The sequence below is a fragment of the Felis catus genome, chromosome X (assembly GCF_018350175.1).
Source record: "Felis catus isolate Fca126 chromosome X, F.catus_Fca126_mat1.0, whole genome shotgun sequence".
Classification (NCBI taxonomy): domain Eukaryota; kingdom Metazoa; phylum Chordata; class Mammalia; order Carnivora; family Felidae; genus Felis; species Felis catus.
The window spans coordinates 108,130,079-108,202,167 of NC_058386.1; the positions used below are offsets into that span (position 1 = coordinate 108,130,079).

General features: G+C 38.5%; 1 protein-coding gene, 1 long non-coding RNA gene and 1 pseudogene across 2 annotated transcripts; 2 read left to right on the forward strand and 1 right to left on the reverse strand.

Moving 5' to 3' along the window:
* Positions 1–9,325: 9,325 nt before the first annotated feature.
* On the reverse strand, positions 9,326–11,885 carry LOC123383488. Its single transcript, XR_006593238.1, has 2 exons — positions 11,025–11,885; positions 9,326–10,094 (listed from the first exon to the last, which is right to left on the reverse strand). It is a non-coding gene; the product is annotated as an uncharacterized LOC123383488 (long non-coding RNA).
* Positions 11,886–39,236: 27,351 nt separating this feature from the next.
* On the forward strand, positions 39,237–48,657 carry LOC101093004 (olfactory receptor 13H1-like). Its single transcript, XM_019823455.1, has 4 exons — positions 39,237–39,352; positions 45,633–45,717; positions 46,043–46,710; positions 48,621–48,657. Exons 1-4 carry the CDS (start codon positions 39,237–39,239, stop codon positions 48,655–48,657), a joined length of 906 nt encoding a protein of 301 aa, XP_019679014.1.
* A 4,198-nt stretch (positions 48,658–52,855) lies between these two features.
* LOC101093253 lies at positions 52,856–53,525 on the forward strand (annotated as a pseudogene).
* Positions 53,526–72,089: the final 18,564 nt, after the last annotated feature.

The following is a 72,089-nucleotide window of genomic DNA, read 5'->3' on the forward strand; positions in this document are numbered from 1 at the left end:
TATTTTGGCTTTGTTGTTAGATGTAAATATGTTTATAATCGTTACTTCTCCTCGATGGATTCACACTCTCATCATTACAGAATGTTCTTCTTTGTCTATAGTAATAGTGTTTGCCTTAAAGCCTACTTTGTCCAATAATAGTTTAGGTCTACCAGCTCTATTTTAGGTACTGTTGGTATGGTGTATATATTTTCCAAATATTTATTTTCAACACATTTGTGTTTTTGAATCTAAAGTAAGTCTTTTGTAAATAGCATGTAGTTGGGTTATGCTTTGATTTTTTCCTAAATCCCTTTGGCAACTTTCTGACTTTTGATTGAACAGTGTGATCCATTTACATTTAATATTATTGTTGATAAGGTAGGACTTAGATCTGTCATTTGCTATTTCTTTTCTGTATGTATCTTACTTGTTCCTTTATTCCTCCATTATTGTTTTCTTTTGTGTTAAATATAAATTTTCTTATATCTCATTTTAATTCAATTGTTTCTTTTAATACATTTTTTTTCCTTTTTCTGTGCATAACCTTTATTTATTTATTTTAAATATGAAATTTATTGTCAAATTGGTTTCCATACAACACCCAGTGCTCATCCCCAAAGGTGCCTTCCTCAATACCCATCATCCACCCCCCCTCCCTCCCACCCCCCATCAACCCTCAGTTTGTTCTCAGTTTTTAAGAGTCTCCTATGCTTTGGCTCCCTTCCTCTCTAACCTCTTTTTTTTCCTTCCCCTCCCCCATGGATTTCTGTTAAGTTTTTCAGGATCCCCATATGAGTGAAAACGTATGGTATCTGTCTTTCTCTGTATGACTTATTTCACTTAGCATAACACTCTCCAGTTCCATCCACGTTGCTACAAAAGGCCAGATTTCATTCTTTCTCATTGCCACATAGTATTCCATTGTGTATAGAAATCACAATTTCTTTATCCATTCATCAGCTGATGGACATTTAGGCTCTTAATACATTTTTGAGTAATGTACTTAGTGGTGGCTTTAGGAATTAAAATTAGCATCTATTTTTTATTTGTTTCTCTTTCCTTTATCTCTCTCTCTCTTTTAATGTTTATTTATTCATTTTGGAGAGAGATGGCACAAGCAGGAGAAGGGCAGAGAGAGAGAGGGAGACAGAGAATCCGAAGTGGGCTCCAAGGTCTGAGCTGTCAGTGCAGAGCCCAAAATGGGGCTCCAATTCATGAACTGTGAGATCATGACCTGAGCTAAAGTCCAATGCTTAACCGACTGAGCCACCCAGGCATCCCAAAAATTAACATCTTAAAAAAATTTCCTTAACGTTTATTCATTTTTTGATAGAGAGAGACAGAGCGTGACTGGGGGAGGGGCAAAGAGAGAGGGAGACACAGAATCCGAAGCAGGCTCCAGGCTCTGAACTGACAGCACAGGGCCCAACGTGGGGCTCAAACTCACAGAGTGTGAGATCATGACCTGAGCTGAAGTCTGATGCTTAACCAACTGAGCCACCCCGGCACCTCCAAAAATTAACATCTTAATGTATAACAATCTAGTTTGGATTAGTAACACTTAAATTTCAACAGTATAAATGAGCTTTGCTCTTGTATAAAACTCAGTTCCTTCCCCCTTCATTTGTAATTTTGTCATACAAATTACACCTTTATACCTTATAAACCCATCAACATACTCTTATAATTAATCCTAACACTTTAAAAGAGTAATTAATCCTAACACTTTAAAAGAGTTTGAATAGTGGAGTGATCTGACTTACATTTTAAAAGGGTTATTTTGACTGTTGTAGGAAAAATTTATTTTAATGGGGCAAGAGTAGAAGCATAAAGACTATTTAGAAGGATATTGCAAAAACCTAGGTAAAAGATGATGGTGGCTTAGAACAAGATAGAAATCAAAGTAGTAAGAAATTACAGGGCCTTTGAAATATTTGAAGGAGAAAGATCACCAGGATTCATTGATGATTTGGATCAGGAATCTTAAAGAAAGAGTTAAAGATAATTCAAATATTTATTCTCTAAACAACTGAAGATGGGAATAATGGAAATATGGGATGCCAGGGAATATTTTGGAGAGAAGAAATGTAGACAGCAAGATTTCAGTTTTTCACATATTAATTTTGAAATGCCTATTAAACAAAAAAGAGATAATTCAGTTAAATACATGAGTCTAGAGTTCAGGGGAGAGATGTGAGCTGGAAATGGAAATACAGAAATTGTAAACATAGACAGTATATTCAGAGCCATGGGACTGGATGAGATCACCAAGAGATAAGTAGCTACAGAATACAAGAAAAAAAATTCAAGAACTGACACCTGAGGAACTCCAACATTAAGAGGTCATGGAAAAAAGAAACTGTGAAAAAACCAGAAACAGAGTGGCCAGTGAGTTATAAAGCAAATCAGGGGAGTGCATCATCCTAGAAAACAAACAAAAAAGCAAAGGGTATCAAGAAGAGAATGATCAGCTGTGCCAAATGCTGCTGACAGGACAACTAAGATGAGAACAGATAACTGACCAGAAACCTGGCATTTTCTATGAAGTCAAATTCAGATAGATATTACTGTCCATTTTATAAACAGATTACTGAGAGAATAATTGTTCCCAAGGTTACACACACCCATCCCTGAAACTGATATATGTATTATATTAAAAACCACAGAAAACTCTACATTCTCACTTTTGTTTATAAATGCAAATGCACATTTTATCCTGTGAGATATGTCATACAAAAATTATTTTTTCTTTTGAATATTTAAAAAAATTTTAATGTTTATTTGTTTTTGAGAGAGAGAAAGAACATGAGCAGGGGAGAGGCAGACAGAGAGGGATACACAGAATCCAAAGCAGGCTCCAGGCTCTGAGCTGTCAGCACAGAGCCTGCTGTGGGGCTCAAACCCAGAAACAACAAGATCATGATGTAAGCCAAAGTTGGACACCTAACCAACTGAGTCACCCAGGCGCCCCTGAGGTTTTTTTTAAAGAACCAATTTGGAATCTGATAATGGCAAAGTAGCTCTTTTGGACCAATCATCTCACAGATTTAAAAAAAAAAAAAACTCTGGACAAAATATTTAAAATTAAATATTTGAAGTCAGAAACTAGACAACATTCAACTGTTTTTTTTTTTTTTTAATTTTTTTTTCAACGTTTATTTATTTTTGGGACAGAGAGAGCATGAACGGGGGAGGGGCAGAGAGAGAGGGAGACACAGAATCAGAAACAGGCTCCAGGCTCTGAGCCATCAGCCCTGAGCCTGACGCGGGGCTCGAACTCACGGACTGCGAGATCGTGACCTGGCTGAAGTCGGACGCTTAACCGACTGCGCCACCCAGGCGCCCCAACATTCAACTGTTAAAAGAACAAAACCACAATGGGTAAGATCCATTTCTATCTACATGGCTTTTCTTTTGAAAGTACTACCCAGGGATTTGGCGTGAGTTGGCTAAAACACAAGCTGAAATCTCAAGTCATATTGGTTTGAGGTATCAGAGGATGGAATAGGGACTTGCCAGAGTGGCTAGTAATTGAAGGGGAACATCTCTAAAATAAAGAGTGTCACAGAGAGGTGAGTCTCAATTTTTATATACAAACTCCTATCAAATACTTAAATGACCCCTGAACTGTGTGTTTACTGAAAAAAATAAGAAGAAAACTGACAGAAGGCAGCAGAAATAAAGCTGAAAAACTGGAACAGAGATTTTAGGAGTTGTTTACAAGAAAGAAGACAGAGTCTAGAGGCTGAATTCCACCAAGTTAGAAAACATTTCTAAATATCTTGGGCTTTCTATTAAAACTCTCAAAGGACCATGCCTTAGGAATAAAGACTATGTCCAAGGATTAAGATGTACCCCAAGACTAAGGGTAAAATAGAATCAGACTCAAATTAACAAAGTAATATGAGAGCTCCAAAAGCTTAAGATGATTAGCCAATAATTTAACTGTTAGCTAGAACAAAAATCGAAATACTCTTAGGAGGAAGAGAATAAAAAATTCTCTATAAAATATCATCAATAGTATCCACTGTGCAATCAAATATTACTAGGCATGTGATTAAAGAGAAAAATGTACACGAATATATAAGAAAAAAGTGAGTAGAAATAGGTACCATAGTCATCCAGATATTGAATTAGCAGAGAAGGAAAATTTTAAAAAGCTATCATAATTATGTTAAAGGACTTAAAAGAAAAAGTGGTCAAAATAAGTGTACAAATGGGTATCCCAACATGGAATCTGAAACTATGAAAAAGAATCAAATGGAAATTCTAGAACTGAAAAGCATGCTATTTGAAATGAAAATTCAATAGCTTGGAGAAAGTAGAAATAAGTGATTAACAAAGTTGGAGACAGAGTGATACAAATTATTCAAAGGTCGAGTCTACTCACTACAACAACCAATAACAATAACAAAAGAAATATAGCTTAAAAATCCAATAGCAAAATTAAAATGGAATTCTAAAGTACTTGAATAATCCCAAAAAATATATTAAAAGAGGAGCAAAGGGAAAAGAACTTTTAAAAGGTGACAAAATAACAATGAAATAGTAAAATGAACTACATATTACTATCAATAATTACAATAAACACTTAAGTATTAAACACTCAAATTAAACTGCAGATATTTTCAGAATGGAAGAAGGAAAACCCTAATATATTTTGTTTATAAGAAAAGCGCTTTAAATATATAGACAAATATAGGTTAAAATAAATGGTTATAAAAGTATATAAATGCAAACAATGAAGATAAAAAAACTAGAGTGGCTAAAATAATACCAGATAAAATAGATTTCAAGACAAAAAGTATTTTAACAGAGATAAAGAAAAGTATTTCATAATGATAACAGCCTCAATTAATCAGGAACAAATAGCAACCATAAATACATATGTGACTAACAGTGGAATTTCAAAATAGTTGAAGTAAAATTTGACAAAATCACAATGATAACAGCCTCAATTAATCAGGAAGAAATAGCAGCCATAAATACATATGTGGCCTAATAATGGAATTTCAAAATAGCTGAAGTAAAATTTGACAAAAATCAAAGGGAGAAATGGACAATTTCACAATCATGGTTGGAGATTTTAACACTCCCTTCTCAGCAATTGATAAGACAACAAGACAAGAACAATTAGCAAACAAATAGAAGATCTGTATAGCACTATAAATACCTTGACCTAATTGATATTTATAGAACACTAATCCATATGAATACATAATGCACATTCTTTTCACTAGAATTGTGTGTGTGCTATGGTATAAAACAATAAATTTTAAAAGATTACAATCAAATAGTGTGCTTTCTGGCAACAACAGAATTAAACTACATATCAATAATAATAAGATACCTAGGAAAGAGCCAAATATTTGGAAATTAAGAAACATAATTCTAAATAAGCCATGGATCACAGAAAAAACACAAATGAAATAAGAATATATTTAAATGGAATTATAATTAAAATACAACTTACCAAAATTTGTAGGAGCCACTTAAAGCAGTACTTAAAGGTAATTTTATATACCAAAAGCCAACTTTTAAGAATATCAATAAAATTGATAAACATCCACCTAGACTGTTCAAGGAAAACAAACAAACAGAAAAAATGGCTATCAGGAATAAGAGAAGGGACATCATTATAGTTCCTAAAACAATAAAAAAGAAAAAGGAGAATATTATAAATGACTTCACACAAATAAATTTGATAATTTATTTTTTTAATGTTTATTTTTTTTGAGAGAAAGCGAGTGCTCGCGCGCGCACACACACACGCACACAAGCAGGGGAGGGGCGGAGAGAGAAGGCGACGCAGAATCTGAAGTAGGCTGCAGACCCCAAGCTGCCAGCACAGAGCGCGATGGGGGCTAGAACCCACAAACTGTGAGATCATGACCCGAGCTGAAGTCGGATACTTAACCAACTGAGTTACCCAGGTGCCCCTATAAATTTGATAATTTAGATGAAATGTACAAAGATACAAATTACCAAAATTAACCCAACAAGAAATTGATCTCTATAACTTTATATCAATTAAAACAATTGAACTAGTAGTTTAAAGTTTTCCAGCAAAAAAAAAAAAACAAAAACCTCCAAGACCACACAAAAAAATGTAATTATGTAACCTGATGGAGGTATTAGCTAAGCTACAGTGATAATCATATTGCAATATGTAAGTGTATCAAGTCAACACTGTACACTTTTATATGTCAGTTATATGTCAGTTATATCTCAGTAAAGCTAAAAAAGAAAAAAAAAACTCTAGGATCAGTTTTTTTTTTGGTAAATTTAACCAAACATTTCAGAGGACAGAGCAATCAATACTGTACAAACTCTTTCAGAAAATAGAAGAAAACAGAATACTTCCAAAGTATTTTTTATGATTATTACATTGATAATAAAATCAGACGATGACACTACAAGGAAAAACAACAGACCAATATCCCCCAAGAACATGTATGCAAAAATTTTCAAAATAATTAGCAAATTGAATACAATTGAATGTATTAAAAGGATACTACGTTATGAGTATGTGTCTGTATCCCAGGACTGCAAGGCAGATTCAATATTCAAAAAATAAATCAATGCTATTCACTATGTAAATACAATAAAGGAGAAATATCACATGATCATTTTAATAAATGCAGAAGAAGAATTTGATCAAATTCAACACCTGTTAACGATAAAAACTCTTGGCAAACATCCTCAACCTGATTAACAGTATCTTTCATAAACAACAAAACTCTACTGTTAGTGTCTTTCAGGTGAAAGGCTAAATTATCTCCACCTGAGTTTAGGACCCAATTAAAGGTGTCCACTCACACCTCTAATACTCAGTGTTGCACTGGAGGCTCTTACTAGTAAAATATGGTAAGAAAACAAAAGTAAAGAACATCAAACTGGAAAACTGTATTTGCAAACAGCAAAATCTTGTAGGTAGCGAATTCTAAGGCATTTATGAATATAAAAAGCTAGTAGCAATAAGTAAATTTATAAGGTTCACTGATGACTGGATCAACATACAAAAACCAATTTCATTTCTATGAGATGTTAATTCTGTCTGTACTGATCTGTATGTTCTACACAATCCAGTCAAAGTCTCAAAGGAATTTTTTTCTAAAATATATATCACAAACAGGGTGAAACAGGGGTTTAAGAGTACACTTATCATGATGAGCACTGAGTAATGTATAGAATTGTTGAATCAGTGTATTATGTACCTGAAACTAACATAACACTATGTTAATTATACTTGAATAAAAATAAAATAAAACACATAACAAAAACAAAGGACCTAGGATAGCCAAACAATTCTGAAAAAAAAAAAAAGTTGAATGGCTCACACCACCTGATTTGAAGACGTGCTCGAAAGCTATATTTAGAAGGATCTTGCTTTAAGCATAAGTAAATAGAACAATGGATCAGCATACAGAGTCCATAATTTTGACAAAGATTGCAAGGCAATTCATTAGCAAAAAAAGGTAGTCTTTTCAAGAAATGGTGATGGAACAATTGGATATTGCAGAGAGTTGAATAGCATCCCCCCCTCCCCCCGCCACGCCAAAATTTACATCCATCCAAAAGCTCGGAATGTGACCTTATTCGGAGAAAGTCTCTCTGGAGATATCATTAGTTAAGGATCTCGGGATGATACCATACTGGAATTAGAAAAGGCCCTAAATCCATTAACTGATGTCCTTACAAGAAGAGGAGAAAAGAAGACACATACAGAGAAGGCCATGTGAAGACAGAGGCAGACATTGAGACAAGCCAAGGAATGACTGGAGCCACTAGAAGTTGGAAGAAGTAAGGAAAGATTTTTCCCCGGAGCCTGCTGACACCTTGATTTTGTATTTCTAGCTTCTGGAACTGTGAGATAATACATGTCTGTTGTTTTAAGCCTCCCAGATTGTGGCAATTTGTTATGACACCTCTAAAAATGAATATAGATATGTATAAAAAGTGAACCTCAACTCTTACCTCACACCATACTCTAAAATTAATTGAAGATGGATCATATACCAAACTAAATGCTAAAGCCATAAAGCTTTTAGAAGAAAATATAAAATATCTTTATGACACTGGCAGTGGTAAATATTTCCTGGACAGATCACAAAAGAAATTAAACTTCACCAAAATTTAAAATTTCTGTTCTTCAAAAATACAATTAAAGAAATGAAAAGGCAAACCACCAACTGGGAGAAAAAATATTCACATTATTTCTAATCTGATAAAGTTATTATATTTAGGATATACAAGAAACTCTTAAAAATCAACAACAAAAAGACAACCAAACAACAACAAAAAAAAAAGGCAAAAGATTTTAGCATATACTTCACAGAGAGGAAGATTGTGAATTGCCCGTAGTCATATGAAATCTACTCAGCATTATTTGTCATCAGGGAAGTGTCAATTAAAACCACAATAAGAGGGCCATCTTAAGATGAAACTGTATGAGAACTATTTGTCTCTATACAAGGCTATTATAATATCATTCATTATATTCATTCTAATGTGCCTTTTATTCACATGACCTATTCATTACATAACTGGAAGTCTGTATCTCCCACTACCTTTCACCCATTTTCACCCATTTTTTCCCCCATCCCTCTTCCCTCTGGCAACCAACAGTTTATCCTCTGTATATACAGGTCTGATTCTGGTTTTTGTTTGTTTATTCATTGATGTTTTTTTTAGATTCCACCTATGAGTGAAATCATATGGTATATGTCTTTCTCAGTCTGATTTATTTCACTTAGCATAATACCCCCAGGTCCACCCATACTGTCACAAATGACACGATCTCACCCTCTTTTATGACTGTGTAATATTGTGTATATATACCACATCTTCCTTATCCATTTGTCTATCAGTGGATACTTAGGGTGCTTCCGTATCTTGGCTATTATAAATAATGCTGCAACAAACACAGGAATGTAGATAACTTTTCAAATTAGTGTGTTCATTTTCTCTGGGTAAATGCCCTTTGTACACTGTTGGTGGGAACGTAAATTTGTACAACCACTGTGAAAAACAGTATGGAGGTTCCTCAAAAAGTTAAAAATAGAAAAATACCATGTGATCCAATGATTTCAAAAATAGTTTTAAAAAACCAATGAGATACTCACCAGGTGACTAAAATAAAAAATACCAACAACACCAATTTTCGACAAGAAAATAAAGAAACAGGAACTTTCATATATTGCTGGTAGGCATGTAAAATTTTACAAACAATTTCAAAAAACATCTGAAAACTTAAAAAAATTAAACCTGTATCTACTCTAACCCAGCAACTAGCCTCTTAGGTATTTGTCAAAGAGAACTGAAAACATATGGCCACAAAATGACTTGTTCAAAAATGTTTATAGCAGCATTATTCAACATAGCTCCAAATCAGAAACAACCCAAATTCTATCAATAGAAGAATAGGTAAACCAACTGTGGTATATTCACACCATGGACTGTTACTCAGTAATAAGAAATAACAAACAACTAATACATGCAACAACATGGATAAATCTCAAACATGTTATGTCAAGTACAAGAAGCTAGATGCAAAAAAATGCGTATTGTATGCTTTTATGAAGTTTAAGAACTGGCAAAGCTAATCTGGGGAAATGGAAAACAGAACAGTGGTTGCCAACTGAAGTAGAGACTGACTAGAAGGGAATGCAAGAGATTCTGGGGAGACTGTAGAAATATTCCATACCTTTATTGGGCTTGTGGTTACATAGGTGTACACATCTGTCATAATTCATCAGTTTCATGCTTAAGATATGTGTATTTCACTATATGTAAATTCCACTGATTTTCAAAAAAGAAAAAGAGAAGAAAACTTAAGTCTCACAGAGGCAGAGGCAAATGGATTCCCCAAAGTTTTGTGTCAAGTTCATGTATGTGCCTTAAGACCTAGACCTCACTGTGTCAACAAATACCTTTATTCTAGGCAACTGACACTCTAACAACAAAAATGAACAATTCCATACTCTTAGCACTTCAGTCCAATCAATCCACTCCTACTTCAGTCCAATCCCAGATGTATGAAAAGCCAATCCACTGTGTCTTCCAGCTTCCCTTCTCTCTTCAGGTGCAGAACTCTGATGTGTTTCAAACTCCTAAGAGAATGGGAGTTCTTCACAGAATGCCTCACCTTTGCTCTCCACCTTACCCAAGCCATATCCCCCAAAGTAAGAATTATAAAGGCATTTCTACCACCTTAATGGGTTTATGATATTCGATGCAAAAGCCAAATAGTGAGCTGTCAGCCTTTTGCTGGAGAAGTAAAACAGTAAGATAGGCACAAGATATTATACCCCCGTGTTTATCCTGTCTTGTAATGTAACTAAAGGCTACCCCTATCCTTTACCTACTTTGCTCAAGTGGCCAAGGATTTAGGTGTTCAAAATCGCTATTGTCCAAGCATCCTCTAATATTGTTGTAGTCCCAGGTATTGCAGAGGCCCTAAAGGACTACAGTTGCCGCTCTCCACAAATACCTCTAATCTTAGATTATGCCAACTCAACAGAATAATTGATGGTACTACTCTCAGTTAACACTTCCACGACATCCTCTCATCTTGAGAACTTGATGAGGAAATCTGCTTCTCAATAATAACAGTAGTTACCATTTACTGAATATTTTAATCAGGCACTGCTGTGCTTTGTTTTATTTTACCCCTAAAGCAATCCTATGAGATAAGTATGACTATTATCATATCCATTTTCCAGATGAAGAAACCGAGATGCACAGAAATGACACAATTAGTAAGTGGCAGATGTGGGGATTTAATTCAGGATCCGCCTGACAACAGACCTCTCACTCAAATACTAAGCTATGCTGCTTTCTTGCTAAATCTTTATGAGGCCCATAGCTCGGTTTTGTTTACCAAGGGATTTTGAGCCATGAATGCAGCTTCTGACATTTTATAGTAAGTTTATCCCCACATGATGACAGGAGAAAAGGGGGAATATGATCACAGTTATAAAATTGTTTCAAGAAAATAAAGGGAGAGATCACTAGCAGAATCTAGGTATCACAATATTTACCTGGACAGTCTCTGTAATCATTGCAGTGCAGGCAAGGGAAACAATAAGTCATTGCCCAGGGATCCTGTCCTTTGAGTATTCAAAAGAGAAGAACTTCTTGGCAATTGAATTGATAGACATTAAGTGCTTTCATTGCAATGCTTGTTTTCTTTTTGAAGCCATTAACTACATTTGGAAATATTTGGGGGCCTCAAGGCAAATTGTTCAGCCTTGATGGGAATCTGGCATGACTTGCAAAGTGTTATAGAAGGAAGGTCCAGAATATGAGGTTTGATCTTTTCCTAGGCACCACAATGGGGTGCCTTGGGGTCCAGTCCTTAAAAGCTTCTACCCTCACACAAAACAGTAGAGTCATCATTTGTCAAAATAGTGAAAGACTTCTTTCGGTTCATGCCACAAGTATGAAGAATTTTTCTAGTTTTCCTGAATACTTTTCCATATTTCTTGCAACAATAGAAGATTATTCAAATTAACTTCATGCATTCAGGTATTTAACATCAATATACCCGCATTCAGAAATAAAAGGAGCTTTTCTATCTCGAGAGCTTCTTATTAACTGTTCTTATCTGGTCAAATTTCACTAGGCAGACCACAGGAAGTTGTAGATCCTAGCGCTTCCCGGATATTGGACTTTCTCCCACATCTCTGCCTGGGAACTGCCAGCTGAGTTATTGCTGTCGGAGAATTATGCAGTGTGTCTGGGCTTTGAGGTTATCTGATCAGCACAGGCATTGGTGAGTAAAGTTTACTTCCCCCCAGCCGGAGAATTATAAACTCAGAGTCTCAGGCCTGGAATAAACTAAAAGGCCATTTTGTCCAACTTGTAGTCAATGCCTGTGTCACTTGAGCATCATATTCAGGCTCCTGCAATAATAGAAGAATAAAAATAAATTTACTGAGTGCTTAATGTATACTAAGGATAATGTTTTATGCATTTCATTTAATATTTGTAACATCACTCTAACATAAAAGTTATTTTTTTTTTAAATTTTTTTTCAACGTTTTTATTTTATTTTATTTTTTTTATATGAAATTTATTGACAAATTGGTTTCCATACAACACCCAGTGCTCATCCCAAAAGGTGCCCTCCTCAATACCCATCACCCACCCTCTCCTCCCTCCCACCCCCCATCTCCCTCAGTTTGTTCTCAGTTTTTAACAGTCTCTTATGCTTTGGCTCTCTCCCACTCTAACCTGTTTTTTTTTTTTTTCCTTCCCCTCCCCCATGGGTTCCTGTTAAGTTTCTCAGGATCCACATAAGAGTGAAACCATATGGTATCTGTCTTTCTCTGTATGGCTTATTTCACTTAGCATCACACTCTCCAGTTCCATCCACATTGCTACAAAAGGCCATATTTCATTTTTTCTCATTCCCACGTAATATTCCATTGTGTATATAAACCACAATTTCTTTATCCATTCATCAGTTGATGGACATTTAGGCTCTTTCCATAATTTGGCTATTGTTGAGAGTGCTGCTATGAACATTGGGGTACAAGTGGCCCTATGCATCAGTACTCCTGTATCCCTTGGATAAATTCCTAGCAGTGCTATTGCTGGGTCATAGGGTAGGTCTATTTTTAATTTTCTGAGGAACCTCCACACTGCTTTCCAGAGCGGCTGCACCAATTTGCATTCCCACCAACAGTGCAAGAGGGTTCCCGTTTCTCCACATCCTCTCCAGCATCTATAGTCTCCTGATTTGTTCATTTTGGCCACTCTGACTGGCGTGAGATGATACCTGAGTGTGGTTTTGATTTGTATTTCCCTGATAAGGAGCGACGTTGAGCATCTTTTCATGTGCCTGTTGGCCATCCGGATGTCTTCTTTAGAGAAGTGTCTATTCATGTTTTCTGCCCATTTCTTCACTGGGTTATTTGTTTTTCGGGTGTGGAGTTTGGTGAGCTCTTTATAGATTTTGGATACTAGCCCTTTGTCCGATATGTCATTTGCGAATATCTTTTCCCATTCCGTTGGTTGCCTTTTAGTTTTGTTGGTTGTTTCCTTTGCTGTGCAGAAGCTTTTTATCTTCATAAGGTCCCAGTAATTCACTTTTGCTTTTAATTCCCTTGCCTTTGGGGATGTGTCGAGTAAGAGATTGCTACGGCTGAGGTCAGAGAGGTCTTTTCCTGCTTTCTCCTCTAAGGTTTTGATGGTTTCCTGTCTCACATTTAGGTCCTTTATCCATTTGGAGTTTATTTTTGTGAATGGTGTGAGAAAGTGGTCTAGTTTCAACCTTCTGCATGTTGCTGTCCAGTTCTCCCAGCACCATTTGTTAAAGACGCTGTCTTTTTTCCATTGGATGTTCTTTCCTGCTTTGTCAAAGATGAGTTGGCCATACGTTTGTGGGTCTAGTTCTGGTGTTTCTATTCTGTTCCATTGGTCTATGTGTCTGTTTTTGTGCCAATACCATGCTGTCTTGATGATGACAGCTTTGTAGTAGAGGCTAAAGTCTGGGATTGTGATGCCTCCTGCTTTGGTCTTCTTCTTCAAAATTCCTTTGGCTATTCGGGGCCTTTTGTGGTTCCATATGAATTTTAGGATTGCTTGTTCTAGTTTTGAGAAGAATGCTGGTGCAATTTTGATTGGGATTGCATTGAATGTGTAGATAGCTTTGGGTAGTATTGACATTTTGACAATATTTATTTTTCCAATCCATGAGCAGGGAATGTCTTTCCATTTCTTTAAATCTTCTTCAATTTCCTTCATAAGCTTTCTATAGTTTTCAGCATACAGATCCTTTACATCTTTGGTTAGATTTATTCCTAGGTATTTTATGCTTCTTGGTGCAATTGTGAATGGGATCAGTTTCTTTATTTGTCTTTCTGTTGCTTCATTGTTAGTGTATAAGAATGCAACTGATTTCTGTACATTGATTTTGTATCCTGCAACTTTGCTGAATTCCTGTATCAGTTCTAGCAGACTTTTGGTGGAGTCTATCGGATTTTCCATGTATAATATCATGTCATCTGCAAAAAGCGAAAGCTTGACTTCATCTTTGCCAATTTTGATGCCTTTGATTTCCTTTTGTTGTCTGATTGCTGATGCTAGAACTTCCAGCACTATGTTAAACAGCAGCGGTGAGAGTGGGCATCCTTGTCGTGTTCCTGATCTCAGGGAAAAAGCTCTCAGTTTTTCCCCGTTGAAGATGATGTTAGCTGTGGGCTTTTCATAAATGGCTTTTATGATCTTTAAGTATGTTCCTTCTATCCCGACTTTCTCAAGGGTTTTTATTAAGAAAGGGTGCTGGATTTTGTCCAAGGCCTTTTCTGCATCGATTGACAGGATCATATGGTTCTTCTCTTTTTTTTTTGTTAATGTGATGTATCACGTTGATTGATTTGCGAATGTTGAACCAGCCCTGCATCCCAGGAATGAATCCCACTTGATCATGGTGAAGAATTCTTTTTATATGCCGTTGAATTCGATTCGCTAGTATCTTATTGAGAATTTTTGCATCCATATTCATCAGGGATATTGGCCTGTAGTTCTCTTTTTTTACTGGGTCTCTGTCTGGTTTAGGAATCAAAGTAATACTGGCTTCATAGAATGAGTCTGGAAGTTTTCCTTCCCTTTCTATTTCTTGGAATAGCTTGAGAAGGATAGGTATTATCTCTGCTTTAAACGTCTGGTAGAACTCCCCTGGGAAGCCATCTGGTCCTGGACTCTTATTTGTTGGGAGATTTTTGATAACTGATTCAATTTCTTCGCTGGTTATGGGTCTGTTCAAGCTTTCTATTTCCTCCTGATTGAGTTTTGGAAGAGTGTGGGTGTTCAGGAATTTGTCCATTTCTTCCAGGTTGTCCATTTTGTTGGCATATAATTTTTCATAGTATTCCCTGATAATTGTTTGTATCTCTGAGGGATTGGTTGTAATAATTCCATTTTCATTCATGATTTTATCTATTTGGGTCATTTCCCTTTTCTTTTTGAGAAGCCTGGCTAGAGGTTTGTCAATTTTGTTTATTTTTTCAAAAAACCAACTCTTGGTTTCGTTGATCTGCTCTACAGTTTTTTTAGATTCTATATTGTTTATTTCTGCTCTGATCTTTATTATTTCTCTTCTTCTGCTGGGTTTAGGCTGCTTTTGCTGTTCTGCTTCTAGTTCCTTTAGGTGTGCTGTTAGATTTTCTATTTGGGATTTTTCTTGTTTCTTGAGATAGGCCTGGATTGCAATGTATTTTCCTCTCAGGACTGCCTTCGCTGCGTCCCAAAGCGTTTGGATTGTTGTATGTTCATTTTCGTTTGTTTCCATATATTTTTTAATTTCTTCTCTAATTGCCTGGTTGACCCACTCATTCGTTAGTAGGGTGTTCTTTAACCTCCATGCCTTTGGAGGTTTTCCAGACTTTTGTCTGTGGTTGATTTCAAGCTTCATAGCATTGTGGTCTGAAAGTATGCATGGTATAATTTCAATCCTTGTAAACTTATGAAGGGCTGTTTTGTGACCCAGTATATGATCTATCTTGGAGAATGTTCCATGTGCACTCGAGAAGAAAGTATATTCTGTTGCTTTGGGATGCAGAGTTCTAAATATATCTGTCAAGTCCATCTGATCCAATGTCTCATTCAGGGCCCTTGTTTCTTTATTGACCGTGTGTCTAGATGATCTGTCCATTTCTGTAAGTGGGGTGTTAAAGTCCCCTGCAATTACCACATTCTTATCAATAAGGTTGCTTATGTTTATGAGTAATTGTTTTATGTATTTGGGGGCTCCGGTATTCGGCGCATAGACATTTATAATTGTTAGCTCTTCCTGATGCATAGACCCTGTAACTATTATATAATGTCCTTCTTCATCTCTTGTTACAGCCTTTACTTTAAAGTCTAGTTTGTCTGATATAAGTATGGCTACTCCAGCTTTCTTTTGGCTTCCAGTCGTATGATAAATAGTTCTCCATCCCCTCACTCTCAAACTAAAAGTGTCCTCAGGTCTAAAATGAGTCTCTTGTAGACAGCAAATAGATGGGTCTTGTTTTTTTATCCATTCTGATACCCTATGTCTTTTGGTTGGCGCATTTAATCCATTTACATTCAGTGTTATTATAGAAAGATATGGGTTTAGAGTCATTGTGATGTCTGTATGTTTTATGCTTGTAGTGATGTCTCTGGGACTTTGTCTCACAGGGTCCCCCTTAGGATCTCTTGTAGGGCTGGTTTAGTGGTGACAAATTCCTTCAGTATTTGTTTGTTTGGGAAGACCTTTATCTCTCCTTCTATTCTAAATGACAGACTTGCTGTATAAAGGATTCTCGGCTGCATATTTTTTCTGTCTAGCACCCTGAAAATCTCGTGCCAATTCTTTCTGGCCTGCCAAGTTTCAAAAGAGAGATCAGTCACGAGTCTTATAGGTCTCCCTTTATATGTGAGGGCACGTTTACCCCTTGCTGCTTTCAGAATTTTCTCTTTATCCTTGTATTTTGCCAGTTTCACTATGATATGTCGTGCAGAAGATCGATTCAAGTTACGTCTGAAGGGAGTTCTCTGTGCCTCTTGGATTTCAATGCCTTTTTCCTTCCCCAGTTCAGGGAAGTTCTCAGCTATTATTTCTTCAAGTACCCCTTCAGCACCTTTCCCTCTCTCTTCCTCCTCTGGGATACCAATTATGCGTATATTATTTCTTTTTAGTGCATCACTTAGTTCTCTAATTTTCCCCTCATACTCCTGGATTTTTTTTATCTCTCTTTCTCTCAGCTTCCTCTTTTTCCATAACTTTATCTTCTAGTTCACCTATTCTCTCCTCTGCCTCTTCAAGCCGAGCTGTGGTGGTTTCCATTTTGTTATGCATTTCGTTTAAAGCGTTTTTCAGCTCCTCGTGACTGTTCCTTAGTCCCTTGATCTCTGTAGCAAGAGATTCTCTGCTGTCCTGTATACTGTTTTCAAGCCCAGCGATTAATTTTATGACTATTATTCTAAATTCACTTTCTGTTATATTATTTAAATCCTTTTTGATCAGCTCATTAGCTGTTGTTATTTCCTGGAGATTCTTCTGAGGGGAATTCTTCCGCTTGGTCATTTTGGATAGTCCCTGGCATGGTGAGGACCTGCAGGGCACTTCCCCTGTGCTGTGGTGTATAACTGGAGTCGGTGGGCGGGGCCGCAGTCAGACCTGATGTCTGCCCCCAGCCCACCACTGGGGCCACAGTCAGACTGGTGTGTGCCTTCTCTTCCCCTCTCCTAGGGGCGGGATTCACTGTGGGGTGGTGTGGCCCGTCTGGGCTACTTGCACACTGCCAGGCTTGTGATGCTGGGGATCTGGCGTATTAGCTGGGGTGGGTAGGCAAGGTGCACGGGGGCAGGAGGGGCAGGCTTAGCTCGCTTCTCCTTAGGTGATCCTCTTCAGGAGGGGCCCTGTGGCAGCGGGAGGGAGTCAGATCCGCTGCCGGAGGTTTGGCTCCGCAGAAGCACAGAGTTGGGTGTTTGCGCGGAGCGAGCAAGTTCCCTGGCAGGAACTGGTTCTCTTTGGGATTTTGGCTGGGGGATGGGCGGGGGAGATGGCGCCGGTGAGCGCCTTCATTCCCCACCAAACTGAGCTCTGTTGTCAGGGGGCTCAGCAGCTCTCCCTCCCTTTGTCCTCCAGCCTTCCCACTTTCCGAGCAGAGCTGTTAACTTATGACCTCCCAGACGCTAAGTTGTGCTTGTTGTCGGAACACAGTCAGTCAGGCCCCTCCGCTTTTGCCAGCCAGACTCGGGGCCTCTGCTTGGCCGGCGAGCCGCCCCTCCGCCCCGGCTCCCTCCCGCCAGTCCGTGGAGCGCACCGCCTCGCTGCCCTTCCTACCCTCTTCCGTGGGCCTCTCGTCTGCGTTTGGCTCCAGCGACTCCGTTCTGCTAATCCTCTGGCGGTTTTCTGGGTTATTTAAGCAGGTGTAGGTGGAATCTAAGTGATCAGCAGGACTCGCGGTGAGCCCAGCGTCCTCCTAAGCCGCCATCTTGCCGCTTCCGCTCGGTCTGATCTTTATTTTATTTTTGGGACAGAGAGAGACAGAGCATGATCAGGGGAGGGGCAGAGAGAGAGGGAGACACAGAATCGGAAACAGGCTCCAGGCTCTGAGCCATCAGCCCAGAGCCCGACGCGGGGCTCGAACTCACGGACCGCGAGATCGTGACCTGGCTGAAGTCGGACGCTTAACCGACTGCGCCACCCAGGCGCCCCCTAACATAAAAGTTATTTTACAGATGACAAAAATAAAGTTCAGAGGAGTTAGATGGTTTGGCCAAGGTTACATAGAAGTGACAGGGCCGAGATTCAAAACCATGTCTGTCTACAGAGCCCATTCCCTTAAACACCACATTGTCCCTCATAATTGAATTACATGAGATAATTCCCAGCTCTAATATTCCCTCATGATGTTCCTGAGAGTTGACTCGTACTTGTCAAAATAACGGTATCAGTGTTAGATTCAGAAAATTCAGTTACCATGCCTGTACCTTCTCATTTTTCTTCTTCCTCTACCAAGAAAAACAACAAACCTACTTTGATTTTCAATATTACTCCCTCTGTCCATGGTGAGAAAAAAACATATTGGTTAGCATAAAAATGAAACTGGTCATCAAATCATGAATTTTTAAGACAAAAGAAAAGCTTAATTTGAAGACAATATGGGAAATGGGAAATTTGGGAACAAAGATAAACCGGCCATAAGCCATTATTAAGTAATCCCCCAAAGTATCATTGAGTTCAAATTTAAATAGACTCAAGATCTCCTGGTCAAAATGAATCTCTCAGTTTTTCACTTGGTTCTATAAAACAGAATGGTAAGACGTGTTTGTCTGACTTGTTCAAAGTTATTTGTATTCAGAGCTCTTTTCCCCTTCTACCTGCTGGTTTGTGACCTCTTCCAAAGCAGGGACCATGTCTTTAATTTACATGTTTTCATTCTGAAGTACCTATACATTTATCCTTCCAACGTTTATTGAGCACTCTTTGTGTCCTTGACACTGTATTGAGCACTGGATACACTTGAAAAAATGTATTCTCCGTCTCAGTTTATTGAAGAAACTGAACTCTAAACCAACAGCTGCAATTTAATATACAGAATGCTCTAATAGAAGTATATGCAGAGTACGGTACGAACACATCAGGTAGCAGAGTGTCACACACATTACAGATGCTCAATATCCATTTGTTAAATTCAATCTACCTAAAGAGGAGTTTAGCTCAGTAAAAGGGGACCATGACCTATGAGGTAGATCACGGCCACAGTAAGCATCAAAAACCAAGTGTCCTCAGTGCAAGTTCCCCCATGCCTCCCACTTCCCCAAATTAAGACCAGCGCACAGACTAAGGATATTAAAATGGAAGAACCGATTCCTTAATTTTAGGTGTTTTTACCCCAACACTTTACTCTGCAAGTGTAATCTTAGGGAATATACTATTATTATGTGGCCCAGAAATAAGTTGAGTGGGTTGAAACTGAAGATAGTACTAGAAGAGATGAAACACAAACTTTCTTGTGTCAGTACTGGTGAAAATCTTAGGGGTAGAGATGGTGGGGGTAGAAGATGGATGGGTAAAAAGTGACAGGCTAAAAGGGATATGGGGGTATGAGCCTCTGAAAATAAGGAATAGACAGTTGTATAATGTTGGTTGGTAGAGAGCAGTAAGTAAATAAATTGGTGTTTCCAGCAGAGGTAAACAGTAAACAAGACTTGGTAATCAGTAAGAAGTTGATGAAAACCAATTATCTAAGTAGATTACTGGTTGTTTTGGGATAGTTATTAGGAAAACTGTTTGGGTGGAATACTACTGCAGGAGAAAAGAGGGGGACATGCATGAGACTCCCCCGTTACCTGTCTCTTCTACCCTCTGTAACCCCTCTATGGTCACATTTCTTTATTTCCTTGCGCTCATCTTTCTTTTTGATCCCTAATTTTCATCAAACAAGTATTTATTTGTCCCTATTGTAGATAAAACAGTATGCCAGGAAAGGACATAAATGACATGTGGTTCCTGCTCTCAAAGAGCTTACAGTCTCGAGAAGGAGATGAATAGTACAATATGTACTCAATTCACAATTTATTGAAGAAAGTGGTTAGTGTTATAACAGAGGAGGAAAAAACAGAACTACTGTGAGAGAACACTAGAGGAAAATATTAATTCTGACTTAGGAGAAAGACTTCTTGGAAGAGATTAAGAAATAAATGGCTAGAATTTTAATGGAGAGAATATGGGTGGGTAGCCATTCTGGTCAGAGGGATGGGAGCAAAGTCATAGAAAACAGAAAGTGGCATGTCTGGAGAATGGTGTGTATATCAAACCTAGGGAAGCCCACTCATCCTAGTTTGCCTGTGATTTCCCAGGTTTGGGCACTGGAACTCCTGCATCCCAGGAAAACTCTCAGTCCCAGACAAATAGGGACTGTTGGTCACTCTAAATATGTGTGGGACATTGGATACATACATCAAAGAGAGCAAATAAATAGAAGAGAAACCAAGGATCGGTGAATACAACAAACAGAAAACTAGATAGTACAGATAATAAAGGATAATGAAAGGTACTGAATGTCAGGCTAAGAAGTTATGACTTGACTTTGGAGGCAGTAGAGAATGAAAGGGTTTTTGGATAAGGGAGTGATATAATCAAAACATAAGATTATTCTGGGAAAAAAATGTCCAGTGAAGATGAAAAGGGTAAAATATTTTTTTTTAGTTTTTATTTAAATTCCAGTTAGGTAATGTACAGTGTAATATTAGTTTCAGGTGTACAATTTAGTGATTCAACACTTCCATTTATCACCAGGTGCTCGTCACAAGTGCCCTCCTCAATCCCCATCACCTATTTCACCCATTCCCGTACTCACCTCCCCTCTGGTAACCATCAGTTTGTTCTCTATAGTTAAGAGTCTGTTTCTTGGTTTGCCTAGCTCTCTTTTCCCCTTTGTTTGCTTGTTTTGTTTCTTAAATTCCACATAGGAGTGAAATCATATGACATTTGTCTTTCTCTGACTTATTTTGCTTAGCATAATACTCTTTAGCTCCACTCAACATTTCATTCTTTTTATGAGTAATATCCCATGGTGTGTGTGTGTGTGTGTGTGTATGTATATGTATATACATATACATGAATATATATGTATATATATGTGTGTATACAAATATATGTATATATATGTGTATATATATACACGAATATATATATATGTATAATGGTCATTAAAATCTTCCAAATGTGTGTGTGTTTGTATACATATATACATATATACAAACACACACACACACACACATTTGGAAGATTTTAATGACCACTATATATATCTATATATCTATATATATCTATATATCTATATATATCTATATATCTATATATAGATATATAGATATATAGATATTCTTTATCCACTCATCAGTTGATGGACATTTGAGCTCTTTCTATAATTTATTATTGACAATGCTGCTATAAACATCAGGATGTATGTATCAAAATGGGTAAAATCTATTTTGGAACCTATTTCAGGAGTCCATGTGAAAGATACACAGAAGACTTTGACCAGGGCATCTTTAAGAAGAAGGAGCAAAGGAGCCACAATGAAGACATAGTGCAGTGGTAAAAATCACCAAACCTTAATGACTGATAGAAGAAATTTAAAGAAAGAGGGATGATAACTAAGTTTTCCAAACTGGTTTATTGGGAAAATTCAGGTGCCATTAGTAGAAGTAGGAAAGTAAAAATGATAGTTTCAAAATAGGATACTAACGAATATATTCCAAAAAACATTTTTTAAATTTAGGTTAGGTTTCAACTGTCTGGGGCTTGGGAAGTCAAATGGACTTATGACTCTTAGGCTAAAGAAAGATACCTGGCCTGTATTTAGAAAAAAAAAATTTAGCATTTATTTATTTTTGAGAGACAGAGCATGAGCAGGGGAGGGGCAGAGAGAGAGGGAGATACAGAATGCAAAGCAGGCTCCAGGCTCCGAGCTGTCAGCACAGAGCCTGATGCAGGGCTCGACCACAAACCGAGTTCATGACCTGAGCCGAAGTCACTTAACTGACTGAGCCACCCAGGCGCCCCTGGCCTGTATTTTAGATACCTGGCTTGTATCTATAAGATTTGGAAGCCATGAATACAAAGAATTACACAAAATCATAAAGCCAGACATGACCATCTATGGAAAGAGTCGAGTTACAGAAATTAGGAAGGCATATATGGTGGTCATTAAAAATCTTTCAAAGGTACTCCAATTCTCATGTTTCACCAGATACATGACATCATTGCCATTTACCAGACACATGACATCACTGCCATATGATTACTTTAGCCAACTAAACATGAGTAGAAGTGACTTATGTCACTTCCAGGCAGAAGCATAAAGAGGCAATGCACAATTCAACATGTTGTTTCAAGCCATTCAAAGTCTGGGGGTTGTTTGTTGCTTCACAGTAAGCTAGATTATCTTGAAGGTTATGGAAAATTTTTTAAATTATTTTTTATATAATTTATTGTCAAGTTAGCTAACATACAGTGTATACAGTGTGCTCTTGGGTTTGGGAGTAGATTCCAGTGATTCATCACTTACATACAACACCCAGTGCTCATCCCAACAAGTGCTCTGCTCAATGCCCTCTAGAAATGCATACATTTAGTGATCAGAAAGAAGAGGGAGCTGACATAGTAAAAGAATAATCAAAAAAGTGAGAGGTGAATTGAGAGAAAATGAATCTTAGAAGACAGGGAAGAAAAAATTTCAAGAAGGGATAATGGTAAGAAGTGTTAGGTGAAATTAATTAAAGACAGAGAAAGAATATTGGATTCAATCAGTAGTAGTTCATTGGGTCACTTTCTAGTAGGTTCAGTTGTGTGATAGAAACAGAAGCTGTGAGTTGACTTACTCCCCTTGTATAACTGAAACTTTGTATTCTTTGACTACAGCCTCTCCATTTCTCCACCTCCCAGGCCCTGGAAACCATCATTCTACTCTCTGCTTATATGAGTTTGATTATTTTAGGCTCCTTATGTACGTAGTTTCATGTAGTATTTGTCTTTCTGTGCCTGGCTTATTTCACTTGGCATAACACCTTCCAGGTTCATCCATGTTGTCACAAATAGCAGGATTTCCTTTTATTAATTAATTAATTATTGAGAGAGAGAGAGAGAGCAAGCACGAGCAGGGGAGGGGCAGAGAGAGGGAAAGAGAGAATCCCAAGCAGGTCCTGCACTGTCAGCACAGAGGCTAACGTGGGGCTCAAACTCACAACTGTAAGATCATGACCTGAGCTAAAACCAAGAGTTGGACCACTTAATCAACTGAGCCACCCAGGCACCCCTCCTTTTTTTAAAGCTGAATAATATTCCATTGTATGCATATGTGACTGGAGTCAGGTTCTTGAGCCCAACAACCATAAAAATGAGGCTGGATCCTAAAATCAAAGGCACAGGTAAGGCCTCACTGGGGCTAAAGCTTTAGGTAAAGGAAGACACAACACCAACAGAGAATAGTTAGGCTGGTCTCCCCAGAGGGAAGGCTCTGCTTATATAAAGAAACTTCCCTCGTCCTAGTTGGTTGGAAGGCAACTCAGGCAGCTCGTTGGTGCTTTTTGGAGCTACATGTCCTCTGTTTTAAGTCTGGCTTGTATTTGGGACTGCATCCTTAAGGCATCCTGGTTCTGCTCTGCAAGAGAAGCAGTTTAACCACAGCTGCCAGCAGAAAGCACCCCAGGTGCACAACATTTTTCACTTGGGACTTGCGCCCATGTACTCTAAATGCCTCAAATATACCACATTTTCTTTATCCATTCGTCTACCAGTGGACATTTAGGTTGCTTCCATGTTTTGGCTACTGTGAATAATGCCACAACTAACATGGCAGTGCAGATATCTCTTCAAGATCCTGATTTAAATTCCTTTGGATATAGAAGTGGGATTGCTGGATCATCAGTCCTAGAGATCTACCATACCACATAGAGCATACAGTTAACAATAGTGTATTTTATACTTAAAAAAAATACTAAGAGAGTAGATCTTATATTGTCACAAATTTCTTGTCACAAATAATAATAATTAAAGAGGGCAGGAAGAAATTTTTGGAGGTAAATATATTTATGGCTTAGTTTGTGGTGACAGTTTCACAGGTATATACTTACCTCCAAACTCATCAAGTTGTATATGACAAATATGTACAGCTTTTTGTATGTCAATCATGCCTCAATAAAGTGTTTTTTTAAAGTCACATTGAGCTGAGGAGCTAACAGGGAGTGTGGAAGTGGAGCTAAGTGATGAGCTTATCCCTAAATTAAAACCTTGGTGAGAGAGACTCTTAAATACAGAGAACAAACTGAGGATTGCTGGAGGGGAGGCGGGGTGGGGGGTGAGCTAAGTGGGTGATGGGCATTAAGGAGGGCACTTGTTTAGATGAGCACTGGTGTTATATGTAAGTGATGAATCACTGGTTTTTACTACTGAAACCAATACTACACCGTGTGTTAACTAATTTCAATTTAAATAAATTCTTAAAAACATTTAAAAAAATAAATAAAAACTTGGTGAGAAAGGGAAGTTGCTTAACTAGTGCTGTGCCTCTCTTGATAAACATGATTCCTTATGTCTCTTTCCATCACTCTTTGCTTATACTCTTCCTCCATATCACCCTACTTTTGCTCCCTAGATCTCTCGTTCTCCTAGACATGTCTTCTCTCCCTTGCCTTCTCTATAACCCCATTTCTTCCTGCCATGTCGTCTTTCTCATAATCATGACATCATAGACTCTCCAGGTACACAGTGGGCCCAGTTCAGCCTGTGGTCCAATACAGGAAATCCATCTACTGTACTGCTGACCGGGCTGAAATTGAATGTTGCATCAATGTGGGAGTGAGCTCACTAATTTATAAAACTGCTTGTTCCATCATATTAAATGACTTTAGTTATCTAGACGAAAAACCTGTCCTTCTACTCAGCTGAAATATGCCTCCCTTTCACTTTCTCCCAGTCTCTGTTCTACCCTCAAGTGCCACAAACACAACTATTCTCTTCCGTATCTCCTTCTTGATACTTCCACTCTCTTTTCCCTCCATTCCTTATTCCTACCTCTCACTTCCTGTTCTCTGTCACCAATGGCCCTGAAGTACCAACTAAACATAAGTTTCTTAATGCTTATATGCTTAAATATCCTTAGTTTCAAGTGGTTGAGTAAACTGGCCTCACTTTTTAACATATATGTAATTGTAAGTATAGATATATGTAGGCATCAGTATTCAGATCGATGTATTCAGAACACCACATTTTTAGCTCTGAAAACAATGTATAAAAGTGTATATTTTAAACTAGTTTTTGTGCAGCCAATCTTATGTAAAGAAGTGTTAGGTTTCTTGTTTTTTTAAAAGTGTTTTTAGGTTCACAAAGAAAAAGTTAGGTTGAACATTTTAAAATCATCTTTTTTGCTTCACAAACAAAACCATTAAAGTTTTTAAAGTTACTTTTTACTTACATATGGCCCCTGCCTATATATGGGAGTTGAGTCAGTTACCCTCAGTAGGTTCAATTAAGAGAGTGAAGGATCCTGGAGAACATCACTCAGCACTGCATTTCTTTAAACTCTCCTCCCTGTTCCTCTCAAATGCTGAAGCCTTAGCTTGAATGGGCTATTCTGTTGCTTTTCTAAGGGCTTACTGACAGGAATACAGAGATGGTGGGAAATCTGTTCCAGCACTTAAAGAAACTGTTTATAAAGCTCTTCTCTGGCTGAATATTGTTTCTAACCTTAGAGGGGAAGGAAAGGTGCTCATAAATGCACTACTGACTTCCTAGATTCCCTTACACCTTGAAGAGAAACAATAAGGTTAAACAAGAGGAAATCTTAGTTATATTTCTTCTTTCAGAAACAATAATCACTTTTATATCTGCATGTGTGTGTAATTTTCACAGCATTTCCCAACCCATTATCTTGTTAGGGCTTCACAATTCTGTGAAGTGTGGTAGGGAAGGCACATATGTTTTCATCAGTCTATAGATAATGAAACAGCAGCCCAGTTAGGTCACACAGCAAGTAAACGGTCAAACCAAAACTAAAATGCCCTTACTTCAGTATTGTTTCCAATGGTTCACACTGGTTCTTTGAGTTCTTTTCAGCTCCAGAATGGTATAGTTATGCTGTGGCTATCCTGAAGATCCACTCTGCAGAGGCCAGACTCCAGGCTTTTCCTACCTGTGGCTTCCACTTGACCGTGGGCATCATTTACTATGGCACAGCAATCTTCACGTACATGTGCCCACACTCTCAATCTTCCCAGGATGAGGGTAAGATCATTTCAGTGTTGTATGGGGCAGTAACAGCCAGGCTGAACCCACTTATTTACACTCTGAAAAACAAGGATGTGAAAGATGCCCTAATGAAGGTGGTCAAAGGAAGGATAATGGTCTGATGGCCATAGGTATCTTGTCCAGCATCCTTTTCAATGAGTCACCAATCCTCTGCTTTTCACAATTGTCCACAAAACAGAATTGAATAAAAGATGAACCTATCTCAGATGCAATCAAATGGAAATTGGTGTTGTCAAAAGACTCTTTTCCATGACAGTTTCATCTTTAAGAACATGGATCCTGAAGATGGTTCTTTAGTGCATGAATTTGTTTTTCACTGATTATAATCATAACCAAGGAAAAGCAAGTGCTAGAACTTGGGATACAGTGGACAATCTAGTCTCTGTGGTACCACATGACAGAAACTGCTCTTTTACATACAAACGAAACAGAATGCCCTTGCTTATGAACTGCCCCTTCCCAGAGAAGGGGTAGCCACAAACACATGTGATGCTAACCCACTAAGAGCAGCACATTTCACATACTAGCTCTGAAGCAGCTAGGTAGCCATGGTGTTCACCTGATGAGAGAAAAAGATATGGCAGGGAGGTACACTCCACATTCTCCCTGGCATGCCATTTATCTTGATATGTTGGCTGCAACAAGTTTGTAATTTCCAGAGCCAGATTAGAATGACGTATGGATCAGCTCTTGCTTTGTTTTGCCTACCCTAGCACTTCCCTACCTACAAACACAAATGAGAGGGAAGAAAGTAAAGGGACAGGTCTGTATATCTTCCCGGAGCATATACTCTGAAAAGGACCAGGTGACTGCTAAAGATCTAAGACTAGAAGAATGAGAAATTTAGCAAGATTCAGATGTGCATACCCCATCTATTCTAGGTAACATCTATGGTGCTGCCAAATTGGCTTTCCCCTATTCCCTTCCTTCCTATGGAGTTGGTCTGGCTTACCCAGTACTAGCTGTGTTGAATGGGTAAGGGGTGTAAGATTGGGTTCTAAAGAGGTAGATCTGCAATATACACAGTATATATTTATATGTTGAAAGCAACAGGGACACCACGTTGGTTTAGTAAACCAACATTCATAAGGAAAAGTAGAATTTCAGACACGTGAGGGGAACACATGCACTACAAGGAAAGACTAGTCAAGAAGGCTAGAGTCAGGGATTGACATAAGGATACCAGATCAAAGAAGAGTGAGGCACAGGAACAAAGCCTAAGGAGACTGAAGTGGGCTGACTTAAGAGGGCAGGTTAGTGTAGACCCCTGGTTTTCAAACTCTATGAATCAAATGGGGTATCTTGATGAAATGCAAATTCTGATTCAATAGGTCAGAGTTATAATCTGAAATTCTGGATTTCTAGATTTCTAGCAAGCCTCCAGGTGATTCCAGTGCTACCAGTATGTAGACCACACATTTGAGTATCCAGAGTGTGAACAATCTCATGTAGAAGACACTGATATGGTAGCATGGTAGTTTAATGGAGATGAGGGGAGAGAAAAATTTACATACATAAAATCACACAGAAGTCCTTAAACAATTAGACATTATATTTTATAATTCTTACGCATTTCTATAACACTGAAAGTAAAGAATAAATTTTTCCATAAAGAACAGATTTCTGCCTTGGATTAGTCAGGACTCTATAGCTTATGTGACAATGACTCAGTGATGCCTTTCTTAATCCTTAATGATGTTGTTTACAAAATGACATCTAAACTGGGACTTCTCCAGAGGATAATGAGACATTTGCTGCATAGACAGGGGCTTGTGGGCCATATTTTTGGCATCAGGCTGGAAAGGACAAAGCAGTGGCCCAGTAACCTAACATCGTAAATATATGAAATTTGTCCACCCTGAAACCCACATTATTGCATTGGTATCATTGCAAAACTTAAGGCAAATCATATAAGGAACTCTATTCCCCTCAGTACTAAAGGTACTTTCTTTTAATAATAGCTAGCATTTACATAACACTTAACAATTTATGAATTTATAAATTATTTTCACATATGTTATAATATTTCATATTCCAGCAAACCTATGAGATAGATAGGGCAAATATTAGCCCTATTTTCAGAATAGAAAAGGGACTCAGAGAAGTCAAATGATTCACCAAAAGGCACAACTTATACTCAGGTGTCTTAACTATAAATCCAGTGTAGTTTCTATGGTAGGTACATCATGTGCCTTAAAGTAAATTGTTTTAATGCAAACTGATTGCCATTCATTTTGGTGGCATGTTCAAGTATTCTAATCAAACAACTGAAAAAATATGAATTTAGGTCATAACATGAAATGCTAAACCAAGAGGCATGGGGTTTACTCCTGTATGAGGAGTAAATAACTTATGTATTTCATCTCAACTACCAGGTCTTGTCAATTTCTATGTCGTTCCCAGTCTTTGGTGTGTGAAACACTTCTTTCCACATAGCAGGGATTACTTTACCTAGCTGTCTACCTATTGAGCCCCACCCCAATTTCAATCTTGAACTTAGGGAAGGAATATTTAGGTAACTCTAAATACTTTTGTGATTAAGTATCAGGGAAATCAACTTCTATTTCATGATTTGACCCTGTGTTTCAGTTGACTTCCATTACCTTCTTCCAATTAGTTCTTTGGGTCATGGTCAGCTGTCTAGTAGTCTAGGCTCTCTAGGACTCACGAGAAGCCTTACTCTTGCCAGCAGTGTTACGTCCTCCTTCCAGAGACTAGAATCCTACCTGACCAGTACAACTTTCTGCTGTCAAAATTTCTAAGTGATGATTGTCTGCCTCAACTACTTAGTACTGAACATACACACACAATGAATTTCTGATTACCATGTCCCATCAACATGTCTGGGTAAGCTTTCATTGTCACTAACCCCCAATTCTGACTGGTGATGTGTATCCTCTACTTGTTTGTTTTGGTCACCCTTGCCTAAATTATGTCTTACCTACAAGGTCTTGTCTCATATCACTACCTAGATTTGACGCAGAGTAATTACGTGGAGATGTTATATTGGGAGTACAATTTCAGAAAATAAGAAAACAGGACATGGATAATGAATCAAGAAAGCAGGGGAAGCCAATTCAAGGATATGTTATTGAGGGGACCTCAGCTAGGTGAGACTCTTTGCTTAATCCAGTTGAATTTTTTAAAGAAGTTGTATGAACTCAGTCCCATTCATGGTTGGAAACAGTGGGATTAATTTTTTTTCCCAAATTTCTGAGGGCAAATTGGGAGACAGTGATGTGGTGAAAAAAATCTTCGTTAACCAACGTTCCTGAATACTTACTTCATGCCCTGCGTTGTGCTAAGTGCCTTATATGTGACATTGTGGAATCCACACACCAAAAATCTCAGATAGGAACTATTCTTCTCCACAGTAGCTAATGAAGAAACTGAGGCCCAGAACGGTTAAACAACTTGCCCATGGTCACACAGCATATAAATGGTAGAGCCAGGATTTTAGCTCAAACTGCAGGATTCCAGGACCCTTAAACACTATTCAGCACTGTCTCCAGGGGGATGAATTTAGCCACCATGTCCCATCTCCCAATGGATAAGAATTCACCCATCCACCCAGTCCTTAGGCTTCTAAGTTGCACATATATATGTAGGCATCAAGGATGATCTCACAGTAGTGTTTACTAGTAAATCCCAACTCAGGAGTTGAGAGGCATCCAATGAAGGTATGAGATGAGGTACTGTCTGGTTGCACCTGCATGAAGTATGTTGGAACCCACACAGCTGACCACCATAGTGACAGCTAGAATAATGTATAAGTGAAGCCAGGATGTACAAAAAAGATGCCTAATATATCCCAACACCAGAGTATGGCCTTTTCTCCCTGTGCCAGATCCACCCAAGTGCCTGAGTCTTGTCCTTTTTTTTTTTTTTTTTTTTTTTTTTTTTGCTACATCTGGCACCTTTAATTATCTCATGTCTAGCCATATCAAATCTCTTTGTGTTATGGGAGTGGCTGGTTACAAAAGACAATAGGAAAAAACCAAATAGGAAAAATATTTCAACACAGGGAACACAGTATGAGAAAAAGTGCTTGGAAACAGAAACTCAGGCCCTGCTTGGTGAGATAGACCACCTTTTTGGATGGATTCCACTTTTTCATAAAGGAGGCGACTGACAGCCAAAACCGAATGGCCCATTTCACAAGCCTGGATGACTTCAAGGGTGTGGAGAACTGCATAAAAGTGTTTCCCAAGTACATGAAAAGGTGCTGGTGCTGGTAAAGTTTTTAGCAGTCTATGTTGAAATGAAAAGAAAAGAAAGTAAAGTAATGAGTTCTTTGTAGTTAGTTTCATTCAATTTCACAGAGTGTACTAAGCCAATTCAGTGAAGCACTGTTTAGAGTAGCAAATGGTTGGAAATAAAAATGTCCATTAATAAGTGCCTGTTAAATTTGGTAAATCCATGCAATAGACTACTATGCAGACATAACAACAATTATAAAACTATGTACTGACATGCAATGCTTTTCAAGATATCCTTTTTCAGACAAACAGTGTGTATAGAATACTAAACACACGCATGTATTTGTTTACTTATACATGTCTCTGGGAGAGAGACATCCAATATCTCTGGGAGAACATCCAAAGAACAGGTAACAGTGGCTGCCTCCAGAGAAGGAAACTGGGTGATAAAGGGAGAGGCGTAGGAGAGAGCCTTTTTATTGTGTATTCCACGTAATTACATTTTGAATTTTGGACAAGAGTTCTTTGTTTTGAGTTTGCTTTCTCCTTTTTTTTTTACCTTCAAATACTATTTATTTTTTTCAGTTTATTTATTTTATTTTGAGAGAAAGAGAGATCGAGCTCAAGTGGGGAAGGCAGAGAGAAAGAGAGAGAGAGAGAGAGAGAGAGAGAGAGAGAGAGAGAGAGAGAGAGAGAAGCCCACCAGGTTCCATGCTGTCAGCCCAGAGCCCGAGCTGGGGACTCAACAACCAGTCTGTCTTTTTGTTATTCTGCTCTTAACTTGTGTCTCAGTCCTGGACCTGATCTTCTGCCTTAGACATCTGCTTAGTACCTCACTCTTTATAGGACTCAGAGCTTGCTGTGCTTTTGCCAGTCAGTGTCCTCTACCATTACCACCACCTGTGCATTAGCATCCCAATCTGCAATGGTATACTATACTGTGACTGGGGCCCTTCTACCTACTGATTGACCTTTCTGGTATACACAACTTGGTCGGTTTCCTTCTAAACATTACTTATTCCCACATTTTTTCCTTACTCTTCTCTAAGTGCCTGTGAGACCATCCCTGGTATCTCATGTTGGATCTCCCTGATGTCAAGTGTTTGCCTGGACAACCCTTCTTAAACATTATGTTCTATTTCTCAGACTGGAAGTCTTCCCATGGAACTTCGAGGCGATCCTTTCCTTTCAGTATTTCTTCACACCAAATGGGGCCAAATTAGATTATGTCCTGTGGCAGAGATTGCTTGTTATCTATGCCATTATCCATTCTCCTAATCTTCTTTGGTGACTACTGAATTGTATTCAAATAGCAACATATCTAGCTAAAACACAATAGCTCTCAGATTTTCTTGAAGCTAAGTGTGTCTGAGTGACTAAATTCTTATCAAGGAAGTAGAAGTAAAAATGTTGTGGACAATTTCTAGCAAGTCCTAAATAGAAGCAAATCAGCACCATCTTTTCGCCATCCTCCATTCTTTCTTTATGGAATTACTTTTTTTAATGTTTGTTTGTTTGTTTGTTTGTTTTTGAAAGAGAGAGATAGGGAGAAGGGGAGGGGAGGAGAGAGGGAGAGAGACAGAATCCCAAGCAGGCTCATGTTGTCAGCGCAGAGCCTGATGCCAAGCTTGAGCTCTTGAACTGTGAGATCATGACCTGTGAGATCATGACCTGAGCCAAAACCAAGAATTGGACACTTAACCAACTGAGCCACCCAGGCACACCCCTCCCCGTCCTCCATCCTGATGTGTAGAATGTAAATGTGATATCTAGAGCACTACCAACCTTCTTGGTCTATGAGAATGTGGGCAGAATAGTTAGCTGGAAGGGCTATGAATCCATGAATATTGCAGAACCACCATAGTTATTCTGGGCTTCCATCTTTAGTGATCTGCTATGTGACATACAAAAAGCCATCCATCTTGTTTCAACCACTAAACATTTTCTGGCCCTTGAAGCTGAAACTGATTCTGACTGACACATTGTCCCTGCCAGTGTGCCACCTCCCTTTGAAGATAACTATGTCTTTCTCCATAATGTTTCTTTTTTATTATTGGATTTTTTAATTTTTTTAAGTTTTTATTTAAATTCCAGCTAGTTAACATAGTGTTACATTAGTTTCAGGAGTACAATATAGTTATTCAACACTTCCATACCTCACCCAGTGCTCACCATGACAAGTGCACTCCTTAATCCCCATCACCTACCTCACCCATCTACCCAGCTTCCACCCCTCTGGTAACCATCAGTGTGTTCTCCATAGTTAAGACTCTTTTGCTTTCTTTGCCTCTCTCTTTTTTCCCCCTTTGCTCACTTGTTTGTTTCTTAAATTCCACAATGTTTTAATACTCAGCATGTCTGACTAAAGATACCTCCCTATATAGGTAGGGAGTATAGATATTTATAGATTTTTCAACCCTATCCATAGTGTTAATTCCTTTACTGCCTACATACTGATTATTACTCACTGTATATTTGGTGATTATTGCTTTATAATTAATTTAATTCTCCATCCCAAACCATGAGGAAAGGACATACCATGGCCTGGGTTAAACAGGGCTTTTCCAAAACAACCTGAGAGGATGTTGGTCGGAGCAAATTCAAACTCATGAACACTGTCATGTTACTATTACAGTAATAACTACCAAAGTTCTATTTACTGCTCAGACATCTCTTCTGAGCTCCAGTCACATGCATTCATGGAAAATGGACCCATATTTACCTCAAGTTTTATGGACAACCCATATAATACCATTCAAAAACAGAGAGCTTCATCTCTCCCCTTAAATCTCCCTTTCCCCGTGTTTTCTGGGTCTCATTGAATGGTACCACCAGCCACCTGAGAGTCATCTTCTATTCCTCTTCCGCCCTCACTACTACCTGTAATTATCCTTGAAGATTTCCCTATTATATTCCTGTGATAAATCTCAATTCCATCCCTAGTCACTCACCTTACTGTCTCTCCCTTTTCCAGTTCTAATCATTTCTTTTTTTTTAAGTTTATTTATTTTGAGAGAGAGAGAGAGGTAAAGTGTAAGCAGGGGGAGGGGCAGAGAGAGAAGAAGAGAGAGAGAATCCCAAGCAAGCTCCACAATGACAGCGCTGACAGCCCGATGTGGGGCTCAAACTCACAACTGTGAGATCATGACCTGAGCCAAAATTAAGAGTTGGATGTTTGACTGCGCCACCCAGGTGTTCCAGGTCCCATCATTTCTTGCTTTGACTATTGCAACAATTTGAGACATGGTCTCTTGAGCAACCCACTCCAATACAGGCTCCACACTATGGTGTTACCTATCTTTCTGAGATGTGTCAGAGTATTTCACTCTTGTTTAAAATTCCTGGTGGCTCAGTAGGTTGAGCATTCAACTCTTGATTTCAGTTCAAGTCATGATCTCACAGTTTGTGAGTTCGAGCCCTGTGTGGGCTCCATGTTGACAGTGCAGAGCCTGCTTGGAATTCTTGCTCTCTTCCTCTCTCTCTGCTCCTCCCTTCTCTCTCTCTCTCTCTTGCTCTCTCTCTCTCTTTCGCTTAACATAAACTTGAAAAAAAAGTCCTCGGGGCGCCTGGGTGGCGCAGTCGGTTAAGCGTCCGACTTCACTCAGGTCACTATCTCGCGGTCCGTGAGTTCGAGCCCCGCGTCGGGCTCTGGGCTGATGGCTCAGAGCCTGGAGCCTGTTTCCGATTCTGTGTCTCCCTCTCTCTCTGCCCCTCCCCCGTTCATGCTCTGTCTCTCTCTGTCCCAAAAATAAATAAAAACGTTGAAAAAAAAATGTTTAAAAAAAAAAGAAAAAAAAGTCCTCAATGATGTCCAGTTTTTTGGAGGCAAAAAGCTAAACTCTTCATTGTGACATTTAAGACCTTCAAAGATCTGAACCCAGCCTGCGTGGGTGAACTGACTGTTGCTGATCCCACCGTACAAATGTATTACCATTCCCACAAATCCTTCATTCATTTCCAATCTCTATATAGGATTGATGTGGACTCTGCAAAATGGGTGCATTTAAAACTAGTGAACTATCCAATCCTAGAAACCCAGCAAGATATTCTCCTCTAATTTAAGCTTTCTTCAACTACTTTTTGTCTCTCAGCATGAAGAGAAAATCCCTTATTCATTAGGGTCCCGACACACAACTTTATATGTGCTGACTTTGTGCATCTCTTATACTGTGTACATGATTGTGCAAGGTAGCACTCCTTCCATGTCTTAGAAAGCAGGAGAAACCAGCACGAGGACAAACCCATGCTGCCGTGCGAACTTCCCCAGACACTCACATAGATACAGGGCCTTCAGAGGGCCATAGAACATTTTGCAACAAAAACAAGTCCACCTCTAGTCCCCTGTACTTCTCACCCTACCGACTTCAGGGCCTCTCTTTTCCCCCAAGTCCCCACCAGCCCCTTTTACTTCCTGCCCAGGCCTGGTATCACCCAAGTTCCAGGCCTGGACTTGCTGAGGGGATCCAAACCCTTCTTCCCAGGTACCTCTCTAACCCAGTGGCAACTTGGCCTCCTGAAAGATGAGATGCATTTGAGCGGCTTGGCTCCTCAGCATAGTTGATGGTTTCCAACTGCTAAGGACTCTCTGTTCATTTGGAATTGGCCTGAATAGTCTCACGTAGCTAGAACCTAGTCATTGTCACTAAACTCAAGATATCAGAGAAAATGCTGACTGGAAATTCTTGTCTTTTTCTTTTTAAAAAATATAGAACCTCTGGGGTGTCTGGGCGGCTCAGTTGGTTAAGCGTCCGACTCTTGGTTTCAGCTCAGGTCATGATCTCATGGGTTCGTGAGATCAAGCCCCTCGTCAGGCTTTGCACTGACAGCATGGATGCTGCGTGGGGTTCTCTCTCTCTGTCTCTCTCTCTCTGCCCACCCCCACTTATGCTTGCTCATTCTCTCTCAAAATAAATAAATTTTTAAAAATTTAAAATACAGAATCTCTAATAAATAGCACCCTTTCCCCGCCAAGCTGAGAGTCAAATGGAACCAATGCAGACGAGTTGTCTTGTTTTCTGCACAGTTAAGAAATAGGGAATTCAATGTGTATTTACAACGATAGCAAAGTTAAAATAGCTCATACTATGTTGCCAAATGAAGGATAACAGAGATATAAACACTGTCTTTAAAAAGATTCTTTTAGCAGAAAAGTATGAATTGAATCATTTACTGAAGTACTGTTTGAACAGATGGTGTGATTAACAGCTAACATGTAAGCCATCTTGGGAGCTTATGGAAAAGTAAACAAGTGGAGCTAAAAAGAAATCACTTTATTCCCCAAAAGGTTCTTTCATTCATTTTACTAGGAAAATTGGAAAGTCTGTGTTTAGAAGCTCTGTTTCCTTGGGGGTTTGTCAGGAGTGAGCAGGGAGGAGAGTCTCTTCAGAGTAAGAGCACACTGATGCAGGATTGAGCTCCAAATTTGTCTCCTGAAGGATGAGACGGGTCTGAGCAGCCGAGACCCTCTGCACAGCTGACCCTTCCCAGCCACGAAAGACACTCTTCATCTCTGCATGTCCTGAAAGGCCTCATGTGCCCGGGTAGAGGAGAAGGGAGTCAGGAGCTGGGAATCAGCTATGTAACAGGCACTCCGCTAGGAACATTCCAAGCACTGTTTCCTCTAAGGCTAGCTCACCATGGCCCCGGGAGTCACACGTTATAAGGCTGATTTTCCCAGTGGGGAAACTGAGGTGGGGAAAGGGGAAGATATCTCCCAGAGCCCACGTGGTCATGTCCTTTGTGGAGCTGCCCTTGAAACGCTGGCTGTTGACCTTCAGGCTTTAGGAGAGGCGGCTGATTGCAGAGGGAAGAGCACTGACCATGTCTGGAGGCACGGGTGTGAAAGGGTCCTCTGCTAGCTAGTGCCTCAGGGACAGCAGCTGTTGCCTTCGGTGCCCCAGTTTCTCCATGTTTAAAATGTGGGAGTGGCACCACATGGGCCCCAAGGTCCTCGTTCGGGTCTGAAAATGGTATCAGCATATCAATCCAGCTGGCTTCCCCAGCCCCATTGTTCCTGGTCATCGTCAACTGAAATACAGAAAGAGTCCTTACACAGGGGGGCAGCTCTAGCTATGGTGCCACCTACGTAGGCAAATCTCCAAGGAATCGGCTGACCCTTGGCAGAGCTCTCTCTCCACTGCCTTACCTTAGCGTTACCGTATCCACTTAGTGTTGTCCTAGTGTTTTCATCGGACTAATATTTACTGAGTGTGCAGTAATGCTCCAAACACTGCGCTAGGCACTGTGGAAACAACTGGGAGCAAGGACACAGTGTCTTTCTTCCTAAAATTAGGCCCCGTGGGGGAGATACAGAAGCAAACAGATAGGTAAAACACCGAAGGATAAGTGTGGGCATAAGAAAAGGGAACCAGAGTTCTACCTGAGGAGTCAGACTATGTTACCTTGAGGTAATGATGTGGACATCAGATTAAACTTTTTGTCAACCATCCAGATATTTAGAAGCACCCAAGTGACTGCTGCAGATTTGCTTGGTCTATTATCCCGGCACTTGGTAGCACTGAGATGAAAATGTTGGATTCCCATGCCATTTAAGGCCATGCCAGGAAGGTAATGAAATATTTTGTTTCCAAAGTTCTAGAGACTTAATTAAGGAGAAAAGCAACTTTAGTGTTAGTAGTCTGGAAATAAACTCCTTCTCTTGGGCATGTTCCTGTAAATACTTCTGAACTCTTTCATGTGAACGGCCTTCTAATTGCCTCTCTGGGACCTAATCCTGGAGGCTTTGAAATGGTTTCCCTTTGCAACTTTGAAACCTTTGATACTGTGTCCCCTGGCAGGTGTGATTCCACCTCTGTCCCTGACCTTTTCTAATAATTGGACTTTGGAAGTGTTCCTCTCCCCATTTAGTAAAGTTGCTGCTGCTTTTGAGTTACATTTGGAATTAACTTCAGGGCTCTGCTAAATGAAAGGAAAGCATATGTGTTCATATGTGATACTGTTCATTCAGCCCAAGGATTCTTTCATGTCAACAGAAGAAAGAAACTCCTATAACCCCTCAAGTACCTGTCTGCCAGGACACTTACTACTCTGCACCTCACCTTAAAGACAGCTGTCTCAAAATATTATCCCTCATCTCATCACTCGACTGTGAGTTTCTACAAGCAATAACAGTACTTTTGTTGTCCTTAGATGCTATGTGCCTAGAGCCAATGCCTCGTATGTAGGAGATGTTGTTCAATATTTGGCCAAACTCCAAATTTCCAAAGTTGCTTTATTGATTTCTCAGTACTGTTTTATTGTCACATAAAGCCTGCCATAATTCATTCCCAAAGTCAGCCATCGTGCTATCTTACATAGCAATATTGTTTCATTATTTTGACAGGTGCTAAAATTAGACTCTAAACTTAACTCAGAGTTAATGTTTTCTAAACATTATATTCATCTCCAGTAATTTTCATAACAGCTAACTTCTAGTCTTATGGATCACTTGCTTCTCCTGGAGGAGAAAGAAATGGTATAATCTGTTCTTTAAATTACCATGCTGGACTGCTCATTAGGCTACAGTCGAATCGAGGGCCAACAAGTATAAATAAAGGATTTTAATAATTCCTTATAAGTTTACCAATAATTTATCATTACAGTTATTCCATTTAGTTTCCATGAAAAGCTTTATGTTAACTTGCTTATTGGAAAAAAATCAAATATTCACCATGATTTTTTATGGACTTTATATTGACCATAAGAAACTAAACATACCTGAAATCATAGAGCTAGAAGAGTCCTGAACAATTGTTTAGTGCCATGAGAAAATGCTTCAGTGGGAAAGCAGTTCACATTTTGTATAGCTGACATCATGACTATGAAAATAGCATAGGAACAGGGAAAGAGCCCAAATTCTGTTAACGGTCACAACTAAACAGTGGAATTCTCTGTGGTTTTGTTCAGTTACCTATGGTTTTCTATGGCTTCCATGTTTTCTCTACTGATTGGAGAAAATGTTGATTAGGAACAATAATTGTCCATAGTGAGATCCATTTGCTTTATAGAAGAGGAACCTAAAGTTCAGCATGCTCTAGCAAAACCAGGACAAGAAATTTGGCCTCAGCACTTTTAGACTAAGTTGTTCTTTGAATTAAGATTTGAGGAAGATGTGGATTTATTTATAATTTCCAAGCTCTATTGAGATATAACTGACCTACCACATGGTCTAAATTTATGCTCTGCAATTTGATGATTTTATACACTTATATACTGCAAAATGATTACCACTATAGCATTAGCTAACATCTCCCTTGTGTCACCTAATTACCATTTCTTTTTTGCAGTGGGAACATTTAAGATCTTACTCTATTATCAACTTTCAAATATATACATAGTATTATTAACCATAATCACCACACTGTACATTAGGTCCCCAGAACATATTCATCTTATGAGTGGAAATTTGTACCCTTTGACCAACATATCCCCATTTCCCCCACCCACCACCTCCTAGTAACCATGGTTCTACTTTCTGGTTCTATGAGTTTAATTTTTTTTAGGTTCCACATATAAGTGAGATAATAAAGTATTTGTCTTTTTCTGTCTATTCCTGTAGAATTTCATGTTCTAATTAATCTAAACTTTGGGTGAAATAAGAATTCTGTGCATTTTAAAAAATGTAGCTGTCAATCTAAATTCAAGCGGGACATGAACAATGAATATGCCTACTTGGTTTCCTCCTTTTAGACAAAGTAGTCATTTGGACTGATCATCTTGCAGGGATCCCTCGTCCTACTCCTGAGTTTCTCCTCTCAGTCATGGCTCTTACCAAGTGCCTGTTGCCGGCAGTGCCTTTGGTCACCCAGGGAGTCTCATCACCTCTGCTGCAAGAGGAGATTAGACTGTTTTGGCAAATGGTTGTCAATGTGTCCGGGTATGAGTTGGATTCACTGAAAGGACCTGAACTTTTACATGATGGGTGCTAATTCCTGCTAATTGCCATCACCTCATAATTAAATTGGCAGAAATTTCACTCCAGGGGCAGGGCATATGAAAACCAGCAGGCTTAAAAGCAGCCTTCTAGAGAACTCTGAGATTGGGGAGTGCCAGATCAACAGGCTGTTTCTAGGCCTCAGTTGTTGGAAGGATTCAGAGGACACAGGGTATCACGGAGGAGTGCTGTTAGAAGCAGGACACAAGACCTGTGTATGCATAAGGAACCACTGTTTGCAGTGACCTGTACTGGGTACAGGAATAACAATGGAATAACATTGGGCTGGGTAGTTCCCAATTAGTATAATGCAAAAAGCAAATGCAAGGTGGTGTGCAGGCTAGAGGACATGATTTCAAGAATAATTAGCATCCCATCTACATCAGCAATTGGCAAACTATAGCATGTGGGTCAAAAGCAGTCCAGTTGCAACAGAGACCTATGGCCTACGAAATCTAAAATCTCCTTTACATGACTGATTACAAAAAAAAAAGGTAACCAGTCCCTGTTTCAGATCATGAAAGAGAAAGGTTGGAAGAAGTAAACCTGAAAGGAAATCAGGACAAAACAGCAGTTAAGGAGACCCCAACCTATTTCTGAAGCTCAGAAATGGAAGAACTTAACAGAGGAGATAAGGGTGGTGGGGGGAAACTGTGCGCTCGGATTAAAATATACATGGATGAGGATATTTTTATTAAGGTGATTCTGAATCATCTAAAATTGAAGCTGGCAAATTACAGCCCAGCCATCAAACTTGGCCCACTACATGTTTTTTTTAATTGTAGTTTTATTGGAAGACAATAACACCCATTTGTTTATATATTTTCTATGGCTGTGGCATTAATACAAAAACCTTTAATAACAAGCTAAGACATTTAACTCTTCATTTCTCCTCAAGCCCCCTCCTCTTCTGGTCCTTCCCAAAGGGTAAGCTCTGTGAACCAGCATCGAGGGCTCTTTCTCTCCCTTCTAGGTGTACCTAGTGTTGTTTACCTATTCTAGCTACATTTCCAGTATTATCATTTTTATTGCCAGTAATCTGCAAGAGCAAGTGAGAGAAACTTTATCTTCAAGCAATATTTTGGCCTCATTATTACATGTGATATCCCAAATCATGGGTAACGTAGTAGGGTTGAAATTTTAAGATTTAATTTCTACCCAAATTTCTCCTAACATATTGATTAAGGGATTAATGCTATGTTGCAAGGATGTCTCCAGTGACATGCCAAGGACCCTGCTGTGTTCAACACTTTTATCAAATGACTTTGGTAAAATCCCAGAGGGCAAATGTGCCAATTTTGGGGTGATACAAAAAAGTAAGAAGTACTTACGTGAAGTTTTGGATACCAGAATTAGCATTCAAAAGGACCTCAGTGGAAGGGAACTCTGGGCCAAACTGAACAAGATGAAGAACTGGTTAGCAAATGGTAAAGCTGAGCCTTGAGGTTAAAAGAAAACCAGTTGTGCAGTCACAAGAAGTGATATAATTGTTTTGAGAGTAGTTTCTGTGGAAAAATCAAGGTTTAGGGGCCTTACTTCCTTGCTAAACATACTACTAAAAAAATAACTGGCCATCCTAGGATCACTTAGTATAAGAATGCTGCCACAGTTTGTAGTTTCTCCATGATGGACACTGGTCAATCCATGATTTCAGAAGGGTTTATGGTTCAAAGGACGACTCTTCAAGAGGACACTGGAAAAAAAAATCAGGAGTAGATCTGGGTTTGTAATTTAAAGGTCTTAGAACAAACTATATCATCTGAATTGAGATAGAAGGACCATGGTTAACTTGGAGAATACATTCTGTGAGGTTGTTATCACTATTGAGTTTCTGCGGTAATCCTAAATCTTACACAGGAATTGAAGAATTTCATGGGACATGAATTAGACTTTCAGTGGTAACATTGAGAAAGTCCAGGACAAACCAGGATGATTGGTCACCCTACACTGAGCTTCGCTACACTTACCTCCTATCCAGCAAATAGTTATACTTGTTTTTGCTTTAGTCTTATTAGCACTTACTGTTCCCTCTCCCATATTCTCTCTTCCCCTAAATTTTCACATAGTTACTTTGGGTCATTTTGGTCCCCACTCAAACATCACTTTCCTCAAAAGCAAATATCCATAATAAGAATCTTGTTCCACTGCTCTTTCATATCATCCTCTTTTACTTTCATCTTAACAGTTATTACTATCTGAATTACTTTATTTGTTACTTGTTGTTTTCTGTCTCATCCCCACAGAATAGAAGTTAAATAAGAAGGGAAGTCTTGTCTCTTTTGTTCATTGCTACATCCTCAGCAAATAGAACAGAACTGACACACAGTAAGAAATCAATAAATATGTGTTGAATGGATAAATGAATGAATTATTCTGTATGACCACGAAGCCTCGATTGAATCCTCCCATGTACACACCAAAAAGCTCTGAGGAAAAAATGTCCACAAGATAAGTAAAATTCAGTTACCTAGTAAACTTTCAGAGTAGGCCACTCAGATCAGTATGCTATAGGGATTGGGTCTAGTAGACTCCGGTTATAAGGCAAGAAAGTTGCTGTCAATTAGGCCTTATGAGATTGCTAGATAAGTATTGTCTACACCCAGAAGAGCTGCGCCTGTGCCACTTGCATGCTCTGTGCTGTGTACTTAACATGAAAAAAAGTCTGTTTTCATCTTAAATCTCTTGTGATTATCTGTCTCTGGTCAAACTATCATCAGAGACTTTAAGAAATTTGAAATTAAAAGATTCAGAGAAAATGTATCTATGTCCCCACAGCCAACTTCCCTTTCAGAAACATTGGCCATGGAATTTCTTTCTATTATGGACTCCTAAAGTATATGGTTATTTTCTCCCAAGATTCTGGTCCATTCCATCATAATTAAGTCCATAGCATCATTTCCCCTCAATGCTTCTTTAACCTTCTGAGAAATGAAACTGTCACTAAGGCAAATCCCAAATTTATCAGAGGCTCTGCTTTCAGAGGAATGAGACTTCTATCAGATGCCTGGACAGCTGAAGCCTTCCATTCCTACTGTAGCTTGCCTCTAATGCCAGTTCTGTAATCTTCATTAGGGAAGCATCAACCATGTCCTCTGTGAAATATTTTATGGATGGCACAGCAATTTCTCCCAATTTGTATGCTCCTGCAAATGTTCTCCATCTTATTCTCTTTCGTATTTTGTGGATTTCCATCCAGGTTTAATATGTTTTTTTTTAATATTTGGGGGTGAGAAAGTCCCTAGAATAGAATCTTGAGGAATGAATATCTCACATAGGCAGAACCTTACCATCAGCCCTCTATGGAAGGAGTGACCCACAAATGCCCAGTAAGAAGTGAATATCTGGCTGAAAGTCCCCTCTCCTGTCGTCTCTCTACAGTTCTGTCAGTCAACACAATATTTTTTTTTGTACCAAGAAATTGACAAGTACAAATTCAGGGGAAAAAAGATATTCAGGGCCAGATGGCCCCAAACAGTATCATTAAATGCAATATAAAAAAAATACCTGAATGGAAGAATCCATTTAGTCAAAGTGACATCAAAAGCTTTTATTTCAGCATTTTTCAAGACTTTCCTCTGTGCAAGGAAATGCCAGAGAAAACAGAGGCAACTCAGATATGGTCACTAAATCCAGGGGCTTACAAACTCCAAAATGTACACTCAGCCTTACTTCCATGATATGGGGTCTAAATTCTTCGAGTTAAAAAAAAAAACTAAATAAAAATAAAACTTTACCCAACCTCTGTTATCCCACAATCATACTTGAAAGAGAACTGGATTGACCAACATAGCGTTATCATTTGCAGAACCCGGCAAACGCAAAAGTTATGCAATCATCCTACATTGTACATCTTGTTCTCCAAAATTCCTCAATATTAATCCTTCATAGCACTACCTGAACATTTAACTTGCTAGCAGAAAAGAAAATAAATTAATGATGAACTGCTCAGAGAGAATGAAGTTTCTCTTTGAGGAAGACTGGCTGTGGTTCCCCAACACCACTATATTCAGTGACCAAAATCACTGCTATATGGAATGGTCACTGAAATTCTCATAAACCAGATTAGGAGGAAAGTGACCATTATTTTAATGAGATAAATATAGCAGAAACTTCTTCCTCCTTTGTCTTCTCTCTCTATTTGTATTAGACAAGGATACCTCCTAAATCCCAAAAGTGGAAACTATTCTTCAAGACTGAGGTCATGAATTTAAAACCACCACAAGATTATCCAAATTTCCAAGGTTCCTTCTTGCATTTGAATTGTGCCTTCTTTTAACGCTACTTAAATATTTTTGGTCTGTAAGTACACTATACATTTTTGGCAAACACCAATATTTTAAAAAAATATCTAGATGTATTCAGAAAGGACATCTCCTCAATTTATTTTTCTGTGGCTTGGAACAAAGTAACAGAATTTTGGACACTTTAAGAAGAAATTTCATTTTCATATTTGTGCAGGCAAAGAAAAATTGCATGTCATGAACTGGCATGAACTATATTATTATTATGTATGCTAGACAATGAATTTCTTTATTGTTTTTTGGACACCAACCTTTCATGGTAGCCTCATTACAAGACTTCTCTGTGTAAATAAAAGAAAAATACATTTAACAAGTAGAAATAAATGTGCATGATTCACCAGCACAGTTAACTCAAGATTTTCCAGCCTTATAACCACAACTGATAGGAAGATTTATTACCACAGCTGCTTGTATTAAACTTCTTTTCCTCGCAGTTGAAGGAATCAAATTTCTTCTTGGAGATTAGTCATTTGTGGGGGTGTTGCCAACTGCAAAATGCTTCTGTTATGAATGAGGTGCACTTCTCTGTTGCTGTCCTCCAGCCCTAAGTCAGTGAGTAATTTTCATCTTTTTATGTGTCTTTTCCCGCCTACCATCAGGAACAAATTTTAATGACTTACACAGTCAAACTTTCTTTAGTTGTTACTCAAACCTAAAACTTCAGATGGTATTGTTTCTAATAATGTGATAATATCGCAAGTAAAGGTGGGATGAAATGACATTTTGGCACATGTTTACAAGGATGAAATTCAAGCAGAAGGAAAGGTCTACATGGGATGTGAAACTGGGAACGGAGCTAACGTATCTTATGTAGCTAATAATTGTGCCTGGCACTGTGCTAGGTTCTCTATAGACATAATCTTATCTAATTCTTAGAACAATCCTGCAAGAGACCAGGTGATATTCCCACTAAATATATAAGGAAACTGACTTTCTCAAGATTGTGCAGCTTATTAGTGGCTGAACCACAATTTAGGCTTAGATTCCACTGACTCCCTCACTTTCTTTCTGTATTTTGACATTCTGCTTTTTGGGTATGAAGAATTACCCAATTATATGCAGCACTAATACAACAATACAGTATGGAGAGATTTGATTCTGTGTCTAAATAAGAAAATCCTACAGCCAAAATAGATTTCAATGGGTCATCTGTTTCACTCCCTACTGAAATCTCACAAAACTGACAAGGCTCTGTCTTTTCCTTCCTTCCTCCTTCCCTCCCTCTCTCAGTTCCTTTCTTTCTTTCTTGTTCTTTCTTTCTTTCTTTCTTTCTTTCTTTCTTTCTTTCTTTCTTTTCTTTCTTTCACACTTCTGGAAACATGCATTCCAAAATTTGACTTATCTCTCTTCAAAATTTCCAGTAACGATTGTCTTCATAAAATCCTTTTATCTAATACAATCTTCCCATCACCCTTTAAGCTCTTGTTTGTATTATACGGAGATGGTAGTATCTGAACATAGTAAGCTTCTGTCATTGAAGATATATGTCAGAACAATTGAACAAAGAGTGATGCTTTAGTAAATCCACAAGTTGCTTCATTTATTTCATGTCATTTTGGCTGGTGTTGTTTTTCCATTGACTTGAGTGATTGCTTTAGCTACATATACACTTTCTAATTTACCATCCATATGTGGTTTTAATATGACATGTAAGAAGCAAAAAAAAAAAAAGAGTTGAAAAGCAAATAAGCATTTCAAGCATTCACAATTATATCATTGAGCTTAAAGTTAAAAATTATTTGTTAATCAGTGAGCCAACTTAAATAAAGCTGTCTATAAATGTGCATTTTTGGTGGGGAGATGTAGATATTTGCCTCTTTTTTTTTTTTGGTCAAGAATAAAGGCAGTCATCTAGCTATGACCCTTTATGAAAGAAATAATTCTGTTTAACTCAATGTTAATGACGGTCTTACTTGATCAAGTGTAAGTACCTCTAATGGGGATCTAACACAGTCCAAACAACTTAACCTCACAAGGTTCCATAAGACAGGAAAACGAAGAGAACCTGTATTTTCATCATTGGATACTTGAGCAGCTGAGTCTAACTCAGTAAAACAAATGACACATAACAATTAATCTGAAGTCTAGAGCATGAACTCTAACAGGCTACTGAGATGCTATTCCTCTTATTTCCTAATATAGGTTACATTACATTTTAACTTTCCCAGTACTTGAGATGACTAAATGGGCAGTCTAAAGACAGACAATGCCTCTGAGGTGACTGAATTCATCCTCGTTAAATTTTTCCAATAACCTCAAACCCAGGCTCCCTTGTTGGGACTGCTGTTTTTCTACCTGGTCACAATGTTTGGGAATAACTTTATTGTTGTAGTGTGATGGGATTCTCAACTTCATATCCCCATGTATTTTTTTCCTCAGTAATTTATCCTTCCTTGATATCTGTTACTCCACCAGCTGGGAACCATATGTCTTGGCCCAATGCTTCAGGGACTTCCCCATTATTTTCTATACCAGCTGTTATGCCCAGATGACCACATCCCTCTTTCCAGGGATGACAGAATGTCTCTTCCATGCTGTCATGGTTTATGACAGGTTTGTTGCAATCTCCAATCCCCTGCATTACACCACCATTATGAATAATGAAGTTTGCGTACAGTTGGCCTTGGGAACCTGGGCAAGTGCATTCTTAGTAGCAGTCTTACCATTCATTGCAATTCCTGCTTGTTATTATGGACAGAATGCCATCAGCCATTTTACCTGTGAGATCCAGGCCCCGCTGAAGCTCATCTGCTCAGACACTCCTGTCAGTCTGATTCTGGGTCTGGTTATCAGTGTGTTCATATTGACCTTGCCTTTCACTATCATCCTTATTTCCTACTTCCACATTGTGGTTATCGTGCTGAGGATCCATTCTGTAGAGGCCAGCCTCAAATCTTTCTTCATCTGTGGACCTTATCTAACTGTGGTCAACATATTTAATGGTAGAGCCATCTACATGTACCTGAAACCTCAAAGAAATCTCAGGAAGAGGACAAATTCGTCTCAATATTTTTTAAAAAATTTTTTAACGTTTATTTATTTTTGAGACAGAGAGAGACAGAGCATGAACGGGGGAGGGTCAGGGAGAGGGAGACACAGAATCTGAAACAGGCTCCAGGCTCTGAGCTGTCAGCACAGAGCCCGATGCGGGGCTCGAACTCAGGGACCGCGACTTCTCAATATTTTATGGAGCAGTTAATCCCATGTTAATTCCCCTCACTTACACCCTAAGAAACAAGGGTGTAAGAGGTACACTGAGGAAGTTAGCCAAAGGAAATGAAAAATCCTAATGGCTCTCTTTAAATCTCTTCAATGTGCAGGAAAAACAATGAGAACTCAGTCTGTAAAATTTCAATTTTTTTTTTTAAAACAAACAACAGGGGCAACTGGGTGGCTCAGTCGGTTGAGCGTCCAACTTCGGCTCGGGTCATGATCTCGCAGTTTGTGAATTCGAGCCCCACGTTGGGCTCTGTGCTGACAGCTCAGAGCCTGGATCCTGCTCCGGATTCTGCCTCTCCTTCTCTCTCTGCCCCTCCCCCACTCGCATTGTGTGTGTGTGTGTGTGTGTGTGTGTGTGTCTCTCTCTCCCTCCCTCTCTCTTTCACTCAAACATAAATAAAGATCAAAAAAAAATTTTAAACAAACAACAATAAAAATCTTACTGAACATTCTACTAGGTCCCTACTAGACACACTCATTATCAAGTTTACCATAAGTGGTAACATTTTGTCAAGTCACATTGTGACCTAAAGCCATGAATGTGCCCAAAATAGCTCAGAGAGAGAATAATAGTAAGAGATAGGTAAAGGTGGATGCTACAGCTGTAGTAGTCTATCAGGGACAGGTTCTTTTCTGAGGTATAAAGAGCCAGTTTTTTGTGACCAACCATCTTTGTACTTGCCACACAAGGATAAAATTCATATATAGCACACTGATTATACAACCATTGTATATTTTATAGGTGTCTACCCCAATTTGAACCTAATGGACAAATAATCCCTTAATTCCCACATTTAGGTGATAACTTCTCATAGCAAGAAGTATCTTTTGTATGTATAAAGCACTTTATCGCTTAAAAAGTGTTTTTAAATAAATTATTCTAATTTATACTTATAATTTCTTGTTTTAAAATAGTTTGCATGTTATACATATTAATAAATCTTTTCTCAATGAACATTGCTTCTACAAATATTAAATTTCTATCATATCAATTTCTTACAAAAACGTCTAAACTGAAATTGTTATTCTTTTGCCTTCTCCTATTTCTCTGCCTTCTCTTCCATGATGTGCCTTAGCGACCCTCTGGTCATTTCTACTCCCACTTCTCATACACATTCATGAGCTTTAGCATTTCTGTTCTACCCAAGCATCTTCAAGTCCAAGATTGTGATTATTTTTCTTTCTTCCCCATTTAATAAGATGCCATATGCACTTTCTATTATTGGCAATTAACATGTATTGTTCACTTTGTATTATGGTAATTTGTTGATTCTTTTTCTCATCTTAACTTTGACTCTGGAATTTTTCTGTCATAGCACATTGAGGAGGTGGTTATGTCTTGTTTCTAAAATTTTCGTTCTTCCCACACTCTTTTCTTAGGTAGATGGTTATCTGGTCACATTATCTTCTACCCTTAGCCTTTCTCTTTACTTTCTGAAGGTTGATCATTGTGGGGTGTGTGTGTGTGTGTGTGTGTGTGTGTGTGTGTGTGTGTGTGTGTATAATTGATAACCCATACAAAAATTTTAGAATGGTTCCTGGCATATAGTAAGCATTCAATAAGTTGCTATTTTTTGAATAGCAAATTTTTTATAGGATGCTAAGATATTATTGTGATTTTCTGAAAGTTTCCAAACACTCCTACTGTTTATTTTCCCAAGTCAATCTCCTTTATACATTCTCCACTCCAGAGTGTACGACGAGAAGCCTCAGAACCCCATTTGCTAGTTTTAGAAACACAGTTATATCATATTTCTCTTTGGCTCTTGCTTTTATGGCTTTACTTTTAATCTGTTTAACTCCTATTCCAGTTCCTCTGACCTATGCTTGATATATTTTAAGTAGAGACAGCCCCAAACTTAGGAATGAGTTATGTTCAAAAGTTAACTCATAAGTCATCAGCTTGGAACTCAGAGCACGTTTTCCCCACAGAGACAGAGTAGCTACATTCCAAAGGCAGCTCACCAACACCTATTTAGGTCACCATTCTATCACTAATAATACTAAAAGCCCTGGGAACGTTTTTAAAGTGTGTTTATTGGAAGATAGGTTTTGAGTCCACATTTGGATTCTAAAAACACAGGCACTGTTAGATGGTATTACTACTTCAAAAAAAAAAAAAGTCTTCCATGAGGATTAGTGCAACCACCCTCATGCCCTGATGAGTGTATGGGGAAATATCTACAAGATGTAAGAGTGGGGCTGAGGGAGCTTCTCTAGAGACTACAAAAGCAATAACTTTCTTCTATGTATGGGTCATGCACAATTCAGAGGGCTACTAGTCCTCCCTTCATTTCTCTTTATGTTATCACTGGTATTGGATGGCTTCCTAACACAATGCCTGGGGCTATTCATTTTACAAACATTTACTAAATGGCTACTGTATGTTAGGGCTACAAATCCAGGTAAGTTATTTGCTGCCTTTGAGAGATTCATAATGGAGTTGGGGAGTAAATAAGCACAGTGAAGTGCTGTCGATACTGTGATCCATATTTGTACAGGTTACAAAGTCGAGTTCTAAATAGACAATCAGGAAATATTTAATAGAGGAGATGACACCTTTAGTAGAGTCTTGAGAGAGATGTAGCTTGCCAGTTGGATAAGGGAGGACAATTATGGACGCAACATGAACAAGTACTGAGGTACAAAACCCAGCTTGGTGTACTTCCAGATACTGCCAACAATTTAATTCCCACAGCAGAAGGTGTGGGAAGTGTTTTGGCAATATATAAAACCCGCGAAGAAAGCAGTAGGCCAGATTATGGAGAGACTGCTATGCTATATTAAGGAGCTAGCACTTTATTTACTCTACAGGTCAACAAATTATGGCCCAAATGGCCAAATCCAGCTCTCGGTTTGCATAGCCCATGAGCTAAGATTGGTTTTTAAATTGTTAAGTGATATAAGAAAAACAACAACAACAACAGCTAAGAAGCCTATTCAACAAAGACTGTGGGCAGCCTGCAAAGTCTAAAATATTTACTCTCTGTCCCTTTACAGAAAAAAGTTTGCTGAGCCCTGTTATAGGTGGTGGGAAACCATCAAAGATTTTTAAGCAGATCAGTAACATGTTCAGAATTGTGTTTTTAAAAGCTCACTTTTACAAAAAAAATGTATAAAATTGATTGAAGAGGTATAAGATTGGACACAGAGTCAACTAGGAGGCTGTTAATAATCTGCGACTTGATGCAGAAATGAACTAAGAATGTAGCAAAAAAGATTTGGAAGAAACTTAGGTCATTGGAGTACCCCTTCCTTTTTCATTTTTACATGCAATTTCATTTACATTCAGTATGCATTTTCTCAGAAGCAGGGTCTTTAGCACAGATATAATAAAAGGTTTCAGGGGTTGGGTGATCTCATCATGAACGTCATTCACTTCTTTTCTAACATTCAAAGAACACATAGAGATATGGAGAGGGTAGGGTCCAAAGTCACATAGTTGTGTTTTATTCATATATGACAACCCCCTTCTCTGATCCAGAATAACTTTGTATGGCATATAAAATTGCATTTTGTTCAAATAAAACATGTTTATTTAAATATAATAAATGTCCTCTGGCTCCTTGCATGATTTCTAAAGTTCACTCCTCACCTGTTACTCCTTTAGACATACTGTTGCATTTCATGAATCATGAATAGTACTACTATGAGCCTCAAATTTTTTTCTATGAAATATTGTTATTCAACATAGTACTGGAAGTCCTACCCACAGCAATCATACATCAAAAAGAAATAAAAGGCATTGAAATCAGTAAAGAAGAAATAAAACTTTCACTATTTGCAGACGACATGATACTCTATATAGAAAACCCAAAAGATTCCACCAAAAAACTGCTAGGACTAATAAAAAATTCAGCAAAGTCACAGGATACAAAATCAATCTACAGAAATCTGTTGTATTTCTATACATCAATAATGAAGTAGCAGAAAGACAAATTATGAAAACAATCCCATTTATAACTGTAACAAAAATAATAAGACACCTAGCAATAAACCTAACCAAAGAGGTGAAAGATCTATACTCTGAGAACTATCAAACACTGAAGAAAGTGAAGATGACACAAAGAAATGGAAAGACATGGATTGGAAGAACAAATATTGTTAAAATGTCTGTACTACCCAAAGCAATCTACACATTTAATATAATCCTTATCCAAATACCAACAACATCTTTCACAGAACTAGAACATATGGAGCTACAAAAGACCCCAAATAGCCAAAGCAATCTTGAAAAAGAAAAGCAAAGCTGGAGGCATCACAATTTGGAAATTCAGGTTATATTACAAAGCTTTAATGATCAAGATAGTATGGTACTGGCACAAAAACAGACACATAGGTCAACAGAACAGAATAGAAAATTCAGAAATAAACCCACAATTTATGGTCAATTAACCTTTGACAAAGCAGTAAAGAATATACAATAGGAAAAAGTCTGTTCAACAACTGGTACTGGGAAAACTTGACAGCAACATGCAAAAGAATGAAACTGGATCACTTTGTTACACCATACACAAAAATAAATTCAAAATGGATTAAAGACCCAAATATAAGACCTGAAATCATAAAACTCCTAGAAGCGAGCATAGGCAGTAATTTCTCTGACATTGGCCGTGGCACCTTTTTTCTAGATAGGTCCACTAGGGCAAGGGAAACAAAAGCAAAAATAAACTATTGGGACAAAATAAAAAGGTTTTGCACAGCAAGGGAAACAATCAACAAAACTAAAAGGCAACCTATGGAATGGGAGAAGATATTTGCAAATGACATATCTGATAAGGGTTAGTATCCAAAATATATGAAGAACTTAAAAAACTCAACATCCAAAAAGCAAGTAAGCCAATTAAAAATGGGCAGAAGACACAAACAGACATTGTTCCAAAGAAGACATACATGTGGCCCATCACTAATCATCAGAGAAATGCAAATTAAAACTACAATGAGATTGGGGCGCCTAGCTGGCTCAGTCGGTTAAGCGTCCGACTTCAGCTCAGGTCATGATCTCGCGGTTTGTGAGTTCGAGCACCATGTCGGGCTCTGTGCTGACAGCTTGGAGCCTGGAGCCTGCTTCGGATTCTGTCTGTCTGTCTGTCTGTCTGTCTCTCTCTCTCTGCCTCTCCCCTGCTCACACTCTGTCTGTCTCTCAATAATAAATGTTTAAAAAAGCTGGGAAAAAAACTACAATGAGATAGTACCTCACAACTGTCAGAATGGCTAAAATCAACAACACAGGAAACAACAGGTGTTGGTGAGGATGTGGAGAAAAAGGAACCCTCTTGCACTGCTGGTGGGAATGTAAACTGATGCAGCCACTGTGGAAAATAGCATGGATGTTCCTCAAAAAGTTAAAAATAGAACTACCCCATGATTCAGCAATTGAACTATTAGGTATTTACCCAAAGAACATATTAATTCAGAGGAATACATGCACCCATATGCTTATAGCAGCATTATTTACAATAGCAAAGATATATAATCAGCCCAAGTGTCCACTGATAGATGAATGGATAAAGAAGATGTGGTGTATATATACAATGGAAAATTATTTAGTCATAAAAAGAGTGAAATCTTGCCATTTGCAAGGACATGGACAGAGCTAGAAAGTATAATGCTAAGTGACATAAGTCAGTCAGAGAAAGACAAATACCATATGATTTCACTCATATGTGGAATTTAAGAAACCAAGCAAATGAGCAAAGCAAAAATAAAAGAGAGATAAAGAAACCAAGAAACACACTTAACTATAGAAAACAAACTGATGGTTACCAGAGGGGAGATAGGAGGGGATGAGTGAAATAGGTGATGGGGATTAAGGAATACACTTGTCCTGATGAGCACTGGGTGATTAAAATAAAAACTTTAAGAATATATATAGTTATTTTCCTGCAGGCCTTTTTCCCTTGGAGGAGGCCTGTAGGCAGCAGCCATGGCACCCAGCCCGAATGGCATGATGTTGAAGCCCCACTTCCATAAGGACTGGCAGTGGCATGGCCTCATGGTTCAACCAGCCAGTGGGGAAGATCTGCAGACTCAAGGTCGGGAAGCCAAAGCAAGGCCCAGAGCCTCCATGTCCGGACCCATCCAGCCCATCCCATGGTGCCCCCACAGTGAGGTATCACACCAAAGTGCAAGTTGGCAGGGGCTTCAGCATGGAAGGGCTATGGGTGGCTGGCCTACACAAGAAGGTGGCATGGACCATTGGAATCTCAGTGAGTCCAAGAAGGTGGAACACGTCCACAGAGTCCCTGCAGGCCAATGTGAAGTGGCTGAAGGAGTATGGCTCCAAGCTCATCCTCTTCCCCAGGAAGCCATCAGCCCCTAAGGAGGGAGATGGCTTTGCTGAAGAACTCAAATTGGCTAGCCAGTTGACAGGACCAGTCATGCCCATGTGGAATGTCTGTAAGAAGGAGAAAGCCAGAGTCATTAGAGAGGAGAACTTCAAGGCATTCGCTGGTCTTCACGTGGTCCATGCCCATGCCTGGCTCTTTGGCATCTGGGCAAAAAGAGCCAAGGAAGCTGCAGAAAAGGATGTTGAGAAGAAAAAAATAAAGTATCACTGGCAACTTGTGATTATGTACATGTATATGTATGGTTAATATGTAATATTATATGTATATGTGATATATAATGTCATATGTATATATAATGTCATATGTATATGTAAAGTCATATATGTGTGTGTGTGTGTGTGTGTGTGTGTGTGTATATATATATATATATATATAGATAGATAGATATAAAATGTCAGTGACTTCCAGTTTATAAGTTTTTCTTTGCTCAAATATCATTCACTGTCTTTGTTTCATCATATTGGTGATTTCCTTATTCTATATACTATAGAAACCCACAGATATAATCATTCTGTCATATATCAGTATATAAAATCAGTAGGTTGTAAACCTTCAACATACACAAGGCTATATTTCAATTATATCTCAATACAGCGGCAGGGGGGAGAAACCTAAAAATAAGTGTTTGCTCAGCTCATGCAAAAAAGTCCTAGAATAATAATATCTAAATTTTGTTCAAGATATTTTCACAAATATCATCTCATTTGATCTTCACAACAATATGAAGTCACTTTACAGATGAGAAATTCAAGGATCTGGAAGCTCAAAGATTCTCCCAAGGTTGCACAGCTGGTAAGTGGTAGAAGTGGGACTAAAACCCATCTCTGACCCCAAAGCGTGTAGATTTTGCACTGCGCCACATCCATAACAGAAGCAGATACAGATTTTCTCAACATCTTTTTCATGATGCTCACTCACACTTGAGCTGTGAAGTCTGTGGCTGAGTCATTCTTTCCTTTTCTGCTCGCTTTTGTGTGCCCCTGTATTAGCCCATTCCTGCATTACAGCTCCACAAATGACCCTCATAAACTGACTTCAAGTCACCTTAGCTTATCTGTCTATAATCTCTCAAACACATGACAACTATCTTCCCTTCTTGCACCTGAGAAAATGTCAGTAGCCTTGCTTGATTTTGTTTCTTCCCTATATTACCCAGACTCTCTCAGTCTATTGCAGACGTTTGTCATTTGCTCTTTGATTTTCTCTATTTCTGTTCTAATTTCTTTATTCATTTTCTGTGCTCTCCATTAGTTTGTTCTAAAATTGAAAATATATTTTTCTCTTCAAAGCATTTGGCTTCATTTCTTTCCTTGAGAGCTTTCTTCAAATTATTTTTTCATCTGTACCAATCCTCTCTGACAGCTTGAAATGAAAGCTGGGCTTCTCTCCCCTTGACCATTCCTCATCATTTTCAATGCCTTTTCTTTACTTATATGAATTTGCTCATCTCCCATTTACCTCTGCCAAATTTCCAAGCTTTTAAGAAATTAATTTCAGCTATTACCATTGCATGATCAGAAAAAGTGCTATCTTTCATTTTATACATCGGACCTCTACTCTCTCTTGCATATAAATCCTGTCAACCCTACTGGATCACTTCCCTTTTATGTGAGCATTCTGCAAAGTGTTAGCATACGCTTCCAAATTATCTTTCAAGTCTACGTTTTTACACACAATTTTCTAAGTATTCAGCTCCACTGGTCAATTTCCAATTATCTCTGGCCCTATTCCCTTTTCTGAGATGTAATTGAAATGTCCCTCTTCTCCCAAACCACTCTACTTTATGAAGAATGAAGAAAGGGCACCGAATCCTTAATTTACAAATCCAAGCTGTTCTTCTGTCTAATTGACATCCTCCATCATGTCTTCCAATTCAGATCTCCTATCTTTGAGACATTTACATGATGATATTTTACCAAAAATCCTCTGTTGTAGTATCTTTCTCCTTTTCAATAACAGAAAAACTCAAACCATGTCATATGAATAATGGACTAGTACTATAAGCAAGCAACAGCATGTTGTGGAGATAGAGTAATTGGATAAATTATTTGTGGGTAAGAAAAATATGGATTATTTCTATGACAGATGAATTTGAGGTAGGTTTGGAAGCATAACTAAAATTTTAATAAGCAAAGTGTGGTATGGGAAACAATCATGTCATATTCATTCCAAATGGCAAGAAAAACTGCACCAAAGTGTAAATGCTTGTCATAGGGTGTATTTCAGAATGGCTGTTCCCATTGGCTGAAAGATAGTTTGCTAGTATTATAAATTAAGGACAGATATCATATGTTTTCACTCATATGTGGATCTTGAGAAACTTAACAGAAGACCAGTGGGGGAAGGGAAGGGGAAAAAAATAGTTACAGACAGAGAGTGAGGGAGGCAAACCATAAGAGACTCTTAAATACAGAGAACAAACTGAGGGTTGATAGGGGGTGGGGGAGAGGGGAAGAGGGGTGATGGGCATTGAGGAAGGCATTTGTTGGGATGAGCACTGGGTATTGTATGTAAGCCAATTTGACAATAAATTATATTATATTATAAATAAATAAATAAATAAATAAATAAATAAATAAATAAAATAGTAGGAAAAAAAGAAAGATAAAGTGGGGCACATTCTAGAGCATATTGTTAGCCTTAGAAGTTCAGTTTTATCCTATAGTAAAGAATAAACCATTGGAAGTTTTTTAAATGGTGGTAACATAATAGACTCTCAAATCTTTACTGAAAGAGTGAATGAGTGAATCAAAGATAAATCCAAATGTTTTGTTTGGGTTACTAGGAAGAGAGCAAAAGTCTTAACAAGGGAAAGAAAGAAGGGTACCTGCTGGCTTTGGTCAAAACCAAACATAATTGGATATAACTGAATGTAAGTTGCTTGAGAGCCATTCAATCGAGCTGTTCATCAAATATATGGATATGCAGGGTTGACAGGCTAAACACACAGATAAAAATTGGAAGTCCACCACACAGAAATGAGAGTTAAAACTGTAGAGGTGAGTGAAATCACCAAACACTAAGTCAGAGAAAAGATCAAAAGGAGTATTCATGGAGAATACCCACACTTATAGAGTAGGGAGAGAAAGAAGCAAGTTAAGGAGAAAAAGCATTGTATGAGAGTCAGAAAAAGAATCCAGAGGCCGAAATATTATTGAAGCCAAAGAAATAAGGAATTTAAAGGAAGGAGGTGTTTACCAATGCTGAATGTTTCCAAGATACAGAGGAGGATGAGTTCTTTTTTTTTCTTAATATGAAATTTGTTGTCAAATTGGTTTCCATACAACACCCAGTGCTCATCCCAACAGGTGCCCTCAGAGGAGGATGAGTTCTAAGAAGCATTAAGTATGACAATTAGGAAGCCATCAGAAATCTTTAAATAAGATATTTCAATAGACTGGAAGGTGCAGGAGCTAGATGGTAGGTGTGAAAATGTAGAGGCAGCAATTGTAGGCTACTCTTTAGGGAAGGCTGGTAATAAAAGAAAGGTAAGAAATGAGACAGCTCATGAATTTATCAGGATGAAAGGGTGAAAGTTCTTAGAACTGGAGAATCCACTGTATGATTTTAGGCATAAGGAAAGGAGTTTGGTACAAAGTAGGATATACACATGCACACACATGTGTGTACATATATGGATATATGTGTGTATTTAGAGGGAGAGAAAGGCAAGGAGAGTGGGAGGGAGAAAGGGGAAGGGAAGGAAAGAAGTAAAGGAAGCGAAGCAGGGAGGGGAATAAAAATATAGGGTAAAAATGATAGCATGGAAAGTGAGGATAACTACTGAAGCAAGATCCAGAAAAATCAAGAAGAGGTGGAATCAGTTAACCAGATACATGCAGTAATTAGCTCTGACAAGAAGGCAGGTGGGAGCTTCTTCCTCAGAGGTAGAAAAAAAGGATAGGTTCCGATACAGAAAAGAGTTAAAGTTAAGGGAGAAAAAGAAACAAATAGACATTCCTCTCTGACCAATTTGAATTTCTATTACCCATTTCTCTATTCCCACTACTTCCAAGTCTTGGACTCCATCTTCAGGGAACCTGTAGTATTTACTTTCCTGCACTGCAGATGTTTTACGTAGCAAACCAACATTGTCTTTTTCTTTCAGCAAACACTAGTTTACCCCACCTGTTTTTTGCTGTCCTTCTGTTTTATTATTTTCCTTTACTCCTTTTTCTATCCCTACCTAATGTCCATTTTTATTCTTTACCTCAACATAAACGCATGATCCGCATATATTCGTTCCTGAATCTCTCCTTTTCATAGACTTTTCCTGAGTAGTGAAGATTATGGCTAGTGATTGCTATGTTTTTAAAAAGGTTGAACTGTGATAGAAAGTGATATCCAGAGAAGGGATAGGATAGTGGGGAAAAAACTGGAACATATTTGTAGGATAAGAGTCAACAGAAAAAGGAAGTGAGGTACTAAAAACAAAACAAAACAAAGAAATTGATTCTAGAGCAAGTGGAAGGAAATAAAATCCAGAGCACAGATAGAAGGACTTTTCATAAAAAAATGAGGATACTTTTCCACTGAAGCAGGAGGTAAAGAGTCAGTGATGGGTCACATGCATATGTGTTTGTAGGAGGAAGGAAAAGACCTCTATTCTCTGGAATAGTAGGGACGCCAAGTACTAAAAATGAAGGTAGAAGTGATGAAGTAAAAGATGGGAGGAGGCTCATAGAGGTTCCAACAAGCTATTGTGGGAAATGGAGGAGAGAGTACACTAGGAAAACATCAGATTATCATACAGCATGGAGGGTCAAAGACAGCTTGAGATCCATAAATATTAAGAAGCACAAATCCACATAGTTGTGATATCTCATCTTAGCAATACTTAGCAGCCTACATGTAGGAAAACATGGCCTGAATAAGGCCTAAGTGTAGAAAAAGAGTTGAATTAATTCAGGTGAAATTAAGATAGAGATGGATTCCAATGTCCCAAGAGAGTATGCTGTGCTTGAAAAACGACAGGGGTTTGTTATGGCTGAAAGCATAGTATATGAAGCTGGAAAATTTTCATCAGGAACCTAATTATTGGTGTTCTCAATTCCTTTGGCAATGGGGATTTATTGAAGTGTTTTCAGCATGAGAATGACTTGATCAGCCCTGTATTTTGAAAATATCACTAGGGAATATGTGTGGAGGGTAGACTTGGAGGAGATATTGGAGGCACAGAGGCTATTTAAGAAGTCATTTCAACAGTATAGATGAGAAGACCTACACAGAAGTGGGCATGGAGAAGAGGAAATGGATTAGAGAGATGTACAGAGACATTTGTTTGAGAATAACTTGGAGAAACCTTGGGGACTAAATGAGATTTTAATTTATTTCAATTACTGTATTTCTTCCTACAGTTCCCTATTACTCTACTCTGCAGCATAAGTGATCCTTCTTCTGGTAAAAGCCAAGAGAAAAAAGCTTAGAACTAAATGTAACTACAAGTCATAGATGATTACATTTTGTAATGCAGTCTGAAGTCTGGAATTGTGAGGCCTCCAGCTTTGATTTTCATTTTCAACATTACATTGGCTATTTGGGTTTTTTTCTAGTTGCATACAAATTTTAGGATTGCTTATTCTAGCTCTGTGAAGAATGCTGGTGTTATTTTGATAGGGATTGGATTGAATATGTAGATTGCTTTGGGTAGTATAGACATTTTAACAATATTTTTTCTTCCAGTCCATGAGCATGGAATGTTTTTCCATGTCTTTGTGTCTTCTTTAATTTCTTTCATAAGGTTTTTATAGTTTTCAACTTACAGATCTTTTAACTCTTGAATCCAGAAATGGACCCACAAATGTATGGCCAACTAATCTTCGACAAAGCAGGAAAGGGTATCAAATGGAAAAAAGACAGTCTCTTCAGCAAATGGTGCTGGGAAAACTGGACAGCGACATGCAGAAGAATGAATCTGGACCACTTTCTTACACCATACACAAAAATAAACTCAAAATGGATATAAGACCTAAATGTGAGGCAGGAAAACATCAAAATCCTAGAGGGGAGAGCAGGCAAAAACCTTTGACCTCGGCCACAGCAGCTTCTTACTAGACATGTCTCTGGAGGCAAGGGAAATAAAAACATATATGAACTATTGGGACCTCACCAAGATAAAAATCTTCTGCACAGTGAAGGAAACAATCAACAAAACTAAAAGGCAACCAACAGAAGGGGAGAAGATATTTGCAAATGACATATTGGATAAAGGTTTGGTATCCAAAATCTATAAAGAACTTACCAAACTCAACACCCAAAAAACAAATAACCCGGTGAATAAATGGGCGGAAGACATGAACAGACACTTTTCCAAAGACATCCAGATGGCTGATGGACACATGAAAAGCTGCTCGACATCACTCATCATCAGAGAAATACAAATCAAAACCACAATGAGATACCAGCTCCCACCTGTCAGAATGACTAAAATGAACAACTCAGGAAACAACAGATGTTGGTGAGGATGTGGAGAAAGGGGAACATTCGTGTACTGTTTGTGGGAATGCAAACTGGTGCTACTCTGGTAAACAGTATGGAGGTTCCTCAAAAAATTAAAAATAGAATTACCATATGACCTAGCAAGTGCACTACTAGGTATTTATCCAAAAGATACAAAAATGCAGATTCAAAGAGCACGTGCATCCCAATGTGTATAGCAATGCTGTCAACAATAGCCAAATTGTGGAAAGAGCCAAAATGTCCATTGACTATGAATGGATAAAGATGTGGTATATATACAAAATGGAATACTATGTGCTGATCAAAAAAGAATGAAATCTTGCTATTTGCAACATACATGGATGGAACTGGAGGGTATTATGCTAAGTGAAATAAGTCAGTCAGAGAATGACAAATATCATACGATTTCATTCATATGTGGAATTTGAGAAACTCAACAGATGAACACAGGGGAAGGGAGGTAAGAATAAGATAAAAACAGAGCGGCAAACTATAAGAGACTATAAAGAACAAACCGAGGGTTGATGGAAGGGAGGTGGGGGGGGGGGATGGGCTAAATGGGTAATAGGCATTAAGGAGAGCACTTGTTGGGATGAGCACTGGGTGTTATATGTAGGTAATGAATCACTGGTTTCTACTGAAACCAAGACTATATGTTAACTAACTTGAATTTAAATAAGTAAATTTCTTAAAAAAGAAGAATAAAGAAAACTCATAGAGTATTCTTGAAATTTGAGCAGTCTAATGGAAAGACCATGGGCTTTGGAGTAAGACTGACCTGGGTTCTAAACCCATGCACCACCACTTAATATCTGCATGGTTTAGCATTATTAACTTCACTGCGCTTTAATTTCTTCCCGTGTAAAAAGAGGATCATATATATTGTCCAGAGCTATTGTTGGGTTTAAATGAAATACTGAATACACGTGTAGGAAGTAGGTGGTTTGAACAATTCCTGGTATATAGTAAATGCTCAACAAATGGTAGTTAGTTCTGTTTCCATTGTTTTGTTACTAATAGTATCTTTGCTATTACCTCAGTGTTCATGCAGTGCTTTTGCCAGGTTCTGCTGCCCTGTCCAGGGCCAGTTTTATAGTGTCACAGCCCATTCCTGGCTTTGCACTGAAGTCATACTAAGCCACACTGTAGACCGATGGCTCCTCAATTATTGCTAAATAAGCCACTGTGCTTTAAGTACCCTGTGTGCTTTAGGTCACATGGTGTAGAGGACCTTCCCTGCCTCTTCTCTCCCCACTGAGTCCACTGGCACTAGATTTACACCAATGGCAGAGGCTGTCCCTCAAATCAGACTGCATTTTCCTGGCAAATAAAACCATACCACACATAGATACCTTCTCAAATCACGTGTTTAATGGTTGCCACACTGTTTGTACAATAAACCTCATGCCATTCTATATGTTATATCGATATTTTCCTAGATATGCCTCACCTACAATTGCCTGAAAAAGTACCAAATGGAAGAAGGCTCTCAAGTCCTATCAAATGAGTGGCTCCTCCAAAAGCAAAATCTTAGCAGCCAAGACCCCTCTAACTGCATCATGGGCAGTTGTCACTGAAATAACATCTGCCAAATGAGTGGCTGCCCACAGAGACTGCCCTTCACATAACCTTTGGTATGTAGTTGTGCCTCTAATTACACCCTGTGAATACAGAAATCTTGCCATATAGTGGCTCTCCTCAGATTACACATGTACAGACATGATTAAAATAGTTTACTATATTCTTCTAAAATCCACTATGGTTCCTTTAACAGAAGTAGCATGTTTGGGGTTCTGTCCTCAGGAAGTTACTGGGATGTTGCTCTAAAGGATTATTTGTCCAGAACTTTAAGTGATAACCTGAGTTAGAGGTACAAAATAGTTTGTGCATGACCGGAAATCAAAATGTTAGGGATTTTCCAGAAATTTCCTTCAGCATTACCCCTAAGGCCTTCAATTAAGAAGACTTCTGATAAGACCTTATTAGGTGCTCTTGCCAATGGTTTCAATCAGGCAGATATTCTAGAATATTCCTTTGCCCAACCTAGAAATGAGCTTAATGGCATTCTCCATGCTCACATTTTCTTTACTGTACTGTGTAACCACTTGCAATTTCCCCAAATTGGAGCCAAATGGGGATGTGGGAAGAGGGGATAATAGAGGTCTATCCAAAAAGAAAAGTGATCTATCAACTACTGGTCCTACCCTCATCTCACCCTCAAATATTCACAAGGCCACTCTCATAGAGAAAAAAGTCCATAAGATGTAGACCTTTAAAAAATCTGAAGAGTTTGATTGGCTATGATAGGAGAAGCAAGGAATTTTTAAGCAACAAATTAGGAATACACACTCAGGTAAAAACAAATAGACTTTCTGTGAGCCTAGAGATTTCAAGGACATTTATGACAGCCATACCCAGTCATCTTACTATTTGAAGAGAGGCTGACTAAATGTTTATGGAATAGAAGATTCAAATAAACTCTTTTATTAATTTTAACACACTTCTGTAAACAACAATCAAAAAACAATCCCCAAGGCTACTCTCAGGGGCAAAGACATGTAAGCTATGGCATGGAAGGTCTCCACTCTAGTCCTAAGAAGGTTTGTGTTGCTTTTCTTCAACCCCCAGTGTTTTCCTTGCCCTTGAGGCACATCAGGCCTAGTTTGTCACCGCCTAAAAATTTCCCAGGTCATTTCATTTTGTCTCCTGATAGTGTACAGTGCAAAGCACCTGGGCATAATAATGAGTTTTAAGCATTTATACACACTAGTCAACAATTCTGGCACAACCTTGTGCTTGAGTCTCACTATAAAATGGGCCCTTCAGGCTTTTCTTGTGTCTGCATGGGTGTTTGTATATGTGTATATATACATGCGTGTGTGTACACAGTAGCTAACAGGTGAAAACAAGGCAGTGTCCTATAAGAAGTACAGCAGTGAGTTTCTGCTGAGTGTGACTCTCTATCCTCACTCGAGGCTGAATCATGTGCCCCTCCTGTGCACCAAAGTTAAATAACCACTAATATCTATGAAATTACATAGCACTTCCACTCTAGAGTCATCAAACACTTGGCGGAATTTTCTGAATACATTGGCTTCAGTAGCTAGGCCCCAGAAATTCACTAATGAGACACTGAAAGATTTATTTCTGATGGCAGACACAAAATTGGTTACTCTAATGGTGAACTAGATGAAACCAACTGGAGTAGAAGGTGGTGTGAGGCTATAAATTGGGAGTGTGAATGAGTATGTCATCCAAACATAACTGTTGTCCCAATTCTAGGAGGTGATACAGATTATGATTCAAGAAATACTAAAATATGACTGAAGCCCTGCATAAGCCAAAGGGTATGACACTGTAATTGAAATGGAAAAGTCTGATTTCATCTTTAGTCTTTTGAGTACAGGAAGTCACTGTATGTCTACCTAAAGTCCAAATTGAGGAATAACTGGGTGTCCCAGAGCTTGTTCAAAAATTAGAGACGACGAAGTACCATTTTCAGTCCTACATCATCATTGTTCAATGTCTAGTTGTTGGACAAAGTGTCCCTGGCCTGGAATATTGAAAAGCAGACAGATGAATCTCTTCCACAGCATTTTATTGGTCTACCCCTTGCATTTCTAAAGAATAGTGCTGGGGGAAATAACTTAAAATGACAGACACTGGAAAAAGGGATAGATGCTCCCAAAGAAACATGAATGAATTTCATGCTAAGGCATGTAAACATTATCTTGAAGGCTAAGAATGTTCACTAAATGATTTCAAGCAGAGAAGTAACATGGTTAGATTTACATTTGAGATAGGCTCTGGTTGCTGGGTGGAGAATAAATGGGAGAAGTCAACATTGCATGTGGGGAGGATGTCTATAAGGCCATTGCAGTAATCCAAGTGAGAGAAGATGGTGGCCAGTGATGAGTAATTTGGAAAATTGCGTGAATTCAAGAGATATTTAGAAAACAGAATGAAATGAGTGAGGTAACTTGATGAGAAAGAAGATGGAAAGAAGAATGTGTCCCAGATGGTACCACCAGTTTGATGACTTGAACAAGGTGGTACTATTTACTAAGATGGGAAATACTGGAAAATGAGCAAGTCTGTGAGGCAAAGAAGGGGTATGGTAGGTAAGGTTTTGGCATGGGGTATAAGTATTGAGGATAGTGGGTGGCAAGGAGAGTAAGGAAAATACTAGCTTCTTTGAAAACTTTGAGTTTAAGATGTCTGATGGATATTCAGGTGGCTATATATAGAAGAGCTGGTTGCATATATACGTGGAGCTCAGAAGAAAAATCTGGGAATATATATTCTGAAATCTGCATGCAGATGGTGGTTGAAAGCATATGTCCCTTTTAATTGGCCCCTTTAATTTCTCCTCTCATGCCCATGGCCCAAGGAGCTCTGCCTAAAACGTAATCCCACCAATCCCTGAATTACTAAGAATTATTTAATCTTCTTCCTCATGTCTTCTTACCCAGCCCAGGCCTCAGTGGCACCATCTGATATATCCCTCAGGAGACTGAGCAAAATTCTCTGCATCCCACACAGTTGTTTGCAGGTTCTACTGATACCCAGAGCTTTGAACCTCTAATGGCACAAGGGTGCCCTCCAGTGTTCAGCACGATGCATTCAGGGGCAAAGAGAACAGAATTAGGAACCTTTGCCTTCAACCAGCACCGCTGCCCTGTCCCTCTTGCTTTTGGGGAAATTCACTAACAACATGGAACACCAGATTAGGAAGGAATCTACGTACTTCAGATTCTGGCAGGATATGAGGAGAGTTGAGCTTGCAATATATTTCTTCAGTAGTCCCACCAGTTAGGAGATAACCTGTAATGCCATTTGTTGAGTGGAAAGAATAAGCCCTGCATTCTGGATTCTCAGCAAGTCACAGGGGGAAACAAGATGGATTGGTCAGAGTCCTATTATTTTTTTCAGAAATAACAAGCCTCAGAGCATGAATACAGATATGTCTGCAAAAGTAAAGAAAGAAAGGAAGCCATGCCACAGGCCTCGTGGACATGCTAGCCTCTGAAAATGTACCAAAGCAAGGCTAATCACTTTGTTCACCAATTCCAATGCCACCACTGGAAACTCGTTGCTATACTAACCAGGGTCCCAGAGTGAGAGCAGAAGATTCACCTTTTACCCTTACCTACAAAAGGCAGTGAGGAGGGCATTTTATAACAGAATTCTGGGTGGTATGCTGCGGCCTTTACACTGGTAACCGCATACCAATGTCATCCTAGTTTAAGTGGAACTCTCTTAGTTGGGAGGAATAGAGATAATTATATTGACGTGCTCATAAGAAAACATGGAAAAAATAGTATGATAAGTGTGTTACTGCTCATATAGACTTCCTAGTCTATTGCCTTTACAGAGTAAGATCCAAGTACCTCACTATATCCTAAGGAAATCTATGCTCTTTATCTTACACTGCACTTCTGCCTTAAGTAACAGCTATGCCCATTATGGCCCTACACCATCTGTCTCTTCCTTACCTGGGATTTGAGACAAATACACCACTCACCAGAAAGCATTTTCAAAATTGAAGGCAAAACTGTATGGGAATATGATTAATCTGGGATCTAAGGCCCATGGTTACATCAAGCACTTGAATTGTTTCCCTAAGCCTGAGGCCAAGTCCTTCCAACACCAGAGTGCTTACTATTCATCAGGGGAATGGTACAATGCTAGGTATATCACATTTCTATAATCCTTTGATTTTACCGGACACCCCAAATCACCAGGTTTTGAGGCCAGATCATCTGCCCTAACAAGCATGTCCTGGCACATCATGCAAACTGATACCTTTAAGGGCATCCGTATCCAGCCATAATTTTAAAAAACAATCAGGGTTCCTGGATGCCTCAGTCAGTTAAGCATCTGACTCCTGATTTCGGCTCAGGTCATGATCTCATGGTTTGTGAGTTTGAGCCCTGCATTAGGCTCTATGCTAACAGTACAGGGACTGCTTGGGATTCTTTCCCTCTCTCTCTGTCCCTCTCCTGCTCACTCTCTTTCTCTCTCTTCCTCCCTCTCTCTCTCTCTCTCTCTCTCTCTCTCTCTCTCAAATAAATAAGTAAACTTAAAAAATGATCTCTCCCTCTCTCTCTTCTCTCAAATAAATAAGTAAACTTAAAAAAATGATCTCGCAGCATAAGTCCATGCTGGTGCTGGACTAAAAGTAGGGTATACCCCAAAACAAAAATGAAAAGAACAGACTAATAGGTTTCCCCCTAATTTAGAAAGTCTGACCTCAAATACCATGCCTATATCCAGTGATCTTTCAAGATGTTGACTAAAGTTCACGTAGGCTTTTGGGGCATCCATATCTATACATCCTCCAATATAGTAGCATCTGGGAGACCTGTGGCCAAAACAAGAAATACCTTTGGGAAGTCAAGAATATAATATACTGCTCATAGCCCCTATATGTGTCTCTAAGATTCCACAACATGAGAATTTATCATTAACTTGCATCCCTGCCACTGCCATATCTTCAATCTGGTGATTATGGAATTCCTCACTAAAAATTCCTCACACTTTATCCTTATTCTGGTTCTTAATCCTTTCGCATCCATAATAATTTAACTTATTCATCTATGTAGTTTCCAGGATCTTTGAAGCTTCTAAGATCAAGTTTGAAGAGTACCATTGAAAGCCCTTCATCATGGTATCCATTATTAATGCCTAAATGGAGCACAACCAATTTTTAAGGAATACTTCTGATGTTCTATCTATGGATAACTCAATAATTCCACCTACTCAGAAGAAGTGGACTGCAACATAAAACATCCTTTTATATAAAATACCTCTTACAAAGCAACCATGTTTTCTACCCCCAGGATAGCTAATACCTGCTAACTGGTCAATACTATGAGAACTACAAGATCTTCACAAGGGCTTGAAGCCAAGGCTGGTATACACTGAGGGAGGATATTCATATGAAAAATTCTATGTAACTGCTTACAGGCAAATACCTACCACCCACACTGAAGGATGATCAGTTGGGACTTTTTTGAGGTGATAGAAAGTCAACTATCTTGTTCTTTTGATGCCAACTGACCTCTTCATTTGCATACATTTTACTTTCCACCATTCTCTAGAATGTCTGTTCACTGGGAACCTAGGCTCACTGCCCACTCCCAAGCAGACCCAACAAACTAGCGAGGAGAACCAGAGTACATCACAGGGGAAGGGATAGACTTTTGGCAGGAAAACTACCAAACCAATTGAGAAAACTATCGTCCACAAAAGCAGCCACAGAATCATACTTTCCGAAAATCTTCCAGAAGGCACTGTTTTCCATAGGTCAAATTTCTGACTTGCCTTTCCCAAAGAAAAAGGTAGTGAAGTAGCATGGTAATGTCAAAATATTTGACTGCTACCTACCCATCATGTCTCTGACTGCATCAAAGAGCTCTGCAAAAAAAAAAAAAAAAAAAAGACACAGCAAACATCCAAATTCTAGTTTAAATAACCTCCTCCTCTTGCATTAGCTATCTTTGGTCCCTGAGGCTCTTGGTTCTTCATTTTGGTTACAACTACCAAAAGTTAAGATATATAACTCTAGGACACATTTTTTCCTGAACAAGTTTAGAATTTCCCTGCCAACACTTTCCTTTTTAATTCATCTTCTTTGGGGTGCTTTCAACAGGATCAACCCAACTCTAGGTTGACACATTTTTTTCCTTATTAATGTCATAAGTAAGTTTTCTGCCTTTATTTGCTCTTTAAGATGACTCTGCATATCTCTGCTATAATTCCATTATGTGCTGATTTTCAAGCTATAATATCAAGGTCAGTTTCCCAACTGACGCTACAAGGAGCCCTACAATCACACCTTTTTTTTTTTTTTTTTTTTTTTTTTGTCTACAGGCACTTTCTGAAGTGTGGCACACGTAGAGGGAAACTAAGTAGAGTGAAACACTACCAGTAAGGTTGTGAAGACAGAGACTGTATTTTACAGAAGCTGAGGCAGCTAGAATTTTTAAAGCAGAGTATGAGAGAGGAAACTATGCAGAAAAATCACACCAGGAATCTGCTAAGGGTTCCCTGTGACTATTCTGTTGAATACTAAGATGTGCATGCATCAGGTAAAATGCCAAAAGGCTAGGCAAATAACAGTTAATAGAAAGATTTCAGTTGAATAATTTCTAGCACTCACATGCAGGGATAGGACACACTTGACTTCCATCCAGCTAAAGCAGATAAATGTTACTGAAGCACTCACTAGATTTCAGAGGAATTAGTTTCCTGTGGCTGCTGTAACAAATTATCACAAACTTGATGGCTTAAAACATTAGAAACCTATTCTTTAGCAGTTCTGGAGGCCAGTAGCACAAAATCAATGTGCCAACAGGGCTGCACTCCCCCCAGAGGTTCCATAGAATACTTTCCTTGCCTTTTCTAGCTTCTGGTGACTAATGGATGACTTAGCATTCCTTAACTTGTGGCTGTATCACTCCAATCTCTGCCTGCATCTTCACATCACCTTCTCCTGTATTTATGTATGTGTATGTGTATGTGTGTGTGTGTGTGTGTGTGTGTGTGTGCGCGCGCGCGTGTGTCAACTCCCTCTGCCTCGCTCTTATAAGGATACATGTGATTGCATGTAGAATCTACCCAGATAAGTCAAAATAAGTTCGTCTTTTCAAGATCCAAACTTAATCACGTATTTACATATACAGTAATATTCACTCTTTTACAATAAAAGGTAATATTGATGGATTCTGGAGATTTAGAAGTGACTGTATCTTTGAAGGAGGGAGCATTTTTCACCCTATAACACCTTAGCAGTAAGGCTACAATAAACCTAAAACAAGACTCATATTTGATTCATCCTAACAAAGCTTGAAAAAAGCCTTGAGAGTAACACCTGCAAGATGGCAGAGTAGGAAGCTCAGGACCATCCTTCCCCTGACAAATATACCCATTTAGCAACAACTCATGGAGAAATTTTATTCGTGAGAAATACAGAAATGAAGTGAAAGGTTCCTGTACTTTGAGTGACTGTGAAACCAGACTCATCGAAGCTAGTCGGATGATTTGAGACATCTTGCCCAAGTCCTTGCCCCCAGTGCAATGCCATATGATCAAAAAGAAATCCTCAGACTCCTGGCTTTTCTAGGGGAAAGGAAAGAGATGGTTTGCACATCCAGCACCACAACTTATCTGAGGGGCCTCCCCAGAGGATTGACTTCCGCCCTAATAGTCTTGGAGCTTGAATGTGTCCATCACAGTCTAGTAGGCTAGGGGAGAACAAAGACATCAGCTTACGTTGGTTAGTGCCATATCTTTCCCTTCTGGCTCAGCACACAGGAATAGGAAGCAAACATTTTACTAGTGGGTTACTAGGGGTAATAATGAGTGGTGCAACTCCTATTTCCATCTCTTGATTCTTGGACCCATGAATCATGACTATCAGTGAAATAGCACCATACATACATATAGGACATTGATTCAGAGCATAGTCAGTCTCCTGTAGAACCTTGCCCCCGTCCTGCAAGGTATTGCCACTAGCCAGCAACATAATCAAAGGGCAGTTTGACCATTCTATTGGGCCAGCTGCTTCATGATGATGAAGAACATAATAAGGCTAGTGAAATCCATGAGCAGGGCCATTACCACATTTCTTTTGCTGCGAAGTGAGTTCCTGGATCAGAAGCAATGATGTGTGGAATACCATTATGGCACATAAGTAATTCTGTAAGTCCATGAATGGTAGTTTTGGCAGAAGCATGGCCTAGAGAAGGCAAACCCTATCCAGAGCGTCTATTCCAGTAAGGACAAAACACTGACCCTCTCATGATCAACTTGGCATCAAATAGCTAGTGAAGAAGTATATATCAAAATTTTAATTTAAAAATATAGCATCATTTCTGATTGCTAAAAAAAAGTGAAAGACTTAGCTGTAAACCTAACAACATGCAAAGAAATTGTATGCTGAAAACTATACAAGAAAGGAAATTTAAAAAATCTAAATACATGGAGAGATACAGCATGCTTATGAATTGAAAGACTCAAAAGAATAAAGGTGTCAATCCTCCCCAAATTAATATATGTATGTAATATAATTCTTACCAAAACCCAAGCAAGATCTATTGTAGCCCATATATACCTATTACACATAGGTATATAAACAATATACCTACAAAAATACCTTGCCTAGGTTTTGTTAGGAACTATTGTAAAATTTATATGAAAAGTCAAAGGAACTAGAATAGCTTATAAACAGTTTTGAAAAAGTACAAAGTGGGAGGAATCAATCTATCCAATTTCAAGATTTATTATACAAATACAGTAATAATGACTGTATGGTATTGGCGGAGTGATAGACACATAGATTGATGAAGCAAAATAGAAAACCCAGAAATAGATATATACAAATATACCCAACTGATTTTGGCAAGGTGCAAAAGCAATTCACTAGAGGAAAGATAGCATTTTCAAAAATAAATAGTATTGGAACAATTGGAAATCCAAAGGGAAAAAAGTGAACCTCAAACAAAGATTCACACTTTATACAAAAGTTAACTCATTCTTTTGAGCTAATAAATGCTTGTTATCACTCTAAAAAAATTTACTCAATTTTCTATCTGAAACCAACAGCACGGACAACAAGAGCAAAAATAAATAAAATTATACTGTGCCAACTTAAAGTTTCTGCATAGCAAAGAAAACAATCAACAAAATGAAAAGGCAACCTACGGAATGGGAAAAAATATTTGCAAACCATATATTTGACTGGTGGTTAACCCCAGAATATAGAATTAACTCTTACAAGTCAATAACAAAAAACCCACAAGTAACCCAATTCAAAAATGGGCATGGAACCCTTGTACACTGTTGGTGGAATGTAAACTGGTATAGTTACTATGGAAAACATGGAAGTCCTTTAAGAAATTAACAATAGAATTACCATCTAATCCAACAATTCCACTTCTGAATACAGTAAAGCCTTGGATTGTGAGTAACTTGTTCTTTGAGTGTTCTGCAAGACGATAAAATATTTCTAATGAATTTTAACTTGACAATTGAGCAATGTCTTGCAATACCAGTAGTGTGTGACTTCGAATGTCACATGATCACAGCTGAGCCGATGGGTCTTCTCTCTCCCTCTCTCTCTGCGGGACTGTGGGTGATCATCTCCCATGCTCGGGTGCTCGGTCTCAGGCTCTGGTGTTTCACACAAATAAGTGATTTTTCAGAACGTTGGAAGGTGCCCACAACTCATACTAGTGTATTTTTTGTCACTTCAGAGTGCTTATGGACAGTCCTTTGCTTTTCCTTAGAAGAATAAGCTTAGGAATGCTTTGCTTGATTCTAGGTTAGGCTGCCTGCAGATATAGACCCTTTCCTCTGCTGCCTGATTGCCAGTTACATGAAATACAGTATATGACAAGAGTTTATTAATACTGTACTGTAGTCGACATCCATTAGTGATAGTGAAAGTCATCCTACACAATAACCCTCCTCTCTCATTTCCCTCGCACCAGCCACGAAGGTTTTCAAAGGTAAGTGCAAGTTAATTTGTTTATTTTTCTTTATATTTTGTATTTTATTATTTTGTATTGTAATCATTTTTACCTGAATATTTTTGGGCTGTGGAATGAATCATCTGAGTTTCCGTGATTTCTTATGGGGGAAATTCACTTTGATATACAAGTGCTTTGGATTACAAGCATGTTTCTGGAACAAATTATGCTCACAAACCAAGGTTTTTACTGTATATGTATCCAAAGGAAATGAAATCACTATCTCAAGGAGGTATCTGTACCTCCATGTTCATTGCAGCATTATTTACAATATCCAAGACATGGAAACAACCTAGATGTCCACTGACAGATGAATAAAGAAAATGTGATTATACACGTGTGTGTGTGTGTGTGTGTGTGTGTGTGTGTGTGTGTGTAAATTCTGACATTTGTGGCAATATGGATGGACCTTGAGGTAATTATCCTAAGTGAAGTAAGTCAGACATAGAAAGGCAAATAAGGTATGATCTTATTTATATAATCTAAAAAGTCAAACTCATAGAATCAGAGAATAGATTGGGGATTGCTGGGGCAAGGGGGTGGAGAAAATGGGTGATCTGGTCAAAGGTACAAACTTCCAGTTATAACATGAGTAAGTTCTGGGGATATAATATACAGCATAGTGACTATAGTTAACAATACTGTATTGTACACTTGAAAGTTGCTAAGAGAGTAAATATTTTTACCACACACAGGAAAAGGTAACCATAGGAGATAAAGGATGTGTTAACTAATCTTACTGTGGTAACAATTTGGTAAGACATACACATACCAAATCATCACACTGTATACCCTAAACATACACAATGTTATATGT

Coding starts and splice junctions, on each gene's coding strand:
- LOC101093004 (XM_019823455.1), top strand. CDS start 39,237: ATGGCTCTTACCAAGTGCCTGTTGCCGGCAGTGCCTTTGGTCACCCAG. Junction 45,718..46,042: donor CAGGAAAACGAAGAGAACCT/GTATTTTCATCA, acceptor TTATTGTTGTAG/TGTGATGGGATTCTCAACTT. Junction 46,711..48,620: donor CTCAGGAAGAGGACAAATTC/GTCTCAATATTT, acceptor TCTCCACTCCAG/AGTGTACGACGAGAAGCCTC.